Source organism: Anoplopoma fimbria, chromosome 13 (genome assembly GCF_027596085.1).
Source record: "Anoplopoma fimbria isolate UVic2021 breed Golden Eagle Sablefish chromosome 13, Afim_UVic_2022, whole genome shotgun sequence".
NCBI lineage: Eukaryota > Metazoa > Chordata > Actinopteri > Perciformes > Anoplopomatidae > Anoplopoma > Anoplopoma fimbria.
Window position 1 is genome coordinate 11,566,553 of NC_072461.1, and position 57,432 is coordinate 11,623,984.

The 57,432-nt window shown below is 42.2% G+C and overlaps 2 protein-coding genes across 2 annotated transcripts; both read left to right on the plus strand.

Moving 5' to 3' along the window:
- The first annotated feature begins 12,969 nt into the window (after positions 1-12,969).
- Positions 12,970-51,277, plus strand: tncb (tenascin Cb). The gene is made up of 22 exons (XM_054611070.1): positions 12,970-13,531; positions 15,374-16,594; positions 18,232-18,495; positions 18,580-18,695; positions 19,209-19,362; positions 24,308-24,577; positions 24,779-24,964; positions 27,113-27,202; positions 28,190-28,453; positions 34,854-35,129; positions 39,305-39,577; positions 40,634-40,756; positions 41,654-41,797; positions 43,218-43,337; positions 43,499-43,642; positions 44,640-44,770; positions 44,866-44,998; positions 45,339-45,490; positions 45,702-45,798; positions 46,883-47,044; positions 48,790-48,953; positions 49,956-51,277. Exons 1-22 carry the CDS (start codon positions 13,033-13,035, stop codon positions 50,064-50,066), a joined length of 5,094 nt encoding a protein of 1,697 aa, XP_054467045.1. The 5' UTR covers positions 12,970-13,032; the 3' UTR covers positions 50,067-51,277.
- A 1,327-nt stretch (positions 51,278-52,604) lies between these two features.
- Positions 52,605-55,233, plus strand: b3galt8 (beta-1,3-galactosyltransferase 8). Its single transcript, XM_054611436.1, has one exon. It carries the CDS (start codon positions 52,688-52,690, stop codon positions 53,660-53,662), a length of 975 nt encoding a protein of 324 aa, XP_054467411.1. The 5' UTR covers positions 52,605-52,687; the 3' UTR covers positions 53,663-55,233.
- Positions 55,234-57,432: the final 2,199 nt, after the last annotated feature.

A 57,432-nucleotide genomic window follows, 5' to 3' on the forward strand; every position in this document is an offset into this window, starting at 1 on the left:
TAAGAGAGCAGTAGGTGGGAGTGGAGTCTGACCGCAGAGGGTCTACTGTTTAAGAGAAAGGGAACTCACTCTCTCCCTCCCTCTCTCTCTCTCTCTCCCTCTGCCACTCTCCGTCTCTCTCTTCTCACTGGCTGCACAACATCAGCCGGCTCTCTAGGTAGACTCGAGTAAACACTCTAAGAGAACAGAGGGAAGAGGGAAGATGACAGAGCTGTCAGCGCTCTGAGAGATACACACCGGTGAGAACGTTTGTCCGGGGCTGGCTGATAAGGTGCTCTTCAACGCCTGCCTTCTGCTTACATTTTCTGATCAGTGGAGGAGCCGAGAGGTAAGTCACCTCCTTTACCTGTACGGAGCCGGCGTGATTGAATGGGAGCATGATGAATGGGCTGATTGCTTTAATTAAGATAATTGAGGAAAAAATAAATAGCAAAATTGGACACGTTTATAACTTCAACCACATTCTCTATGCTTTTTCCTCTCATTTAGAAGTTGATATTATAACTTTCTCGTGTAATTTTTTCATTTTTAGTCATTTTTTGTTAAATTGCCAATAGGGGCTACAACTAAGGACATATGCCTTTTTTTTTGCTTACAATTTTTCAATCTACAAAACATAGTAAAAGTGACATAAGAGTGATATCTTCAATCAATTATTTTGTTAAAAAGCCCCAAAATATATGAAAAAATCCATCCATTTGAAAAATTAAAACCAATCAACAATTAACATTTTTGTATGATAAATTACCCAAATTATTTATTGATTGTTGTCAATTAAAGTGTTTCACTGCTGACACATTGTGTGGCTATTTTATACCCTCACCTCCAGTGAAGAATGTGGGCGATATGAGCAATAAAGACATTGTTTCCATTCATCAAAGCAGCTCCTGAAATTCATTCGCATGTTTTACAAGCAAGGATTTCAGAGACGGGCTGAATTTCACACTTCACTGCATGCAACTGGGTGCCAATTATGTTTTACTGTGAAAGTTTTCCCCTCACTTGCTGGCTATTTCCTATTTTATTACCAGAGCAGGTAAAAAAAAGAAAAAGAGTAATGTCGTCAGAGATGGAAGTCTGTGATGATCCAGTGAATTTTTCTGCTTGCATTGGGGCTGATGCTGATCGGTGAGATGGGTAGGGTCAGTGTGTGTGTGTGTGTGTGTGTGTGTGTGTGTGTGTGTGTGTGTGTGTGTGTGTGTGTCCGTATGTGCTGCTTGCCGGAATAGCTCCAGCTGTACACATTATGGTTGCCAGCAGACAGTAGGCTTGTGTAACCCAGGAGACAGACAGCTGCTATGTATTAGATGCTGCTGGTTGGTTCCTCTCCCAGATCTCCAGCATTCACACTGCCGGCTGTAAACTGGCAGCCTCGCTGAGACACAAAAACACACACGCACACGCACACACACACACACACACACACACACAAAAAAAAAATGCTGGCAGTGGCTGTCGCTCTCCATGTGCTTCCCAGTCTCCTTTCTTGAGGTCAGCTTCATTTGTTTGTCAGTTACGTCCCACACAGAGATTGCAGAAAGAGTAACAGATAGTATGAAATAGAGGATGTTTGATGGATCAGTAAATAAGATGGTCCTCTCTGATGTGGGTGTTTGACAGCAGAAAAAAAAATCATTTTTGGATTGCTTAAAGGCTCCATCAAGTTTGTAGAACAAATTGTAAGAATGAAAGCGAGCTGACTTTTTCTAGACAGTGGCCTCTGTGGCTAGAAGTGTCAAATTCGTATTAATGGTAAACGCTAAATTATAGTGTAACAGTAGCTCAAGTAAAGAAGAGTCATTAGTCCCACTGAGTCAGAAACCTGACTCACAAAAGTCTGTATAAAGTTTCCTAACATCACCCACCAAGAGCTTCTGGTCATACCAGACCACGTAAGGATGTTAAATTTAGAAAGGGCTGCGTTTAACTGTTTATGAGTTCCAGTTTTTATTCGTAGGTTTCTGTTTCTGCATCAAGATTTTACATGGTCTCACTGAAGAGTTTCAATCGTCAAATCTTTTTCCTGCCATGGTGAGCAAGCCTCCAAATCTGCCTGGAGTTCTTTTGATAGGTTAGCAATTATTTAATGCAGGGTATAAGGCAGGATTTATTGCAGGGCTCACAGATTTAGACTGTATACCCCCGAAGCTGTTTGCTGTAAATCCTATCCTCACGGTGCCCGGCTTGGGGACCCCAATGCAAAGCTTAGCGAGAAAGGGTTAGAGGGGAGCCAGAGTGGAGAGCAAGAAGTGGGCGTGTACGGAGATATAAGGTGGGCTGTGATGGAGGAGACCCACAGGATACCAGGGCAGCGTCTGCCGGATGGTAATTGTGTGTGATGAGGAGATGCGGACACAATGAAGCAGCTGTGACTTCACGTTGTCAGGTTCAGCTCAATCCATCCGATATACCTCTATCTGATATACCTATATCTGACTTATTTCAGATATCACACACTGGCTTTTTTTTGCAATATCTGCTGTCGGTGGCAGCGAAGGCTTGGTTGCATTAATATTTCATGATGCTTTGGCTAGGCGTATGAGTATCCACTGACAGTGACACTCGGCATAACGATGAGTGGGAAACAGGCCTTTGTTTGGACAGCTGTTCGTTTCCCGACGCTCCATGCCCCACAAAGCTCTCTGAGAGGGTGACTGTCTTTAACCCCACTTAGCTCCATCGCTGGTGATTGAAAGCAAACAGCAATCGTGGGGTTTTTCAGATGACCCACGTTGAGCAAGGCTCAGGAGAGCTGCTGAGATGTTGGGTTGGATTAAATTAACGTCATCTTTAATTCAGGGTGATCCAGACTCTCATTGTCGCCTCCTCTCCTGCCCTTCTCTTTGTCTTCAACACTGTCTCTGGTTTCTGCTGTAATGTCCTGCTGTTTGAATACCGTGGTGCTAGGTGAAATTTCCCTAGATTTCGCACAATTTATGATTACTTTGGATGATTTCACCTGGACTGTGCTGCCCAGTTTATATGACCACCTGTGGTCCAGATGGCTCTAAATACCTTGGATCTAGTAAACCAAAAGACACATTCAGCACAGTGAAGCTGAATGTCTAATGTTAAGAGAGGAACACAGGCAGTAAACCAGAAATCACTGCTTTAAGTCATTAAAAAAAATTTGTGGTTTTGGCGTACCTCAGACTTGTCTCATCAAGGAAGAAGAATCCAGTCTTCCCAAATTCTAACATCCTTGGCTGAACTTGAAGGATTGCATGAAAGGGTTGTGTGCCTTTGTTGTTCCAATGCATGTTTGTAAGGCACCAATGATCCCCACAAAAGTCACCACAGTCAGATTTTCCTGTGCCCCACTCAGGCCCAGTCTGATTAGTCATCACCACGGTACAAAGACCCCCCTCAAAGAATTCCAGTGTTTAAAGCATTCCAGATGGTTTTTAATGTCCTTCGGATGCTAATATGCGACGGGAATGGAGTGGAAGTATTGGAGCTGTGGGATCCGTGATGCCTTTGTATTGCCCATACCCTCCATTGGAGACATCCAATGGATGATCACATGTGGTAGACACTTCTCTCTGACACTTCGCCTCCACTAGTGACCTCACACATTGGAATGCATGAGCCATAATGTTCTTGGAACAAGATGGGGGCCCTTTAGAGAGGGGCAGACAATTTAAATTGGGGAAAATGGTAAAAAAGCAGGGGAAGCCAATGAAGAGCCGACCCCGGGGACCAGGGTCATTAGGCTCATACAAGTGTCTGAATGGAAGGCACTCCCAATTTGGACACGCAACACGCTTCAGGCTTTCATCACAGACAAGGACAAACAGATGTCCGGGTATCACAGCCAACACGCTTGCTTCCATTTATAGAGGAGAGGAAAAAAAAACCTTTCCATCCTGTTTGAATGGAAGTAACCAATAAACCTCCAGTGTGAAGTGCTGAAATATGCAGTCTTTGAAAGGCCTTGCAAAGTCCTCTTACATGTTTACTCAGCATTCTTTTGACTTTATCAAAAAATCTCTCCCTTCAATGTCTGAATTCACCATTCTAGTCACCGTACGACTGAAACGTCAAAGATATTCCTCGTAGAAAGGGATGATTTACTGTTCTCTAGAATGAAAATAGTTTAGTTTGGTACAAAAAGCAAATAATGTTGGTTGATAGTATCTTTTAGTTTGTAGGTCAAGTGATTCATGCTGTCTGAGAAATGTCAACACTTCTCCATGATGCCGCTTGAGAAAATACACTGGTACCAACAAGAAGTGACACACAGTGTAAGCCAGCCCATCGTCTCTTGAGATCACAGGGAGATTGGGCTTTCACCTTGCAGCTGATTACCTGAGAGGGAAGGTGTTAGTTACATGGTAAGCTTAGAGTCCCAGATGTCGACATCAATACCTCGACAGAGGCAGCAACCAGGTACGAGCCAGATTTTTATAGTAATTGCGGTGCAGTGTGGAAGCTTTGGGGAGGAAGTAGGTAGAACGGATGGGCCACGTGATTACTAGTGTCTGGAGAAAACAGCAGGTGGATGTGCTGTAAAGGCTGCGCATGAGGCTGCCAAGTCTGCACACCACGCGGGGGTTAGGCTAATAAACAGTAGGTCACCAGCACCCCGGCATGTTAAAAAGCTCATGAACAATGACTGGCCTCCAACCTCTCCATCTGGACCCAGCGAGAACAGCAGCGCGAGAAGGAGGCGCCGCAGGGGAAGAGCCATAAAGAATATCGATGGGCCTCAGGGCGAGCCGCGAGTCAAATCACAATGCAGTAAAAAGTAAATTGAGATTTGACTGTCTGCTGTGCAATTGACCCAGTGAGCACACTCGTTCACTCCACATTCGTTTTCTTCCGTATCTCAGTGTCAAAGTCGGAAATTGGGTTTGGTTGAAGAAATAGACTTTTTGGGGGGAGGTATCAGTCAGACGTGTCAGCTCTGGCTCCAAAGCACTCTGGCGGTTCTGCGAGCGCGATAGGGCTCAGCCTTGGCAGAGCACTCTCTCCGAGTACCCAGATAAGTGTTTTCAGCCGGTATCTCAGATCCAGCCTCCCCCGTCTGCCTTATCAGCCATGAACACACTAACCCCCACCACTCCCCCGCTATCTGTGTCATCAGATCCAATGGGGTCACAGCGGAGAGCCAATGAGCACAGCCTTTGGTTTGATGAAACCAGTCTTCTTTTCATCCATCAAAAAGAGAGTATTCCCCATTTCATATCTATTTAGCAAGTCAAATCATCATAAATTGTTTACCATCTGGGAAATAAAGATAGAGTGTTGTAGTGGAAATATTGATATGCTTTATTGATTTCACGTCAGCGCCTTCAGTCAGATTTGTTAGGAGTGAGAGGGGATAGAAAGATTTAATTTTTCAAAGGCAAAGGATCTTTGTCACAAATTGAATATAATTATGGTTATTACAAACATTTGCACTCACCAGTAAAGCCACATTGGCCCGGCTATCTTAGAGTGTCATCTGGACCTCAGTGAAAATAGTCCTCTAATTCTTTTTGGGCATCATAAGTATTTGTATTCACAGTAAGGCATGATTAGTAATTTCCAAAGTTGTCAAATGATTTCATAGTGAACAATTCTGCAAGTTGATATATAAAAATATGTTTTTTTCTGACCAACACTCCAAAACACTTCCAAACCTAAAAGCTAATTATACCATGCCTCAATACTACACTGGTTTGCAAGATGGCTAGTTAGCTAGCGAGCTTTCTAATTCCACAATGCTGATTACAGAAAATAAGCCGAACAAAGTTTTCAGGCGAGAGCAATGTGCTACGCTGTGAAGAGTGTTTGGATGAAGCATTAAGTTGTTGAATTTTACTCATTCATTCTGGCTTTCTACGCTAGGTAACGTTACTCCATCACTTGTTTCAGGCGCCGCGGAAACAACTTAACCTCAGTACCTTTACGACTCGCCTTAAATGGCAGTTAGCCGCCGTTAATAGTCACAATGGTAAAAATACACATAAAAATGGCCACCAATGTGACCATCCTTTTACGTTCTTTTGAATTACTACTCTTCCTCTATTTCTATGGCTAAAACGCTACATAGAGCTAAGAGTTACTAAAGGTGAACCCTTCCACATCGACAGTTATTTCATCCAATTGGTATTGTAAAAAAAAAAAGTTGCGATTGTAGCCGCTGTAATGGTCAAATTTCAGCCAAGTCTGCATTCCATTATCTTTAAAACAGTGGGGCGCTGGGACTGAACCATAAGAATGAGCCGAAGATAGTTGGGTTTGTCACTATGAATGACCACTCTCGCATTATGTAGTCTTTTGATCTATTATTAATACAAAAAATATTAAATAGTGCGGCTTCAAAGTCACAATTAAAGACAAAAAAACCTTTACATGAATCATTATACTTAAAAAAATGTATGTATAATGCTGATCTCATGACCTTAGAAATTAATTTACCCAAGGAGGAGCAGACTGAGAGGAGAATTGTCTTTACCCAATTAGCTGTGTGCTAATGTCATTGCCTTACCACGTAGCTGCCACATTCGACTCGTCTAACCTGCTCAGTCATTTCCCTCACACAAAATGAGTCGAAACTGATTGCCTTTTCGCCTTGTTTTCTAATACTGCATCTCTCCAACATCTGCCATTAAGCGAGCAGTTTGCTTCTTTACTCTGCCTTAAGGGGGTTTAGTGTAGTTTAGCACAACAGCGTTGGCCGCAACCGCCATAAAAAGAGCAGAAAAAGATAGACAGTGTGTGTCTTCCAGAGCGTGAGGTGATAAAATTTTGAAAAACCTTTTTCTGCCATGCAACAACGGCACCATCGATCGTGCGTCAGCTCAAGCCATGCCTCTTCCTGGAAATTCATTTCTGTGTTTGATGATTATAACTCACAACCATAGTGCTTTCCTCAGCAAACTCGCTATCTCTATGGCTATGACCTTGGTGGAGACACAGGATCCAAATCAATATCCACCTGCTCCAGCTCGGGACATATGTGAGGTTTCATTCACCTTCAAGGCAAGTTGATTGTGATAAACATGTACATCAGCAGATTCCAATTCCAGCGTATATGTGGTTATTTGGGGATATGAGCTCTTTACATGTGCAATGTGAATTTAACATTGTAAAGAATGTGAAGAAGTTACAGTGTTGACGTCGGGTCATTGATATCTACTAGTATTTTAACCGGCCTATCCTGTCTTGTAATACCACTTGTACCAATGTAGCGTCCAGTCGGTCCTCATGTTGAAGGTACAGGGTGTGTGTAGGTTATGATAGTTTAAGAAAACTACGTATTATAATTTTGTCCTCCCTGTCACCAAGCGGAAAGCATGCGGAAGCCCTGGAAGATAGACCTTCAGTTAGCGGTTAGCTGTAGCAACTCGCATTCTTCGCGAGCGCATACCCAAGCACTGAGGACTGATTCCGGGGGGACTGCCCCGGTCTTCCCTGCTTGACCAGCAAACATTTTGTTGCTGCATTTACACAGGTTAGACCCAGCGCCAGCCCGCTGTAACTCCCGTTGCTGGGGTTTGCGATGGCCTAATGGAGTTGCTGCAGCTAACGGCTAACTGAGGTCTTTCTCCAGGAGCTGCAAACCCTCTACCTTTGCCGGGGGGACAGCGGCAGTTTTTTTGTAACTGCCGCTTTAGGTCCAATAAAAGAACTATGAAAGCATACAGAATTTGTGCCACAAGAGACACACAGATGACTAACCTAAACTAGCTAGCTACCGTATTCTTGCTCTGGTGTTAATTAGGAGTTATTTTATTTTTTTATAACTGATTATTGTACATTGATATTGTTAGGACCAAGTAGTAGGGCTGAAATGCTGCCCCCCATTTGTTTGGAGCATGTTGCTTCATGTTACACATTGCACCTTTTTAAAGTGGGATTTCATGATTCTTGACATAGCAGTGAGTGTCCGCGACAGAGGCCAATTTATTGGTCACTTTCCTCTGTTAAAGTGTGACAGTGTCTCTAGGTGGAAAGAGCCCCAGACAATAAGCCTTCATTTAGTCCTTATACACGCGACCCAGATTTGGATACTGTACCAAAGAAGGCAAGCTGAGTTTTTGTCATGGGTGACCTACAAAACTAGGCAAGCTTGAAAGATTCTTCAGAAATGAGAAGAAAGCATGCGCATCCTATCAGACCTGTTTAACATACTGTCCTGGGACTTGAGTTGTGGTTGTAGTCGTTGAATATTTACAGCTTTTAACGCACCAAGGGGGGCATGCCGCTTCATTATTCAGTTTGTTTGTTGTCGAGTTATCAGGCGACCTGCTGCGCTGTCTGTTCACACTCACTGCTGCGATTATCTACTGATAATTAGCAGATCTTTCTTTTCCTTTCATTGACTGCATTTTGGTCTTTGGTTTTAATGAACCTACAACGAATTGCTGCTGATTTGGTTGTCTTTCTTTTCTGCCAAAACAAATAATGTTTCCAGTTGCACTTTCATGTCTATAATGCCATAGACACAAATACTTAGAATGCAAAATAATCTGCTTATAGCACTATATTTGAAGTTTTAAGCACTCCATATCTATTTACAACCATTATCATAACACATTATAAAGCATTAAAAAGGACTTATAAGGTCAAGTATCATAAAAATTCCCATAGTTGTAATACATTATAATGTTATAATATATTAAAAAAATTCCACTACAGCAAGAGAGGAGATGATAGACGCTTATGCCAGAGAAGCTGTTGACCGACCACTGATCTTTACGTAGCCAGCAGCAAGTCGCTCAAAGGGACTGAAAAGTCGTAACTATTCATAAAACTTTTTGTTGGCCTGCATTTCTTCCGTGCATCCCTTGTGTTTTGTCTTATCATTTTTCCATAGCCTATTTTGCAGATGCCCTGTTGAATGAATGACCTGAGCCCAAATGGCACAAGATTTAAAGATATGATTGGGCCAGCCAATTAAGAAAATCAAAACAATGAGATCTACCTGTTTTATGGGGTGGTGAGATATAAAAAAAAAAGACAGTTGGTAAATTGCTCGGTGCCAGATGGCCAGTCCAGCCCTGCTACCAATATTTCTTTTCCTTTCATTAAAAGCACTGACAGCACATATAGGTTTTGCTTTTAAATGACCACACATGCTGTGGATAACACTTGCCTTTCTTTGGTGCCAAAACAAATTGCATTTCCTCTACAGAACGGCTGCACAGATAACCTCTGCTTCCCCAGTGATTTTTCTTGGATCTGCCATATAGTAATCCCAGAAAAGGTGAACCACAGTAACGATTGTGTTTGGCAGCATTGGGCCCTGGCTGACTTGGAAAGAAAGTTGTCTTCAGACCTCTCCAGACAGAAAAGTCTGTCCATCAATCTCTCAACCAACTGAAAGTAAAACCTGTGTCTAAAAGGAGGAAAGGATCACGCTGCTAAAGTAATCATCCAACAGGGATCGATTTATTTCCATTTAAACAGCGCTGTTCAAATGCACAGTTAATGCTAAGATGGAATACGATCTTTGCGAGCCATGTTGGGCTGAAGATATTCAGTAATTTATGGGGATTTGTGCTGACTGGACTGCCTGGTTTGACTCTTATCTTGATCCCCTTGGTCTTTCTTTGTGTGAAATAAATGTGTTCTCTTGGTTTTCCCCAAAGATTAAGGTTCTAGACTTGCACAACATTGAAGCTAAAGAAAGGGACATGCTGGAAAAACACTTTTATTGGTATTGGTATTGGTGCATCCCTAATTTGGATGCTTGTCCATGCAAACCGTTTGACATTTCTCTAATCTGGGACTGTGATCCTAATTTAAATAAATAGTTTTATTTGCTTAAACTTGACCAAAACTCAACCATCTAAGAGACAGATCAGAAAACTATCATATGAACCATTTAAAATGAATTTTTCAAGGCAGTGAAAACGGGGGCAACAGATCAGAAAAAAGAAATAACGGTCAATTTTAAATTGGAAATTATACATTTTATTAAAATTTTCAGCCTTCCTCCGTGTTTCAACGTGGGAGTGTCGGCAAATTTTATAGACTGTCCAGGTGTACCCCTTTTTTCGCCCAATGCCAGTTGGGATCTGCTCAAGCCCCCCACAAAACTGAACAGGATTAGCTGTTACAGATGATGAATGGATGGATGGATATTTTGGCCCAGTTGCTTGGAAAATATGTTGGCATTATACGTTTCTGCAAACAAATACGTTAAATGTTTATGCCTTAGGGCAAGTATCATAGTACAAGGTGCGACCGTTGCAGACGTTACGTGGTATAATAACAACTATAACAATGGGTACTTAGTTAGGTTAAGTTGTTATGTTGCGCTGTAACTCAACATTGAAATGTTATTATTTTTAGACAAGCCATGATCTTTTTCTAATCTCTACCAAATACTTTTGTTTCATTAATTTAACCAATCGTTTCACAATGTTTATGAAGATTTTTTTTGGCTAAGAAATGTTGACCTTCAGCATATCTGTGGATTTGCAGAAACATGTAATGCCATCCATTTTTTCTACCGACTGGGTTGTAGATTTTCGTTTTAATATTTTTTTTTGTGAATTTGGTTGTCATGACGACCACAATACATTGTTTTGGGGGGTTTGGGGAGGGTTACATTTAGAGTCAGGTCACGGTTTAAGTTTGGCTGTTTGATTGGCGGACCATGTCACTTTAATCCCAAAACAACAACACCATAAAATTAATTTAACATTCTTGACAGCGAGAGACCTAATCACTTTTGAAATTAACGCCAACTGGATCTTTCAAGCTCTCCACTGTGTGAGGTATAAAACTTCGAGTGTTTCGGTCATTTAGATCAGTTGCACCGAATGTGTGTGTGTGTGCCAGCAGGTTTCTCTTGGTAAAGAAATCGCCTCACATTCGACCACAAGACGGGCAACAAGCTTTGTGGCTGTTTGAGAAGCTAACTATACAGCAAAACCAAATGAGGGAATAACAAAGCAGCAGCAGTCAGATTGTATCAAGTCTGTGTCTACAGTGCCAGCAACCAGCGGCATTAGCATAGTGCCAGGGCCACAGGGTGCTCATGAAGGAAGTCCAAACAGGGGGATCAGCCCAGTGTTTCTCAGCGTCACACTCAGATTCTCTTATTGTGATTGTTCTGCTTCATATAAAAGAGTAGTAGATGGCATCTAAGAGGAGAAAAAGGTAAAATTAGATTTCTTCTCAGAGTTTGTGGAACTCTCTTCTCTTCATCTATTTCAGAATAAAGCCGAGTTTTGCCAGAGCCACAGATTCTCAAACAAAGCGCGCTTTGGTCTCTCAGGGTTTGCCTCGCTCAGAGGTCCATGTGGAGAGCAGCCAGCCTTCAAAGTGAGAAAGCCAACCATCCGCCCAGAACTAAAACCTTAGCAGCAACTCAAAGCAATTTTCTGGCTATTTTGTTGATTTAATCCCTAGTTTGTGATGCTTGGGCACAGCGGTGTGACTGCATTGGTGTGCGCGCGGATGTGCATGTGTGACATGAGACGGAGGGTGGCGGGGGTGGGATGGACCCCTGAGGGCCCAGATCCTCAGCGCTGCGATCAGCAAGCCACATTAGCACTTATACAGTCTACCCATCATGGAGGCGCTCATCCCTGCCTTCTCTAATCAGGGGGCTGGGGGGGATGCAGGGTGCATGTGTGTGTGCGGTGAAGCGGTGGGATCCCTCCAAGCTGAGCTCATCTGTCAGCTTGCCTAATCACGTGTCAGGCCGGGATGAGGAGACCGAGCACCTCTTGCTGGAATATTACCTGCTGACTGTCAGCCTCCCTGTTCCCGCACACATGAAAATGGCCGGCAAAGACGGCCCATGTTTTTTACTGCATCCACATCAGCGTCACTAAGTCAGGCATAGCAAAGAAAATGAAACCCCTTTATACATATTCCACTGCAGGGTTTGGAATATGCTATTTGTGCATAGCCAGATATTTTCCTGTTGGCTGCTTACAGCTGCTATTAACCTTTAGAGCAGCCAAAGCACACATTGGGTTTTATTAGAGACAGGAAATGATTGGTGTCTGCATCTCTGACAAGGTGGGCTAAAAATGGTATTATGTAAACTCAGGCTGAGCCAGACACGTTGCATGCATGGAATTTTTATGGATCATTTTGTTCTCCCTTTTGGTTGCAGAACTGACATCCCAAGGTTTTTTTATGTTTGTCTCTCAGCATCTTTCAGCATATAAAACCAATAGACACTGGATTATTAGAGGAACAAAAGGCATACCTGTAACCAACCCGTATATTTAATTTACCAAAAAGCAAGAAAGAACACCAGGTCTTAAGGCTGGCTTTCATGCCAAAACTTTTTTTCCAATGAACATAATTTCCCATAAAAGGAAACCCAGTGGCTGTGTGGAGAGCAGTCTGGGAATGCTGACCTGGCTGTTTGCAGGTAGGAGGGAAGTTTGTGCAGAGCTCTGTGCTTTACAGGAAGCCCACAGATGGTCTAACCATACACCGGTATTAATCTGTCAGCTTGGGTTGCGGCCTTGACTGCAGAGAAAAAAAGACGGAGGAGGCTCCCCACCATGCAGGTGTTGCTGGGGCTTAATGTGGCCGGATAAAATTGGCCTCAGATCGCCATGGTCACACGCAGCCGCTGCGGTGGCTGTTGCTCCCTGGCCCTCGGAGGAATTGTGAGAAGAATGTCATCTGCTAAGTGTGTGTCTGCTCCTCTAAGAGCAGAGGGGGCTAAAATGGGTCAGGGGCAGCAACAGGAGTGGACGTGGTCTTTTGTTGGGGGCGAAATAAGAAGGTTAATTGCTTTTCAGTGGGATACTATAATATTTCAGTCCAGCTTTGGCCCCCAAGTGTGCATGTATGTGTGGTGGGAGACCGTTAATGAATGTATCCTGAATGGAAAGGGCAAACCATTAATATGAAAATCCATCAGAATTCTGCATACATTTCTATGTGATGTAGGTGTAAAGACAATAAAATGAACTATGTGACAACGTTATGTGCCTGGAAAGAAGAGACCTTGTTAATTTTTCCCTTCTCTCTGTAATATCTTTCACACTAGGACAAGAACACCTATTTGATCCCTGAATAGTCTGCACTCAGCTGCTTCTTCCTCAGTGTCAACGTGTCGTCATGGGGACTAAAGGCTTCCTCTTCGGCTGCTTGACCGTGGCCCTGCTCCTCGAGCTCTCCAGTGCCGGTCTAGTCAAGAAAGTCATCCGCCATCGTAGGGAGGCTCTGTCGCCTATGAAAACCCAGGAGAACCTCACCCTGCCCCACCCGGACCAGCCGGTTGTGTTCAACCACGTCTACAACATCAACGTCCCCACCACGTCCCTCTGCTCCGTGGACCTCGATTCGCCCGGCGACTCCGAGCTAAAACACAAGAGCTCCCCCGTGGACATGCAGAACACCGAGCACATGGAGCACACGGTGGACGGCGACAATCAGATTGTCAATCAGATTGTCTTCACCCACCGCATCAATATCCCCAAGCAGGCATGCGGCTGCAACAACCAGCTGCCAGGCATCAAGGATATCCTGAACAGGCTGGAGATGCTGGAATCAGAGCTGTCTAGTCTGAGAGAGCAGTGCAGCAGTGGGACGGGCTGCTGTGGAGCTCAGGTTACAGGTTGGTCTATGCCTTTCACTCTATGTGCTGTTGTAATGTAATGAATGTGCTGTAATGGCAGTTTGTCTAGTTTACTATACAGAAGTACTTCCAGTTTGTGAACAGAAAGGTCATGAACATGAATTTTAGATAATAAATGCAGCACAGTATTAAAAGCTGGCCACGGCAATCATTTTTAAAAGACCATAGTCCATTAACTACACATTGGCTGTGTCACATTTATCATCCTGCCTTGTAGTCATACAACAAGTTCTCAATCCCAACTCATCAAATACAGACGCTTGGTCAGCACCCCGAGGCAATCTATAGGGTCTGTATGAGATGCTTTGAACTGTCGGCAATTAAAACCCATCATCATTATTAGACAGTCAAAACAACTGGCGTAGTATACGGAGTGGCAAAGTCCACAGGCAAGAGGGGAGGTTGGATTGGTCAAACAAACACAACACTTTCACCCAGGAGGCGGCTGTTCGTGTCCCGTGTGAAACCAAGTCAACGTTGATCTATTAAATAACTTTTGATGCGTAAACTCCGTACTTCAAAAAAGTTATTTTAACCAAAACCACAATCTTTTCCTAAACCTTAGCAAGTAGTTTTTTTTAAAGTAAACCTTTAAACTGACTAAACCTCCGTGATAGGGGTTGATTTGAAAAGACACTATGCATGTAACAAATGGAAACTGACATACCATACCTGATGCTAGAAGGGAACCCAGAGCATCACCATTTGAAGCGTAGAGGCACTGACCAGGCGTCGTTATTTGACAAGTTGGGAGTGAATGTGTTGGTAAAGACATCAAAATGTATCAAATTTACATGATACAGTGAATATTTTGTCATTATTATATATTGTCAGTGACATTGTTGTCGAATACTGATGCACCTGTGGGCATACTTTTTTGAAAACTCACAGTTTCTGCTTTAAAGGACCTGATGATTTATTACAATTCAATGTAGAAGAGGGGACGCTTTAATACAATCAAACAGATTCTCATGATCTTTTTCAAGCTCAAGGCTTATCTCCTGTCAACACTGGAATTTAAACATCATTGTCAATGCAAAGCCTATTAGCATCCGACTGTTATGGGTTGTCAGAGCACCCATGCACGCATCATCAAGTTTGGAAACATTCACCCTGAAAAGAAGATTTCCAGTTGCTGTAAATACATTTTATGGATTGATGAACTTGACTGAATCCAATGGCAACCTGGAAGAAAAGATGCAGTCAAAAATGTATTTTATATTTTTACAAAAGGCGGTACAAATTACAAAGTGCTGCTGGAGAAGATGCCGAAGAGTGCCTCAGGTCCAATAAATGCTATGGATTCGCCCAGTTTGCATTTACAATGTCTCTCAAACATGTCTAATTCTCACCTTTGCTTGAAGGGACAGTTGTCCTCTTGTTATATGATAATAGAGTGCTGCAGGGATGACGTATTTTTTGAGGGCAATCTGAAAGTTAGTATTGCACTGATTCCCTCGACAAGAAGCCAATTGGACATTTTTACATTGGATTTTGGATTATTGCAGGAACTATGTGGCAAACAAATGTTTATGATACTACGACTTGATGAGGTTTTTCGTTACCATTTAGCAAATAGGTAGCAACCGCCTTTTTTAAGACAGTAAGAGCTTCAAAATTCACAAGAGGGATATTTACCAGAAGGGCATAAATCCTGACACATTTTGGGGTTTTAGGACTCATTCCTGAAGCACTGTGTTAGACAAGTTGTCTTGGATATGCAGCCATACTTTGTGTATGCATGCACACATTGTTTTACGGAGTGATTTGTGATTACATACCTTTACAATATTTTCCTTTTTCTTTGTTGCCCTCCCCAAGGTGAAGTTTCAACAAAGCCCTACTGTAATGGCCGTGGAAACTGGAGCACCGACACCTGCAGCTGCGTGTGTGAACCTGGATGGAAAGGACCCAACTGCACCGATGCAGAATGCCCCAACGACTGCCAGGACCAGGGCCGCTGTGTGGATGGCAAATGTGAGTGCTTTGAGGGCTTCGGTGGCGACGACTGCGGTATTGAGCTCTGTCTGCTGGACTGCGGTGACTATGGCCACTGTGTCGAAGGGTCCTGCCTCTGCGAGGAGGGCTTCATCGGTCAGGACTGCGCCCAGACCAACTGCCTCAACAACTGCCTGGGACGTGGACGCTGCGTGGACGACGAGTGTGTTTGCGATGAGCCGTGGACAGGCTTCGACTGCTCCGAACTCATCTGTCCTAACGACTGCTATGACCGCGGACGCTGCACCAACGGCACCTGCTACTGCGACGAGGGCTTCACCGGAGAAGACTGCGGTGAGCTCACTTGCCCTGGCAACTGTAACAACCGTGGCATGTGTGTGAATGGCCAGTGTGTGTGCCAGATGGGCTACAGTGGAGACGATTGCTCGAAGCTCACCTGTCCCAAGAACTGCAACGAGAGAGGCCATTGCTTCAACGGGAAGTGCATCTGTGATCCAGGATTTGAGGGTGTAGATTGCTCCATCCTCTCATGCCCTGACAACTGCAGCGACAAGGGCCAGTGCATTGACGGAGAATGTGTATGTGACCTTGGATACCAAGGCGAAGACTGTGGCGAGCTCTCTTGCCCTAACAATTGCCAGGACCGTGGCCGCTGCGTCAACGGACAGTGCATGTGTAACAAAGGCTTCGCCGGAGAGGACTGCAGCATCAAGACCTGTCCAAAAGCCTGCATGGGCCGCGGAGAGTGCGTGGACGGCAAGTGCGTTTGCTTTGTTGGTTTTACTGGGAAAGACTGCGGCGAGCTGACCTGCCCCAATGACTGCTTGGACCGCGGTCACTGTGAGAACGGACAATGTGTTTGTCACAAGGGTTTCACTGGTGAGGACTGCAGTGAGAAGACCTGTCCCAAGAACTGTCTAGACAGAGGTTACTGCGTCGATGGCGACTGTGTGTGTTATGAAGGTTTCACCGGGCCGGACTGCTCCGTGCTGACCTGCCCGAATGACTGCCAGAACCAGGGAAGCTGTGAGAACGGAGTGTGCGTTTGCAACGAGGGCTTCATTGGAGAGGACTGCTCTGAGGGTAAGCAAGACCATTTAATAGAATTCATTCTCAAGATTATTTAGACCATACAGTCTACTTTATTGTACTACCAGTAAGGCTTGTGCCGAGAGGGAAAGTGAGTTTCTCTAAATAATTCATATTAAGATTGAATATCAACATTATGAATAAAGCTTCGAACTACTAGGGTACAGCCATAGTTATGGATATGATTTGGATATATCAAAGTTAAGATAATAATATTAAAGGTAACACAATGCTTTGACATTGTCGCAATAAGCAAGGACACCAAGATTTTAATGAATGGGGAGACATTGCTTTTATATCAATAGTTTTTAATGTTAAGATCATTTAAATCTAATGTTCACACTTGTACACATTTGTATTCATGTAACCTGGAAGAAGCATTCTCAAGTTCTACAAATAGGGCTCTAAAGCTGCCACTTCGGGGCACAACCTGCCTGTTTACACATCCACCACACATGTAACAACATGACTGCAGGGTGAGGTTCTCCTGGGTTTTCGTAGGCAACAGAGCCTCTCTACGGTGGCCGATGATCATCTTGACCAGGCCAACGGTGGAGACGACAGACTATTCCTCCTCCTCCACCTGGTCACCTGAATGTAGAAGTCCAATATTCAATCTCTGTTTTAGCTCTGTTTTGTTCTCCACCAACGCCTGAAGAAAATATCCGCCTCTTAAGCGACTAAATGTCCCACCTCGTCTCCAGCTAGTCTCTTACTTTGTCTATGTTTGGTGCTGGGAGGTAGCGTACATTGGAATTTTTGACCTCTTTTTTTTGCTGTAAACGGCTTGACTTGGGTGATCATTTAGCAAAACATGAAACAGTATTTTTACAAACTCAATTCAAATTGAAATCTATAAACAAACATTAGAGTGTCAGTTTTTCTTTCCTCGTCTACAGAAACACTTTTTTATATCATTTATTTACTTCCATTTTCACTTGATGGTACAAATAAGGCCGGTCTCTATTTCTACATATGAATGAAATAGGTTTCCATTTAATGTAATTGGCAAATGGTGACCAGTTTCGATTCTCCATTAAAACTGACAACAGTGAATTGACGATTTGGTTTATATTGCTTCGCGTATTTCTGTATAATCACATGGAAAAATGTTAAATTGTAGTTTTAGAAACTGCTTATTGGAAATCTGCCCTTGGCCATGGGTAAGGGGTGACTTTACAACGAGAGAAAGAAGCGTTACAGCTGGAACAAATCGTGTGCAACTTACAGCAGGGTCCACCAGTGGGGCATAGGCTTTCACCATTGCGTTCCCTTATTCTGCGACAGATACTCTTTAACATTAATATTTTAATAACTCATTTTATACATAAGCCTTCAGTGAGCTTTACACTATAATATCAACATGGCTTTGAATCCTTTACTCAGTCTTCAGATTATATTTATACATATTTTCTAGACAAAGTCACTTCAATCCAAATACTGGAGGCATCAACTCCATGTTATCTTACCTCTTTTTTCAAAATGTCACAACATGTTCAGCAAGTTAATTCATCTGTCCATAGGCACATTTCTAAACCATACAGATCTTGGAGAAAACTCCCATGACAATGTTACTAACATTTAAGAAAAACCCTGAATACAAATCACTGATTTCTAGTGTCTGTCCATAGTCTCTCCACCCAAGGACTTGAAAGTAGTTGAGGTCACCCCAGAGACGGTGGACCTATCCTGGGAGAATGAGATGCGTGTGACCGAGTATCTGATCACCTACGCCCCGACGGCACCTGGAGGTCTGGAGCTGGACACGCGGGTGCCCGGGGACCAGAAGATGACCACTATTCGGGAGCTTGAGCCTGGCGTAGAGTACCTGATCAGCGTCTATGCTGTGCTCAACAACAAGAGGAGTCTTCCTGTCAGCGCTCGGGTCGCTACACGTAAGTCAATCTCCTCTGTGGCACTTAACGAAATGCAGAGTATGAATCTAGATGAAATGTAGTAATAGTTTGGTTGTCTCCTAGATCTGCCTGAGCCTGAGGGGCTCAAGTTCAAGTCAGTGCGGGAGACGTCAGTTGAGGTGCAGTGGGACCCGTTGGACGTTCCCTTCGATAGCTGGAACCTCATCTTCAGGAACACAGTGAGTCCTGCTAATATGTAAATTTTACTTCTGCATTCTAGGAGGTGGTTGACCTCTAGAGTATACCTCAGCCTTCCCCATTATGCACATTTTCCTCTGGTAGAAACCATGAACGATCCACTGCAGACCCCCCTACTTCAAATTCAATAATTGCCTAATGTGCATACATGAGGATCATGGTGGGCTTCCTGTGGAAAATGGTTCAGCTCAGCCAGGATGCAAAAACAAGCCAGTTAGCATGTCTTGACAGCTCAGATTGCCATACATTTTCTTTGTGTACCACTTTATTTTCTCATTGAAGTGCTCATGGAAACATTTCCTAGCAGTGCTACTGGGATCTACTCAAAGCCACACTCTATTAAACGGAGTCCCCTGTCAGCGCTTAAGTCCAAAACACCACCCAGAGCGCCATTATGTATGATTAGCAGTCCCGTCCCCCCCCCTCCTCCTACTCCACACATTATGCCAGGGCTAGTCTTTGTAGTGGTTGATGGTGTTTCTCGGTACTGGCAGAAAGAGGAAGATGGTGAGATTCTTAACTCCCTCGGCCGTCCAGAGACCACCTTTGAGCAGTCGGGCCTGGGCCCCGGCCAGGAGTACGAGGTCAAGCTGGAGGTGGTGAAGAACAACAAGCGTGGACCGCCTGCCTCGCAGAACGTCGTCACAAGTGAGTGTTACACATTCACACCGCTAACCGGCTTATCAGTCTTTTGTTTTAACTGGAATGGTTTCACTCCAGCAGAATGTACATCTTCCTTGATGGTATAAATGGTATGTTCTCGACTGCTGGTCTGCCATAGCTTGTCAGTTTTGATGCAGACTTTGCCCATCATCACACGTATTTCACACAGAAATGTATCATACTATGGAGGGATGGATTCTAGATTCTTAAATCTGCACTTCTTCAAATAATCATAAATTCAAACCACATTTCCCAAAGAATAAGCATCAACTCCTTTTCACCATTCTGACCCAGTGATGATTGGAGTGTGATTTTCCAGAAATGATATACATTATACTTTGAGCCGTCAAAGTATAATGCAAAAACATGGTTGTCACCTTGATACCTTTGCGTAGGTTCATTGGTTTCAATATGTCTGGGTTATCTATCTTGCAGCCTCCAACAGTGTATTGAAAGCAACCCAACGTGTCAGCCCTGACTGATTAGCTCATTAGATTTCATTGCATTGTTGTGATTTAGACGGGGTAGTAAAAACTGATATGGATTTCCCGCCCTGTTGGCAAGCTGTGAGGTGGCTCCATAGCTGCATCGGGGCTATAAAGCCCAATGGCTTGTAACACTCTGAGGAACTCAAGCCTTGGGATCAATACAAATAGAGAAAACGTTTAATTTGTGGCTTCACCTGCCAGCCCAACCACCAACCACCGCACTATTTTTAGGTGTCTTTTAGGTGTTTAATCGGGGGGCAGCTCAAAACACTTCTCCATTTCTTGATGGAGTTGTTAAATGTTTATTTTCTTTAAAAAGGTACAGTCTTAGTGGCTGTAAGTCCCGGGAGACTTCTGTTTCAACAGAGCATATTCAACAGGCGCAAGTTTAATAAATGGCAGCTCCATCCAGCAGTGGGTCAGGCCACTTCATTCTTTATTTATGGTGCGAAAATGGTTCGCTCTTTGCCAGGATAAACAGAAGCATGCATGGAAGGGCCATTAGAGGCCTATCGTGACCGTTGCTTATACACTCAGCAGTAAGAGCAGGGCTGGTAAATTACAGCTGGAGCACATTAAAGTGTTTTTTGTTACATTTCTTCAGTGTCATCTACAGTGTAACGACAGAAAAGGAAGTGCAGTTATAAAGCCTGCTATATTTTATTTTGATGGCTGGATCCCTTATTCTTATGAGTAGCACACACTGTTCTAAACTCTAAAATCCCCATTATATTGATTATTTAAACTGGAAGGTGACTTCCTTGGGAGAAAAGTCCAATTGAAGGTCATATTGATCTCAAATTGGAGATACAATCGTACAGCAGCATATTGATAACAAGAAAATTGTTTCAACTTAATCCCTTTAATGCTATCAAGAAATATATAGCCTCAACATATAGTCTTAGAAAAGAACAATATGTGAAAAGGAAGGGTTGTAAGGTCTTTACTGCTGATAGAGAGGGATACTTGGTCGGATGCTGATGAGAGAGAGGCTGCTGAGATGAATGCGCATTTAAAGAAATAGTTCATCATTGTGGGAATGCGCTCTCGCTGCCCAATACTTAGTTGAGAAGATTGATAGCACCCTCATATCTTTGCGCTAAGCTACGCAAACCATCTCCTGCCTCCAGCTTCATATCAAAAACACACATATGAGAGTGCTATTGATTTTCCTCCTGTAATCACAACAGCATGATGTATTCTGTTTCCCCTACATACCAACTTGTTGATGCTTCTTTTTTTAAGGAGATATTTCAATTTTGTGTAATGACGAGAATGTTCTGTGATAACAAAATGAAGTGAGATGGTGTTAAGACAAGAAATGGCAAAAACTGAATCATTTTTAATGTATTGAAAACGTTTCAATTTTCTTTATAATATTCAAAATCTTGTTATAATGTGATCATCTTTCATTATTTTTTCTAAAAGAGAACATTTGTTTTTATGGTGGCAGCAATACTCTGCAGTGAAAATGAATGTTGTTAGTGTGTTTGTGGTAAAGAATTTAGCCATTTTTCACATTGACATTGACACACATTCATGTTGTGATCACAAAACATTCCCCTCATTACACAAAATGAACATATCTACTAAAACAAGAAGCAACAACAAGTTGGTATGTAGTTATAACAAGGACCTCCATATGGTGTTAAATGGGGAAACAGAACACATCATAATGAGGTGATTACACATTGACATTGATGTGAAAATTGGGCAAGTACTCTTTATTGGTTTAAGTAAATTTTTATTTAAATATTTTCAAGAAAAAAGTCAAAAAGAATGAATGATGAACTTTTATTATACCCACGGTTTATGCATGCACTCGTTTGCACACATATGTATGCCCACGTGTCAGCACTACTTGAATTATGAGGTTCAGAGTTCTCTGTGTCACTCAGGCTCTCTTAATGTCTCCCATTACACCGGATGGGGGCGCGTACTGTGGAATTTGCATGCTGAGGGGCTAATTGTGTGAAGCTAGTACCTCCGATCTCCCCTCTCTCCTCCCCTCCAACCAACCCTATATGTGTGGGAGGCACCAGTCAGTCAAGCAGTCAGGCTCAGAGGGACGGCGGCCTCCCAGGAGAATGGTATCGTGACACCCGAACGGCACCCTCGCATCGTCCTCACAAGACAAATCTGTGTTAAGCCCAAATGCAGATTCTTCACTTTATCAGCCCGGCGCAGAAGGTTGACTTTGCTAAAGTTGCTTACGTGTGACAAATCAATTTCAGCGCCGGTGAAAAGGCGCCCTTCATGGCAGAGGGATTTGATCTGGAAATAGGCTGAATAGCCTCATAAATGCAAAAGGGCTGTCATATTTTCTGCACCTGCATTATTGAAATGAATGTATCCATGCATATAACACTCCTCCCCACACAACCCTCCATTCTTCCTACCTTCATGGTCCTTAAGGGGTTAAATCAATCAATCAATCAATCAATCAATCAATCAATCAATCAATCAATCAATCAATCAATCAATCAATCCAATCCATCCATCCATCCATCCATCCATCCATCCATCCATCCATCAATCAATCTAACGGGCAATGCCTTGTTTCACGCTTGCAAATGATATGGTTAACGATTGGTACGTTTTAGGCAACAAAACTACTTGGTTAAGGTAACGAGACAACTTAATGTAACAACAAAATGTAACAATGTAACCTAACAACGTCACCTAACAATGTAATGTAACAACGTAATGTAACGACATACCAAGGTAACAATGTAACAAGGTAACAAGGTAACAATGTAACTGAAGAATAAAACGGAACAATGTTACATAACAATGTAATGAAACAATGTAATGTTACAACGTAACATAACAACGCCACGGAACAACGGAACGCAAAGACTTAACGCAACAACTTAACATAACATCACAATATAATGTAGCAACGTAGCCTACCAACTTAAAATAACAACTGTTACAATAAAACTAACAATTGACTGAAAGCAGATTTTCTTTCGGAATGTTAAAAAGCGTAGCAACGTTACGTTAAAAGCATAAAAGTCAATGTTGACTGTCGGTTTCACAAAGGAAACAGCCGTGTCCTGGGTGAAAGTCCTGTTTGTTTGACCCATCCACCACCACTCCCCACCCGTCCTTAGTGGACTTTCACTCTTATAATTATACACGTAACTTTTACTTAAGGTTACTCATTGTATTATGTCACTTGCTAGGACCAAAAGTAAAGAAAAATTGACATTCATCATAACCATGGTTTGCAGAAATATACCATACCAACAATTCATTGCTGAGCTTAAAATGTCTACTTCTACTGTTCACATATTCTAGCTGAAAAGAGATACAATTGAGACACAAGCACGTCAATTCCACAGTAATGTCTGCCATGCTAGTGTGTTAGATAGAGCATGACCCTTATTATAACATATTGGTGTATTGGGCCATCTCCGTCATATCAGTAAGATTATCGCTAAAAATGTCCTGGAAAAGTCCCGTAAAATAATGTGAACCCTGGCACAATGCATTGCGCCTACAAGATATGAGGGGGGATTTATAAAGGGCACGACTCTTAAATTTTCATTACTGGAAAATATCTTGTTATCTCTTTTGGTCCCTCAAACATCATGTACAGTTTAATCCACAGATGAGTGCAATAAGCACACACTCTCTCTCTCTCTGGGTTGTTAAAAGTCATTAAGAGAAATGTCGCAAAGGGAAGGGGGTGGGGGGCAGTTTTTCCATTAAGTTGTCCAACGCAATGTTTTTCACAAGTTCTTAAGGATTAGCTATTCAGCAGATTGAACTGTTTTGCCCAACCCTTAATGGCACCGAAAAATGTGAACAGAATGAAATTAAGCAAAACAGTGGTGGTGTAGGTTACACATATTCTAGCTGAAAAGAGATACAATTGAGACACAAGCACGTCAATTCCACAGTAATGTCTGCCATGCTAGTGTGTTAGATAGAGCATGACCCTTATTTCACACTACAGTATGTGAGGCAACCAGTAACTATATGTTTCACTAATGGTGGTCTTCTTGATACTGCTAAAAATAAGAGAGCAGTTACTCACTGGTGAACTGTGATGTGTGTTCAGACAGAACATGTACAGTCTGTGTTTATTCATGCCAAACAGCCATAATACTGAATGTACAGACCTTAGCAGTAAGGGATTCTGGTACTTATTGGTAGCTTGTATATGTTTATTTCATGTTATAATATAAGATAAAGCAGACAAATAACTAACGTTGTGTACATCAAACTTAAACAAAATCTTTACGTAAACAGGGCACATGACTGTGAGATATTAGACATATCTAGAATTAAACTTCTTCTAGTCTTTGGACATTTAAATACTTCTAATGTAAATGGGAGAGCCAATCCACACTTAGCAAACCGATCAGTTGTGCATCCAAACAGAAGGACATTGGAGTTAACAGCTGTCACTGTGTTACCCCTTTCCTCTCCAGTGATCGATGCCCCCAGCCAGGTGGATGTGCGCGACGTGACGGACACCACGGCCCTGGTGACCTGGTTCCAGCCCGTGGCTGAGGTGGACAGGGTCAGCGTCTCTTACGGGCCCAACTCCAACCCCTCTGATCGCACCGTGGTGGAGCTCTCCTCCACTGAAACCCAGTACCACCTGGGAGGCCTCAGCCCCGACACCCAGTACGAGGTGTCCCTGTTGGCCCGGAAGGGAGAGCGGACCAGCATTCCCGTCTACGAGTCTTTCCTCACAGGTGAGACTGAAATGATGATTTGATGTGTGAACCAGTCAAAAATGAGATCTACACATACTTTACTTATGGCTGTAAGTTAATGAGGGGGTATATCCTGCTGGTTTGTGTTCCTTGAGGGACAAATATCCTCCCAAGTATCGCATAATGAAAAAAATCCCCCCCAACGTCAGTCTCAAGGCTTGGTCTGTCTCTGTGTTGTAGACCTGGACGCCCCCAGAGACCTGCAGACTGTGGAGCTGACGGATGAGAGCATCACTCTTGAGTGGAAGAACAGCCAAGCGCCGGTGGAAAACTACCGCATCAAGTACGGACCTCTGTCTGGGGGTGAGCACGGAGAGCTGCTCTTCACACCGGGACCCAAGGACACCACCCAGGCCAAGATCACCGGTACCGGATCCCAAAGCCACCCACACACATACACACCGACACACACTCAAACATCCATTCAGGCTAATATTACTACTTTTAACACATACATTTCAGACACAGACACCTGTGTTATGCGCTACTTTACAAGTGTAACCTTAGTCCTCTTACCAGTTTTCCAAAGTCCTGTCAGTTATCATGGATATACATTATATATCATGGCGTTATATATCCCTGTGGGCCCAAATTGAAGGGCTCTATTTAAAGAATCTATGGTTCAAGTGCATTTAGGGCGCCTCCAACTCCACGTCTGTTAGTTAAACCACTTATATTCTGGGCTCAAGGTTAGGGGTGATGGCGCAAAGGGGTTTAATTTAGTCTGTTGATTAATCATAGGTGTGCTTTGGGCGTACCATGAATTCAATCAGAGTCATCTCCCAAATTCCCTTTGAAAGCCAGGTGGGCCTGACCTCTGCATCTGCTGTCTCCCAAACCTCTGTTCCCATCAATGACTCTGTTTAAGAGCGTATGAGCAAATGCACTGATAACCTATTTAACTGAATGGGAACATAGCATTGAATGTAGCATAACAGGTGAACTGCTGCCCGCTGCTGTGCTTCGCTTAGCACTGGGTGTAAGATACAGCTCTGTGTGTCCTTAGGTACAACACTGAATCAGAAAGACTTGTGGGTTGCCAGGTTCCACAAAGCTTCCATCAAAAATTTGGACACAAGCACCTAATTTCTGTTCAGACATTTGTGATTATCTCAACACAATTCATTAGGAGAGCATGCATGACCAGTGCCAGTGGGCAGACATGTTTTAGACTGGTATGTGTCAGCGTTGAAGGGATTTTGCAGTTACATGAAGTTTGATTAATTTGTGACGCTTGACTAAACACCATGCACAGAGCAATAAGGCGAGGACAAGTTCTGATGGCAGCTAATAGAAAACAACCAAATCCTGCTGAGCTAAACAAGCAGTTTCAGCGTTTTTATTCTTTATTCTGTTGGTCCATTACCACTTTGTATCCAAGTGACACTGAAGCTGAAAGGCCTCTGTGTGAAAAAACAACAACACAGTGTTAAGTGTTTATTCTCCTAATTGTTTTGGCCAAGTGTTTGTGGTGTTTTCCCCGTTAAACGGTCAGTGTTATATTCAGCCTGTTCATTTTCCAGAATGGGCTGCCTTTGTTTTGTGTCGTGAAATGTTTGCCCGTCTACAAAAGGCTCACTTTATTAGAAACCACCCGAGGGTAGGTGATGGGGGGGGGGGTCTGGCATTCAGACTTTAAATGGAATAACACTGCCGCTTGTTTCCCTGTGAGATCTTCGCTCAAACGTTTTCATCTATCTGCACCGCTGACATTATAAAGCCATGCTTTGAGGCGGATGTGTCTGTTTTTTTTCTTTCCCCCTGTTTGTTTCCACACTGTGGTCTGCGGCATGGCAGGATTAGACACCATGAGAAACAAAAAAAAAAAAAGCTTCCAAAAACGGGCTAATAGTGTCTTTGTCTGGCCCAATTCTTTGTCCTTGGGAGGCCCGTCCCGTGGAAATAAAGCACAGTGTCCATTGAGCCGACGTCCCACTCTGCTCCAAACACACACACACACACACACACACACACACACAAACACGCATCAGCACTTCTTTCACACAGTTATTATCTGTAATTGCCTTCACGCTCGTGATTTTATTGATAATGAGTTTCCCGGGCATTAGGTGTAATTTCATGCTGCAAGACTGTGCGTGTGATGACCTCTGTGGGAGTTAATAAAGGAATTAGAGGCCGAGAGAGGGCTTAATTGTGGAGACCAAAGGGCCTCCATAGCCCGCTGTATCATAGCAAGTAGTGTTCCTGGTCTGCCACAAGGGCCCTATAGATCCATCAATGCAAATGCAGCACTGATGTTCCGCAGCGAGCGAAGGCTTAACCGTGAAATACAATTAGTCTACAATCCATTGTGCAACCAAGCCACATGAGAGTGTTTTTCTGTGTTTGCCATAGGCACTGGAGGCATTAGCCAAAACAGCTGGCCACTTGACTGCAGAGCCTCCCCGTCGTTCGCTTGATGACACCTCGGTGGATTTGAACAAATGGAAAATATGACGTTGCTTTTTTATTTCTGTATCACAGTGGTTTTTCATTTCACCTCCTGTCTTGCAGGCCTGAGACCTGGCACCGAGTACGGGATGGGTGTGACCGCGGTGACGGACGAGCGGGAGAGTCTGCCGGCGACCACTAACGCAGTGACTGGTGAGATAAAATCACATTCTACATGTGTCTTTTACTTCATCCACACCGACCCGGGATTCAATTTGCGTCCAGTGGCGTCTTTCTGTTGACTCCCAATCGAGGTGCTTTGCATTAAGCCAGAAAATACAGTCTCAGTATGGCATCAAACAAAAGCACCAATGTTTAACACAATAAGGTCTCAATCTAAATATTTTTCAGGCAAGGCAACCATGCCAAGATGGTGATTATGAAAAGATGGTCCCACAAGTCTTCCAGTCTTTTAACAAAATCTGCCTCCCCACTACTAAACTAGACACTTCTAAATTATAACTAGAAGATATCATCATTAAATAGTTGAACTTATTTTATGATTTATAGGTTTTACTGAAATGTTATGTTTACATTTGTAAAAACATTTCTAAAACAAAAATTGAAAAAAGTAGTAACATAAACTTATAAATGTGTAATTTAGATGTTTTATTTCCACTTGTCTGAAAGAAGACATGTTGTAGTGTCTCGCCTTAATATCTTTTCCACTAATCTAATATATAAATTATCTAATTTCCTCCTCACATTTCTACCCAGGAGGATTTTTTTGTTGTGTCATAATTTCATAGAGTCAAATTCTTTGGTGCTTTTCTTTCCACAGTTTTTCATTTCATCAGAATATTCTGTCAATCGAACATATTTTTCCAGTTCTTTGTTGCCTTATCTTTAGTTATTAAGTATAACAAGTACAATACAGCTGTCTCTGCCTATGCAGCCACGGTGGCTTTTGCTGCTTCAGCTGCAGAACTGCCCAGTTCTTCTTGTCTTTTTTTAATTAAAACATGGGACATAAAACAAACTACTGTGAGACAGGAGACACAATCGTTTCACAAGAGAGTGTATTGATTGACAATCAAGAGTAGCAAAAGAGAAATTCATATAAAACTGTCTCAGATAATGGCTTCAAGGTTGGTCCTGGACAACTTCCATTCACAACCTCTCCTCTACCCCCCTAATTAGCCTTGGACGCTCCCAAGGACCTAACCGTTGCAGAGGTGACAGAGACCACCATGATGCTGGAGTGGAAACGCCCCCTGGCCAAATTGGACACCTTCAGGCTGATTTATGTGTCAGCTGACGGCCACAGGGTTGAGGAGGTGGTCCTGGGCAGCTCCGAGTCCCACATCCTGAGGGGCCTTACGCCCGGCATGCTGTACACCATCAGTATCATCGCGGAAAGGGGCCGCAGGACCAGCGCCCCCACCATCATCTCGGCACCTACAGGTCAGCATGCTCAAAAACAAGGTCCCTGATTATGGCTAGTAAGCAGTAATGCCTAGATTTTATAGAGTGTCTGAAATGTCTGGGAGGAAACAGTGGAGAGCAGGGGAGTAGGTTTTTGGCACAAATGTCTGGAGGTTTATGGTTGGCATTTATTCCAACATGAAAACACTGACATTTCAGATTTGGCCATTTTGTGCGCAATCTCAGCAAATCCCTAGTTTTAAATCGCTGATCCACCCAATCTACAAAACCTTAATTTCTCACTTACTTTAAGTGGTAGCCACGCAGATAGTTTTGAATCTCTAGAAACACTGTCCTGGTTATTCTAACCCAACGACTCTTGCCTTTGACAGTTTTCAGTGGAACTATTTTCCTATGAGGACAAACAAAAGTATAATCTATGGATTGTCCAATATAACCTCCCTGGATGGAATAATGTCTTTACTGTATTGGTCTTACGACTACATATGATACGGAAAGGGTCTTTCGGAGGGACGATCCGCTAAGGATGATCCCCAATTCTGCAGTTCCGCTCAGCTCAACTAACAGCCCAGTTAGCAGGAAACAAATGTTGGCACGAGTGATTGGCAGAGCAAGTGACATAGTATATACAGTAACGTTATTGAAGGTATAATGAATAGAAGAGGCTGGAAAGTCCACTAGCGATGGATGATAGCGTCGGTGGGTGGGTCTAACAAACAGGACTTTCACCCAGGAGACTGCTGATCGAGTCCTGTGTGAAACCAAAACTAAATTATGACTTACCATTTGTTACGTAACGTAACCAAGTAGTTTGTTGTCTAAACCTAACCAATCGTTTCACAACGTTAGCCACGTGGCACTGTGTGTTTAAGAGGCTGATATGATAAGTAATTTTGGTTTAGACATATCACGTGTTTCTCAGAAATGCACAATGCCAACATTTTTTCTGATGACTGGGTTACTACAAAGCATTTTAAATTGGAGCAAGACTCACCGCTTAATCCACAGCATGAAGTGTTTTGAGCGAAAAACCTCTGATAAACCTTAATGATAGCTACCTGCCCAACACCAGACAGTGAACATAGTGGCGCATTTAGCAGCTAAAGAACTGGACGTCTGGCCAAAAAGAGCTGGTAGGAGAGTGAATAATGGACTTATATTGTCAGTTTTTTTAGAAAATTCATTCTAATGCTGCTTTTTGTCTGTTGGATCTGTTGGCCAGTACGTTTGCCCTATCAACTTTATACTGCCATAATATACCGAATGTATGTTATTTCTAGCTTGTGTGAAATTCTGCCTCCATGTCACTAAAACCCCTGAAAACTGATATTTACGACTTAATACATCTCCATCCATCTTCCGTAACCGCTTATCCAGTTAAGGGTCGCGGTGGTGCTGGAGCCGATCCCAGCTGTCAATGGGCAAAGGCAGGGTACACCCTGGACAGGTCGCCAGCCTATCACAGGGCTGACATATAGAGACAGACAACCACTCACGCTCACATTCACACCTACGGGCAATTTCAGAGTCACCAATTAACCTAAGCTGCATGTCTTTGGACTGTGGGAGGAAGCCGGAGAACCCGGAGAGAACCCACGCTGACACGGGGAGAACATGCAAACTCCACACAGAAGGTTGTCTAGCCCGGGAATTGAACCCGGGCCCCTCTTGCTGTGAGGCGACAGTGCTAACCACTACACCACCGTGCAGCCAGCACAAAAAATGTTAATGCTGCTTTGGGGTTTAGCGGTGCAAGCCCACAGGGTAATGAAAGGAACTGGTCTTTCCTTCATCCAAGACATGGTCAAACCTTAGACTCAGACAGGACCAATGTGCTCTTTACCCTGGACGATTGGCTGCCCCGTTACTCCTTTACCCTGTGGTCTTATCAAGCACCTTCTAGATCTCACCCACACAAGTAAAAACATCTCAAAATCTGGTCAAATTAAAACAAAATCTAATCTGCGTGGTTTATCAACGCTAGAGGAAAGTCAGCATTTTTTGGAATGCTTGGGTAAACTGAAGGCCAAAAACAAAGCAGATAGGTGGTAAAGTTTAGTATCCGTAAAATGTGTCTGAGATAGAGGCTCCTCTGAATGTAGCAAACTGTTTCCATGAGGTTCTTTAGCTGGTGGTGGAGGGTTAGAGAATAACCATAGGTACATTTTTTCTATCCTTCAGTACTGCAGCCAAACCGAAGCAATGAATTGAATTCATTGTTAGCTTCTCAATGTTAGTCACTCTGTCTCTCTACCCCTCCTCCACTCCCCTCCCGCCCCGCCAAGGCTCATTTATAGCATGTGGGATTATTTTTCCCACATGCTATTTTTCCCCCTGTTTTTTCAAACCAAAACAAGAAGACACAAACGAAGTGATTGTGGCATATTTCTTATGCCGCGGTCGGGCTGCCTCCAAGCAAAACATTTTGAAAGTAAATCCTCCAGTTATGCAACGAGTGCCTATTAAATTGCATGGCTCCGGGCAAAAATCGATACGGCATGAGGGAAAAAGTTGGTGAACTTCGGAAAAACTGTCTTTTGTTGCATTTTAGTGAATGCACGCTGCCAAGAAGAACGGAATACAGACTGTTTGTGTGTGTGTGTGTGTGTGTGTGTGTGTGTGTGTGTGTGTGTGTGTGTGTGTTTGTGTGTGGGGGTGTGTGGGGATGTGAGTGGGTGAGTGGGTGAGTGTGCACATGCACGCGTCCACTTGTCTGTTTGCTCATGTGTGGGACATATGATTGGCTAAAAAGACTGAGATAGAGTGTTTGTGTGTGTGGAGGGTGTGTGTGTGAGTGTTTATGGGGGGGAGGCTGGCGGTTTGTATGGACATGTGCGCAGCCAGCACAATGTTCATTCATGTGATAATTGTTGGCGTGAGCCCCGCTCCCCTCTGGTTTTGTGCTATTTGACCACGATGAACTGTGGGTCTGTCAGATAAAAGGCCACATGCTGGGACTCCTGTTAAAACATTGTCTCCGAAATCAGCAGCCCTCTAATCCTCAGCCTAGGACCGATCAGCGGCCTTTATCGGCTCCAGACACGTAGCGCAAACACAGATCACACTCGTTTTACAGGAGGAATTGGGGGGGGGGAGCAGGGTGAGACCCCCAAGGTAAGGGTTCTACTAGTATCCGATAATCACAGGAAGGGTCACGAGAGCTTGTTTTTTCAAGGGTTTCAGAAGAGCTGTTTGGAATCAATACCAAGCTGAAATGGGCTTCTGAAATCTGAGATACCAAATGAAAGACGCAGGGACAAACTCATGTGATTCAAACACGGAAATCTGGAAACCAAAACCAGGATTATCATAATTTACACTAATCATCTGACTGGGAGAGTTCAGCTCTGGGAACAATGACAACAGACCTGTGGAATTGATAACGATTTATTGTCCCAACATTCAGTGCCTGTATTTGTACAAACTAAGAAATTGAACAAACATGTTTGCCTGCTGTTGCTCATTACATTGATAAAAACAAAAAAAGGAGTCTTAAACTGGTAACAGCTGTGCAATGAGACTCATAGACCCCTTTTACAGCCAACTTCATCAAAAATATGCTCCTGTGTGTTGGCAACAAAAGTGGCATTTTGCCAAAGCTAATTTATTCTGCCCACTCACAATAGTACATGGATCTGGAAAGTCAATTTGTTTAGGTTGAACTTGCAATATTTAGATGGTAAATGCTCTTGTTTAGCTCGACAAGCTATCTTCTGTTGACAAACTTTGTACATCATCATTGTCTACAAACTGTAAAATGGTCTTCATATGGTGTATATTTGATCCGCAGCAACAAACACGAATGTCGGTCAATTTACCCAACGATTGCCATCATTATTATGGGTCGTCTTACTTCAAAAGACGATAGTGCATGAGCAACCGATTCTCTGAGAAAACAGAGTACATGATGCATGACAAAGTGAGATCATTGTCCTGCATGCACAAACGGATTGATTCTCACCCTAAAGACGGCATGAATAAAGTGTGGATCAAATGGCAGATATCAGCATGAGAAGGCGATATCTCAGGGGACCATTTGATTTAGTCATGACACACATCTTCAACTGCATGTGACAACCAGAACTGCAGCTAGCCCTCAAGGGTTGGTTCTTTCAAAATACCAAAAAAGTTAATAAAAATAAAAATTCTGATTAGCCAAAGTGGTTTTAGAGTAACAGCTGCCTCCAAGAATTTCGGCCTTTACCACAATAAAAGGGTGATGGATCAAATTTTGTTTGTGCTACTTACACAGCGTTGAAAAAGGACATTTTGAAAACTAAACAGCTGCGTCTTTTTACAGAAACAAAAAACTGCCCATTTAACCAAAAGAACTTGGTGTTTTTTTTAAGAAAGACGACTTTCTACCCAAGAGAAAGTTTGAGGAACATGTTTGTTAGCATGTTTCTGTAAAGAGAGGTTGCTGTTTGATGTTTTAAATGTAATTTATAATGTTTAATGTAAGTACTGCAAATGAAAGTCCATTCACTTCCATTGTACTGGGGCAGATATCTCAGGCGGACATTGCTAAACCTTGGCTAAGTACATATGAACATACCTAGATACCTCTACATAAGATGTAAAATATGTTTTTTGTAATTTGGGTTAACTGACCCTTTTAAAGTTAGAAAGTAGGATGTGAAAACACCTCTTTCCTAGTAAGAGAAGTAAGTGATATTTATTTTCACAAAAACTAAAGGGATATATTGTCTTATTATAAATAAGAAAGCTATCTAAAAATGTTTCCAGCTAGCTTCTTGAACAAGAATGTTTCTTTCTACTTCAAAAATATTTTAGCCAAATTCTTTTTTGTCTTATGGGTAACAACCCTATTTAGTATAGGTGTGGACTCGAGTCACAAGCCTCAAATTTGATGACTCGACTCGATGATTCAGACTCGACTTGACAAAATCCTAAGTAGAACTTGGACTTTAACATCAATGACTTGTGACTTCACGTGGACTAAAGCCTTTTGATTTAAAAATACTTGATGCCTCCCCTTAAGCCCAAAGAATACAAAATATAAGTTTAAGACTTGGGACTTGAATGCTTAGACTTGAGACTTGTGACTTTAAAAAAATGACTTGGTCCCACCTCTGCTACCAAATATTTATAAGCACATAAACACATGCCTTTTAACACACTATAATGTAGTTGTTTTTAACTGCTTATTAATATACAAGGACATTACATTTTCATATAAAGAATCATTTGATATTATTGCGACATTTTCCCATATTTTCATTTATTATCTCTTTATAAATTTGCCCCCATTTATGGGTGTCCATAGGAGGAGTTGTTTCCATTGACTAATACATATACACATATATCAGCTTACAACTACATCATAGTGTGTAATAAAGCATTTGTTAAATTTGCTTATGAATTCTAAGTAAGGGGACTTAAAGTGAAGTGCTGCTGTACTATCATTCACTGTAACTTTGTTGCAACGTCAGGAGAAAAGTTTGGAGTCACAACGCTGACTCAAATCATCTCCATACTAGGCCAGAAACTCATCAGACACATCATACAGCAAATGCATTTCCCATGTCCATATAGGCTCTCACAAGCGATGATCAGCTGATTCCAGCCCCCCCCGCCCCACCTTCTAATTGTCTACCACTCCATTTGCGCTCCACTGTGCCATCCACTGAAAAGAGGATAATGGGAGCCTTGATGTTTACCTGGGCCATCTATCACCGTCTCTTTCTAATCTACTCCCTGAATGCTTGCATACTCAATGGACTGCAATTACAGGCTGCTGCGTGCGGCTCTGCATGGCCTCCCAGTGGGTTTTGAAGTGGACGGCGTACTCCTGCCATACCGGTCGGGCTACGCTGCACCTTCAAATGTTAATGGCTCGTTCGCAGCCATTAATGCGCACAAGCTGCATCAGCATGTCCGTCTGCTGCTTTCTATCTTTAAGTCTTCCCACTTATATGGTAATATAGGGGAGATGGCTATAGGCGGTCGTTGGTAATGAGGCCTTTTGTGGTGGAAATAAGGGAATATTTCCACTCCAGACAGGGTGAACACTATTCTCTTTTTTTTCAATCTTGACAGCAAAACAAATTGATTATTCTACCAATGAGAGTTCATCATCTTTTTTTTGCAGCCGAGATTGCCGAGGAGGACTCATCCAATTTTTGTCTTGTTTGTTTTCTATCCCTCACAATGGTCATTGTTGTCAACAAGAAAGGTGCAAATGGAACCCAAGAATTTCTGTGCTTGTTTGTCGTAAGGTTAGACCGATATTTATAGCCAATTCTGGAACAATTCTGAAATCGGCTGTCACTCCTAGTCAGCCGAGTAACAGTCCAAAAGATTCCAAGATCAGCTGTGAAAGACCTGTATCGGTGTAACCTTTTGTCTTCATTCAGTGTGTCTGTCCTGTAATGTCGATGTGTTTGTCATCACCCAGACGAGGAGAAGCCTGTGGTGACCAACGTCACCGTCAGCGACGTGTCGTGGGACAGCTTCCTCCTGTCCTGGTCCGCTGAGGAAGGGGCGTTCGAGGCCTTTCTGATCGAGGTTACCGATGCAGAGACAGGCGCCGAGTGGCAAAACCACACGGTGTCCGCCGATGCTCGTAGCCTCGCCGTCTCAGGCCTGTCCTCCACCACCTGGTACAGGGCCAATCTGTACGGGGTGTACAGGGGCGCGCTCTTAGACCCTGTCTTTGCAGACACCATCACAGGTATCGATGCTGTCAACGCCGGGGCCTCTCTCTTTCCTGCTTCCTTCTTCTTCTGCTGCACACAGTGAATCAACCACTGTTTTTCTGCGTGGTCTTTCTAAGTAACTGTTACTTGCAGTTGTCAAATGGTGTTTGACGATTCAGCTCTGGTGTGTTGAATTGGTTCTGATAGGTGTTCTTTTTGTTTGATTGTACTACCGGACTTTTCCCAGATTCCTTCAAAAAATGGCCATCTTAAAAAATCTAATCTGCCACTTTCATTGGCTCCAACAGAAGTTCAATTGATATCATAAAATTGATTTAACAAATCTTTGTGACTGATCACGTGATGCTGTACTTGAAGGGATGGGGGCTCGTTTTGTTCGTCCCCATGGGCAACTTATCTCCCTTCTTATGAACAGAAACAGTTTACCTTCAGCGTTGGAAGTACATTTCCAAAAGGTGTGCAAAGCCACTGAGCTAGAAGTTATTCTTCACGGTGTAAAAAAAATATCCTATCCATTCAACAGAGTGCTCAATCCAAATCCCCAAACAACAGCCCCATCAGCCATCCATCATGCACGTATCCCTGCCTTTGATGCGGGGATTGTGAAACAGGCTAACACTCTTAACACCCCACAGCAACCGCACAAAACCCATTCAATCCGTATTAGCCTAGAAGCAGATACGCGTTTGATCCACCTTTGAGCTGTCAGTCTGCCTGTTGGTACGAGTCCAGCCTGGAACAGCACCTGGTCTGTTGTGTGAACAGGCAGAAACACATAAAAAAAAGGCCAGGGTGCTGTTTAACTGGGGCACAACAGGTGCGCTGTTTTCCCCACCCACTACACCAAACACCGTCATTACCCGGGATTAATGTGCTGAGAATTACAGTATGTGCCTAATAAATGGGCCGTAAACAGTGAAACCAAAATCTGGCTAAACTGTGCCTCTTAATGGCATCTTAACAAATAAATCATAACAAAATACCTTCTGAGGATTATCACCCTCATTGTCACCCTATAAAACTATTTAGACTAGACTTAAATGTCAAAAATAACCATTTTATAACCATGGTTGACTTCTTTTTTTAATGTCAGCTACTATTCCGACATTATCATTCAGCATTTTACTGATGAGGATCAGTCTACTGGAAGAAAGATGGGAGGACTGACAGAAGACCAAAAAAAACAACCCTGAGGCGCTTTTGTCACTTTGTGTGAGGCCTCTCTTCTGTATGCATCCCCAGTTCCCCCAAGCCTGGACCGCTCCTCATTCTCATGCTGCCATTGCCCCTGGGCTCTGGTGCTCAGGGTGCCAGGGGCTTCTGGGGCCACGCAGAATATGGCATGCGCTCAACTCGGCCCATTGTCTGCATGCTAATGGCCGGGGGAACCATCTCAACATTTTTTCATTAGCATCACTTAATCCATAAAACATTCCAACTTGTGAACACAGGCGCCGACTAATTTGATTATGCAATGCACGGTGGTCATCAGCGCTCTACGGGAGGAAGATGTTGTGTGGGGAAGAAAAGTCCTCCTCTGAAAAGGGAAGCAAGGAAACATTTGTTCAATCATTTGTTTCTTGCAAAACAAATGATTGATGGGACCACAAAGATATGTGGAAAGCACCCAGAAACAAGCTCGACTCAGTCGTGATTCATATCAGCACAAGCTGTTCTCATAAAGTTATCAGGCCAGACTGGAACTCTGAGTTTCTGCTTGCAGAGCGTCTTTTCAGCAGGTTAACTGGCGCCGGCTCCCAACTCCTCCAATAACAGGCTCTCTTTTGTGAGCGGGGATTGTGTTCCCTCAGGTCTTGGGGGGGGTGGAGCGAAGTAGGGTAGGAGCGGTGGTGGTGGTGGTGGGAGGGTGAAATCAGTAGCAAGCTAGCACACGTTAGCTGATGGATGTGGCCCTCCCTCTCTTCCCCTGACCAGCTAAAGCTGCCCGGCAGGCTAATGAAGAGTGACAGCTCCCTGGGATTTGGCTGCCTCGCTTCTCATTTCCACCGCTTCTTCTCGCAACAAATGCCTCATGCTTTTCCCCTCACAATAAAAAGAAGGGGATTCAGGCTAGTTCAAGGACCCCTGAGACCCTCACATTTGGTGTAGTGTTTTAATGAGCAGTGGCGCTGGGTTTTATGTAGGCTTGCATGAGCCCACTTATATCTGCTTCTATCCCGGCTGCTTTTAAAAGCTCTGTCCAGTCCGTCCATCTGTGCTGCTACCGGAAGTTTCTGCAGCTAATTAGCTTCAGCGGACTCGTCCTCTGGAGAAGCAGAGTTTTTTTTTCTCAAGCAGCTGTAGACTCCTGCTGTCTCTCAGCCTCTCTTCCTATCACTTCCATTATTAGCTGCTGCTAATGACTGCCTAACTACCAGCTTTTACTGCAACACATGCACACACTCCCATCTGCAGACATGTCTGCACTGTACTGTATTTTAGCACTGTTCTAAGTGAAGCAGCTGTAGTTTGAAAAGCCTCCTTTACTGCGATGGGTCAGACCAGGACTATTACTTTTTCAAAGTTTTAATGAATTTTGAAGAATCATGTCATCATTTGTTTCATTTGAATTATTTCAAGTGCAATCCACTTCGCTTAACCTAAATTTGTTGCAGAAATAACGACACACCAACAGATAATATGGCAACATTTTCATCGGAATCAATTAATTGCAAGGGAATCGTCATAAATCTACTGTCAGGGTATAAACTGCTCTGCAAAAGAGGAGTGGTTTGCAGACAGCTATGAGACAGGAGGCGATCGTTATAATACGTCTTTTAAATAAACCCTACTGAACTCATTTCCCTGTTGCCGCAAAGCTTACAAGCTTGCCAACAGTCAGTGAACAAGTTGGTTTGTACTTCCAATCATGAATAACTGAAATTAAATATACAAAAAGCTTGGGAGGAGTTACTGCATGTTATAGAGAAAATAAAAAGAAGCTCAAGCTATTGTGACTGGCTAGCTCAGCTACTGCAGGTAAAGCTTATAGCTCTATGAGTGGTAGTAATAGTAGATCTTTTAGAGCAAATTATTTCACAAAGACTTGAATATAAATTTTGACACTTTCTTGTGTGACCAGGCATTTAAAGTTAATGATTTTAATCGTGGTGCCTCCACTGCCTTGCTTGAGCAACAACCAGGTGGTAGCCGATGCGGAAGTGGCTTAAAACTTGTATTCTCTCTACCAGCAGGGGGCGACTCCTCTGGTTGCAAAAAGAAGTCAGATTGTATAGAAGTCTATGAGAAAATGACTCTACTTCTCACTTGATTTATTCCCTCAGTAAACATTGTAAACATGAGTTAATGTTCTCAATCTCTAGTTTCAAATCTTCATAAATACAGCATGATGTTAATTTAGTAAATGATGGTCCATTTAGAGTCAAATAGACAATAAAGCAGGGTATGCTTTAGGGCGGGCTTTCTGTGATTGACAGGTCACTGCCACTAACAGAGCCGTATACAGCTCCTCTTTGTCACTCCTTAACACTCCAAACATGGTAACATGTTCACTGGTTCCAAAAAAAAAACATTGATCGGCCACATTACAAAATGGCGACGGCAAAATCGCCAAACTCGATGCTTCATAACGACTTCGTTCACTTCTTATATACAGTCTATGGTGACAAGCTAATTTTTATTATTCACAATTTTTCAATCAATGGCATTGTGCAACTTGATCTCACAGAAATGACAAGGACCTTGTAACAGCTTATTGCATGGTGGAGGCACATAATGTGTTAAAATTATGCTCCGGCCCCATTAAAACAATTTAACTTGAGGCAACAAAAGTACTTAGTTAGACAGACATATAAACAACCCCTGGTGGGGTACCAATCATGGCCTGTGGCTTTTATACACTGATCTTTTATTTCAAAGAGATCATTACAATTTAGAAGCCTAGGTCAGACGAATATATTGTTTTACTAAAAACAGTAACACCAAAAGCAGTTTTTCATCTTGCTTTGATGGATCAGCTCATTACTTTCTTCTGTGTTTTTCACCAGGTCTGCAGTGAAACTCTTCTCTTTCTGTACTTTATTTCTTGACTGATGCTGCGCTTCCATTTAACCAATGCTGGCATTTACACATATGCATAAACTTTCTCTTTCGCTGCCATGTTCCTTCAAATGTCAAAGCACTCTTAAGTTCCGCAGAGGAGCGAGACTGACCTTCCCCTGTCACTCAGAGGACGAACCAGAGGTGCAGGCTCTCCTAGTCTCTGACGTCACCCCCGAGAGCTTTAGTCTGGCCTGGACGGCCGAAGAGGACGCCTTCGACACCTTTGTTGTGATGGTCAGCGAGCCCGTGGGCCCGGGCCAGCCGAGCGAGCTGGTGCTGGGCGGCGAGACTCGCAGCGTGGCCATCGCAGATCTCACCGAGGACACCGAGTACAGGGTCGAAATCTTTGGGCTCGTTTTGGGGAGACGCTCCAAGTCTTTAGAGGAAGGGGTGAAAACAGGTATACAGTGAAATGGGTGGAAAACGAAAAAATCTGAGAAACTTGTCAGCGTGGTCAATGTGCATTCACGTCGTCTCTTGTCAAAATTGTCTTTTTTGTGGTAACCGCATGAGAACATATGTTTGTCTTTTTGTCTTCTAACCTGATATCAAAGGGTCATGGTGCTGTACTCGTCCAAGACACTTAAAACTGCAATTGGACGAAATATAATGGTTATAAGTGGGTCTTGGCCAGTATGATGTGATGGACATGAAGCAGCACTATTGGTTGAGAATTTAGGATCCTGTGTAGTTCTCAATGCTTTCGGATCTTATAAGGGTCTTGGTATTAACAGTGGTCCAATGTAAAAATGCAGAATATTTGCCGCTATCAGCATAGCAGCTTCAACTCAGAACTTTCAGAAAATGCCTCGAAAACTGAAATCATTCAACCCCCACTCAAGACATTTACTCAGCTCTTTACTCCGCTCCTTTCATTGTGTTGTCTGCGTCCGGTTGTCCTCCTGAATATCGTCTATGACTGCCTGGCCCCATGTGTCGGTGTCGCTCTTTGTAAAGTGTGTGTGTGTGTGTGTGTGTGTGTGTGGGAGGGGGAGCCGTTGTCTGTGTCGCATAGAACGGGTGTCTATGGCTGTGTCTCCTGTCCTCCCTGGGGGTGAAGCTTTACTCTCGGGTTGCGTGGCGCATGTATCACTTTTGTGTTGCCATGAAATGGGGGCAAGTTAATCTCCTCAGGTCTGTCACGCGAGATACTGTGGCTCGCTGGTTAGCCAGGAAGGGTCTCTCTCTCTCTCTCTCTCTCTGCGAGCCCGGGGCCTCCACAGGCCCCCCCTTTTGTCTGTTCCACCTTGCTCTCTCCTACGCACTCTCTCTTTCGCTTTTTCCTTAAAATAATATGTTTGTCTTTCCTTGTCTGCTGTAAAATTGTTAAGCCGAAAATATATGTAAATGACTTACTTCCAGTCCTCACCAGTCCTAGACGTCGGCGCATGTATGAGCTAAACTCTTATTGTGTCTGTTTGCCCCCCGCCTGCTGTGTCTGTTCCATTTGTGCCAGACCTGGGCTCGCCCAAGGGCATCCGCTTCTCTGACGTCACCGACACTTCCGCCACCGTCCACTGGGTGGTTCCGAAGGCTCGGGTGGACAGCAACAGGGTCACTTATGTGCCCGCTCATGGAGGTAAGTGTGCTTATGTTTGAAACACTACTCATTAACGACTGAACACAGGGAGGAAATGGACACACTTATTGCAGTGCTGTCATTTGGTTAAAGTTGAAACTAAACTGTTAACAAAAAGTGAAGAAAGAAAGCATTTACAACATAAAGATTTGGCCCGGAGCACTAACAGTTTTACACTCAAAATGAGGACTTTGTAGCCAGTATGGACATTCTCACTGCTGCCCTATCAATCAGTTTAATCCTCCATCATCTGCTGCTCAAACCCTTTTTCTCCAATGATAGACTACTTCTGCCCCCTAGTGACAAGTTATAGGCACTTATACTGAAAGAGGGAGGGAGCGGTCCAGAGAAAATGGAAATAATCATCAAAAAACCATTCAAAAAATCTAATATAATCTTCTTATTTCAGTTTGAAGTGAGAAAAGTAAGGTTTATTAGCCCCTTTAGATCCAGCCCCCACTGTAATGAAATGTAATGTTTTAAGATTTTGAATTTACAACCGTTAATAAGAAGATTAAATTCATAATGAATATATAAATCTCAAGTTCCCTCATAAGTCTAACAGAGAGAGAGATGTGACACTCTTTTCACATTTTAAATACCAGTTCATAGGTAACACCGTTTGGTAACTGATATACAAATAGTCCTTTTGGAGTGGAATCTTTCCTTTAAAACCCACTACAAAATAAAAAATATAGTCATTTCAGTAAAAAAAAAACAACATTGTAGGCCCAACCATGTGTATGGGGAACACAAAAATGCTTAAAACAACCATTAATAAGCAAATCTATTGTTATATTTAATATTGTCTCAGTTGATTGTAAAGGACTATAACATTCTTTTTCATCTAATATCTTAACTTTATTCACCCACTTGACTTGATGTTTTCACTCCCAGGTAATGCTAAGACGCTGACGGTGGACGGCTCAATGTCTCAGACTGTGCTGCCCAACCTCACCCCCGGGGTCACCTATGAGGTCACTGTCGTCACCATCAAGGGTCAAAGGGAGAGTGAGCCTGGATCAGACAGCGTCACCACAGGTAAGACCAATGTGGAACACACACATTCAGGATGATGAAACTAGATATAAATGAGTATATTTCCCTGGATTTGTCAGTTTTGTGATCCTGTAATAATTTGCTTATATCTACTTTTAAAGGGGAGATACCACAGATTAGGGTAAATATTTTAACTAATAGATATCACTATGAGACTTACCCAGTTGATTACTTACATTAATACAATTGTTTTTGTATTACAAGTTTTCTCAAATGAGGCATTATCTGTGCTGATTTGCATACATTTCCAGAACAGAAATCTCAAAATGTAATATATTTAATCATATTTATTGTAAAAGTACATACATTTTGAAAACACTAAAGATGAATAAGGTAAAAAAACTAATATATAACATTATGAAACATCCCTAGTTGATTACATTACATTACATTACATTACAGTCATTTAGCAGACGCTTTTATCCAAAGCGACTTACAGGAAGTGTATTCAACATAGGTATTCAAGAGAACTACTAGTCACCAGAAGTCATAAGTGCATCTCCTTTCTTAAACAAGCATCTTAAAGCATAAACCAGAGCAAAAGTATAGTGCAGAGGCAAATTACTACGAAAACAATAATTGCAACAGACTAATACGAATACAATAAGTGCTACAAACTACTACAAATAGGATAAGTGCAGTAAACGAATACGAATTCAATAAGTGCAGCGAACTGATACGAATACAGTGAGTGCAACAACTAATACGAATACAATAAGTGCTACGAGGAAGGCTCAGGGTAGTACTTCTTGAAGAGGTGAGTTTTCAGCCTGCGCCGAAAGATGGGCAGCGACTCTGCTGTCCTGACGTCAGTGGGGAGTTCATTCCACCACTGAGGGGCCAGGACAGAAAAAAGCTGTGACCGGGTGGATCGGCCGCAGGGACCTCTGAGCGACGGGGCAACCAATCGCCCCGAGGCAGCAGAGCGAAGTGGTCGGGCGGGGGTGTAGGGCTTGACCAAGGCCTGGAGATAGGACTTACATCAAGACAATTACTTTTTGTATTATTAAGTTTTCTAAAAATGTTATGTTTAAATATGCAAATGCGGCATTATCTAATGCTTAGTTTTGTTGAATTTAGGAGAAATCTACAGACGCAAATGACAAAGGAGTAAAATGAACTTGTCTTAATAAATGTAATACCCAACAATCATTAAGAACAATTCCAACAGCACATGCAGCACTGCCAAAACAACTAATGGAAGAAAAAGTATGGGGTGTCTAACAAGTGCAAAAGCAAATAGTTATCTAAAATTCCTCCATAACAACGTGACAGTGTTTTCATCCAACACATTTTTAGTAATTTGTGTTTAAGCAGCAGCATGCCTAAAGGTGTTGATTCCTTCCACCACAATAGCGGTGTGTGTGTGTTTGTGTGTGTGTGTGTGTGTGTGTGTTTACAGCTCTGGATAAACCCCGTGGTCTGACTGCAATCAACATCACAGACACAGAAGCTCTGCTGCTCTGGCAGCCTGCCATCGCCACCGTAGACGGCTACGTCATCACCTACAGTGCAGACTCAGGTATCTGATGTACACATGCATGTACAACACAGAGTATACGTGTAGATATATGCATAAACACACATGCTGTACATAAAAAAACTATTTTGTTTTACTTGACACACTTGGTTCCATTGTTGAGTCATGATTGAGATGCTGTCTGTCTGTTTGTGTCCTTCCAGTGGCTCCAGTGATGGAGCGAGTATCGGGAAACGTGGTGGAGTTTGACATGAACTCTCTGACGCCGGCGACACACTACACTGTGAAGGTGTATGCGGTGAGGGACTTGGCCAAGAGTGCGGCCACTACGACCGAGTTTACCACTGGTGAGCATTCCTGCCTCCTAAAAGTCAAAGCCGCAGTCAAAGCTGCAACCAACCAGTCAAGTGGACTTTTCATTTTAACTACAAACTATATTGTAAACTGAAACAAAAGTGCAAGATGAGTGTGAGATAACCAACAGGATGAATTCACTTATGCTCTTGTTGATCATTAATCAGAAGAACGACTGCAGTGATGTCATGTTGGAATACTTACCTGTCTCTTTCAGGCCTATTTTATCCAGCATTTGTAGCTATAACTACGAAAAATAATGGGCCGTAATTGGAAGCTATCCCACAGAATTTGTTCGTATGTTATCCACGTAATCATGAACGAGGAAGTATAGCAACTGCAAAAACAAAAGACAGACAGGAGGCCACAGTCTGTTCCCCTTATGAAACGAGAAGTCAATGTTGATGTTTTTGTACTTCAAAGTTACGGACATTCGTGTTTATTTGTACCTAAAAGACGATCATTTTCTAAAACTAAGTTGTTTTGTTGCCCTAACCTAACCAAGTATTTCATGATAAATTCTTAAACTTAACTAGGTTGTTTTCTTGCCTTAACCAAACTAAATATTTCACGATATATTCCTTAACCTAACTAAGTAGTTTTCTTGCCTAAAACTAACTAAGTATTACATGATCTATTCCTAAACCTAATTTAGTTGTATTGTTGCCTAAACCTAACCTAACCTGCCATTGCCTCCGTTTTTAAAATGTTCAAATGTAACTCATAACCTAACCACATCAAAATTTCCCCCACGTTGTCGTCATACATAAGGGCCGCTTAACCTTAACGTGAGACACCTCTACAGTCTATTTTGTACTGGGAATTGAAGACGTTAACGGTGCTCTCGCCAAAGCTGCCAGACTCCATTAATTAAAACATGAATGAAATGAATAAACAGAGTAAAAAAGGGTCTGAAAGAGCACAGACAAATGGAACTCACAGAAAAACTTAAAAAATACGAAATTATTTAAAGGGCTATTGTGTTTTTAGATGTGGACGCCCCTCAGGACCTGGCAGCTACTAACATCCAGACGGAGAACGGCATGCTGACCTGGAAGCCACCTCGTGCTGACATCACCGGGTACATCCTCAGCTTCGAGGCTACAGACGGCACCATCCGTGTGAGTAGAGACACCAGAACTCCACAGATTCAGGAGTACAGTCAGGCTATAAAATGGGTTTGGGAATAAAATATCTGATCGTGCTTCTCTTTCAGGAGGTGGTCCTCAGTCCCACTGCTGTCTCCTATAACATGGCTCAGCTCAGCGCCTCCACGGAGTATTCAGTCAAGCTGCAGGCCATTGCTGGTCCAAAGAGAAGCCGAGTCATTACTACTGTCTTCACCACCAGTGAGTGGACTCATTCACACGGCACAGGTTTCAACTGTGTGGGCTGTGTGTCCTTTACAAGATATCTATCTTCGGTTGATACCATATGTAACACAGATTTGGTGCAAAATATATCGATTTTTTTTTTAACATATAAAATCCATGCTATGATTTGGTGTCTAAAACTTTTGATATTTCAAGGTTTCTTCAAGAATATTCTGCATTTCTCTGCAATTGGATGGCCAGCACTTCTGTTCTGGGCTTATTGGGTCCACAAGAGAGTCTCAGCTTTTTGTAATTCTAAGAAATATCTGCAGAAATATTCAATCGTATCATGCGTTATGTGTGTTTGTGTCCTTAGCTGGCGTGCTGTACCGATTCCCCAGGGACTGCTCTCAGGCCCTGCTGAACGGCGACACCACATCAGACCTGTACACCATCTATCTGGGTGGAGATGAGAGCCAGCCGATCCAGGTCTACTGCGACATGAGCAGTGATGGAGGCGGATGGATCGTAAGTCACCGGCTATCAAGGAGACATATGCCCAATATGTGTAGATATTTTAAGCTGCGCCAATCAAAAAAATATATTTTAACAATTGCTCAAATTCCCTACAATTTCTCATTTTGTTTCGAAAACACACATATAAGTGTTTATTGTCAGATATTTCACGTATAACTCTAACAGTGGGAATGTCTGGTGACCTATTGTCTTTCTCTGTCAGGTTTTCCTCAGACGACAGAGTGGTAGACTGGAGTTTTTCCGCAACTGGAAGAATTACACAGCTGGCTTCGGTGACATGAATGATGAATTCTGGCTGGGTAATTAAAAAAAGAATATCAGAGCACAACACAGTATTCCACAACACAAGGTTATGGTGATATTATCAATATGTTTAGCTAGTAATTAAGTTGTTTTATACAGCTTCAGTGGCATCTGTTTTGTGTGGTTATCTATTCATTTTACTCCGTGGATTGATTCTGAGCAGACTCTTTTAGTCCTGCATGGAATAACTTAATTATAATAATTATCTCCGGCAGGTGTAAGCCTGATGGGAGATCATGTGTTCTGTTGTGTTTGTGTGTGTGATTGTCTGTCTGTCCACGGCTGATTTTTTATACTGCTGGACCCATCGGCCTAACATTTTTTATGCTCATTTACGGGGATTCATACTTTTTTATACGTCATCTGCTGCTCCTGACTACCTTACAATTCTTTGTTTGAGGGGTGGAGATCGGAACTCTACTAAGTGACCTTTCTAGTCGATTTTGTTTGAATTAAACATATTAATCGAGTAATATATACTTTGAAGCTAGAATCCAACTAGAGTTATGACCCTTCACATATAATTTAACCCTATTTATGATATATTTTGATTAATAATGTATTATCTGATAATAATTGCTTACCAAAGATAAGATAAGATAAGATAAGATAAGATAATCCTTTATTAGTCCCGCAGCGGGGAAATTTGCAGGCTTACAACAGCGTAGAGTAAAGTGCACACAAGAGACATAGTAGAAGAAGACAAGATAAAAAATGAAAAATAAAAATAAAATAAAACAAGTATTATAAATAAGCAATAAAAAAAAAAAAACAGTAGAAAAAACAACAATAACTGAAATATTATATTTACAGACAGAGAGAAAAACAACAACTATTTTAACTATTTTTAACTTTTTTAACTATTATTGCACAGTGTAATGTGTAATGTATTGCACAGGTTTTTATTGTCATGTTATTATTGTCATGTGGTCATGTGGTCTGCTGGGAGCAGAGTTGGTTGTGCAACCTGACAGCAGCAGGAAGGAAGGACCTGCGGTACCTCTCCTTCACACACACAAGCCATCACTGACTTATCATAACTGCTCTCTGTCCATCTTATGTACCATCTCTCTCACTCAGGTCTTTCCAACCTGCATAAGATCACAGCTGGAGGTCAGTATGAGCTGCGAGTGGACCTGAGCGATAAGGGAGAAACAGCCTACGCTCAGTACGACAAGTTCTCCATCTCTGAACCTCGGACCCGCTACAAAGTCCACGTGGGAGGATACAGTGGAACAGCAGGTAAAGTTGACTACTGTGGCCTGAAGCCAAACATGTATAATAAAACAGCAAAGGGCCATGTATTTTTGTGTTTTTATAAAAAGTTCAGTAGTTCAAATGGTACTTAATTAGTGCTCTAGTGAGTGTTTGGGGCAGTATATGTGGGATTGAGTCTAAACAAACTACAGTGGGCTTTCAATCATCATCATCAATCATTTTTTTTACAACAATTGAGCTCTATGGCATAGAGGAAGAACATCTATCAGGCTTTGATCTACACACAGTACCCGTAATGAGAAAATAAGAAGAATATAGAATATCACCAGCCTTATCCTCTCACTTTTATTAACACAATCAACAATTAATAATATTAATATTAATTACAAAAGACAGCTTTCATGAAAAGGATACAAGCAAGCATTTCACAATGACATTAAATCCCTCCCTTTGAAAAATCACAACATCTTTTAAAGGAGCAGCGTGTAGGTTTTGTGGGGAATCTATTGGCAAAAATGGAATATAATATTAATAAAATGAATAATAGGGAGCAGGTCCTCCTCACTGAGTCTACACTGGCTCTAGAGAAGGATTTTCATGTTTTTACGTGACCTGAGGGCCACCAAACTTCTCCGGCATGTTTGGATAGGGAGGAGTGAGCAGAGAGGTCAGTCAGTTGCAATCTGCAACCTCACCACTAGATGCCACTAAAAACTACACGGTGGTCCTTTATACAGATTCTGTTAAAAACTTCAAAGGATTCAAATATGATTTTAATCTTCCAATTACTTCTATAGTTAAGGCTGTTTGAGGGACATACATACTGTATGTAAACTTTTTTTGTTGTTTTTGACTGTATGTATGTGAGTTCTGTCTGGTGACAGGCTCCATCAAGTTGACCTCCTTCTACCTTGTAATATTTGTAATGAGATGTAATGGTTCAATGTGTGTTTTTAGGAAAATGAAACAAAAAACTTAAGCCAAAGTATGTATATGTAGTATACTGTTATCTTACTTAATAGATACTTTTAATGTAATTTCTCTCTATTTTTTTCCCTTTATTATTGTTTTGTGAAGTGATGGGGTTCCTCTTATTTGGTCCATTTTTATATAATTTGTTTCATTTTTTCATACTTTGAATTTCTTATTATTTGGATTTAATACGTTTACGGGGTAAAACGTTTATACGAAGTGGATGTAGTCAGGTGACATCCCCCATTGGTTTATGGACTACGGTTTTGAAGCCTGGAGTTCTGCATTTTGGCTGTCACCATCTACAACTTAACATTATTTACAGAGCTAAAAAATCAAGTGAGGATCATTTTTTCAAAGACTTCTATACAATCTGACTTATTTTGCAACCAGAGGAGTCTCACTCTGATGGCCATTAGGGAGAATGTGGGTTAAAGGCACTTCTGAAGTGGCTTCACTACCTTGGTCTTGGTACCATTTTCTAAAGGTTTTCTTTCCAAAAACAAAAATCAGTATTGTATTAATTATGTTTATCATACTATTCATTAAAAGTTTACTTATTATACTTTCTCATTTTGTCATGAAACAAATAAAATCTACCTTGAAGTTGATCAAATCTGAAATGAAAAATGTTAAAACCCAACAGACAAGCAAAGAATACAATACTGTATGTTTTTGTGTATGTAATGGACAGGTAGTGCACAGTTTATCCACAGTGTTATTACATTGTCCATCTATTACAAAAATGTACAGAAACAGTTTAATCCACCCTCTCTCCTTGTTATGTGTCCTTGTAGGTGACTCTATGACCTACCACCACGGCCGTCCATTCTCCACTTACGACCACGACAACGACATCGCTGTCACCAACTGTGCCCTGTCCTATAAGGGAGCCTTCTGGTATAAGAACTGCCACCGTGTCAACCTCATGGGACGATATGGAGATAACAGTCACAGCAAGGTACAGTATGTCTACAATGGAGTTACTGTATGTTCTTATTTGGAAAGTGATTCTAGAATAAGGTTCCCTGGGGGGGTTCTTGGGGTCACTGATGGTGTTCCATTAGTCTTTGGGATGAAAGTATTCCATGATTCCTGAGAGGTTTCAGCTTAGTTTGAAGGGTTTCCAGGGGTCCTTAATAGGGGTTTACTGGTCTTGAATAGGCTCCCAGCGTCCTTCAGAAGGGTCAGAAAGTCCTTGATGTTTGAGTTCCATTAGTCCTTGGGATTCTACGGAATCGCTGAGGGATTTCCACTGGTTTCCTTTCTGTTTCCTTGTATTGTTGCAATGTTGGTGGAATGTGCAAATAAACGATGTTCGACTACCCTCTGTGTAATCCTGCAGCCCCTCATCGGCGCCGGTAAAACGGAGGGAGGAAGAACATTGTTTATTTGCATATACTGCCCACGTTGTACCAAAAAATCTGCAAAGTTTCCCTTCAGGGGTCCTTTGGTAAACGTCTTACAAAAAGGATGTCGTTGGCCATCCCAGCACCTCCAGGAATTCATCCTTCATCCAGTTGCTCTGTCTGTCTAACACTGACTCGGCTTGGTTTACATTGGAGATAGTTTAAAGTGCAGTGCTTCTCATTCAGATGCTTAGGATGCTTAAGTGCGTCCGTATTAGAAGACAAAAGCCACTGACCAAGCGCCAATGTTTGACGAGTTGGAAGTGAAAACAGGTTGATGATATCAATTCAGCTAAGCCATACTTAAAACATAGTTAATTATTTTCCTAAGCTTATCAATACCCTAGTGGCTAGGTGCATATATTACAGACAGCAATGCTTTTAGATGTGTTGGTCGTAATCTGAGGTTTAAGGATTGTCCAGTATTGCCATTCTTGAGTGGCAATCGGGTTGCTTTGGCTGCAGTGTGAGTCAAGTCATGACAGGAATATGATTAAACTCACACTTCAACTTCTATTTTGACCAACATCCTTTGTCCATCTCTTCCCCTCTAGGGTGTGAACTGGTTCCACTGGAAAGGCCACGAGCACTCGATTGAGTTCGCCGAGATGAAGATCAGGCCATCCAACTTCAGGAACCTGGAGGGAAGGAGGAAACGGTCCTAGACGATCCACCGACACCAACACCATCAACGACAACAACAACACTGCTACTACTCTGTCTGGACTCCCCATAAACCACCTCCACTCCCACACCCAACTCACCCTGCAGCGACCAAAGCTACTGCCAAGAGCCCTGCTGCCTCCATGCAAAAAAAAACCCACACAACAACAACACACCCTCCCTCCCCCCATTCGCTCACAGATCAGCCTCGACTCCATAAGCCCCTCCCCCTGTGATATGGTTGTGGAAATGCTGACGGTGCGGAAACCGATATGCATGTTACAAACCGGACTTAAATCAAGCCCACGCGGATCCTACTCACGCACCAAAGAGAGCAAGAACAAATCCATCTCACCTGATTCCGTTCCTTTCTCTCGTGTTGCGGCATTTGCGGGGAGGCGACTGTGCAGCTTGGGCATTATGTTGTGTACAGATTAATACAGTTCCATATTTCACATTTGGGGTTTTACAGAAAGGACAGACTGTTTAAAGTACAATGTGGTCTTGTTTAGATTCAGGGCCGATACCACGGTGATAATTCAACTGGATTATCATAGAAATTCTATTCCTCGTACAGCACTGTACACGTCAGAATTTAAACATTTGAAAAGGGATGTTCCTCAGATGGCACTGCTCAGATGTCTGATATCTCCGTCTAACTTGCCATTTGTTTGTCTTCGTGCTTAACTCGTCTCAGTGTCACTTTATCCTCCCCCATATCCTCTCCCACAAACATCTGACTTCTGAGAGATGAAAATGAAAAGAGAAAAAAAAATAATTGTATGGCAAAGTATTTTACCCGCCACATCCCATGTCCACGCGGATGGCAATGTTTCCATTCATCGTGTAAGCCCCTGAAGGCATCATGATACAGCCATAGTATTGTAAAGAACAGAGAAAAGAACAGCTGATGTGTTTCCATTTGTTTGTTTTTCTTGTGAATCCGAGGCAGGACCTGTTATTCAGTATAAAATGAAACAAGGTGATGATATTTCTTTTTTTTGCAAAATGTGAATACAGTACATATATGTGGAACAAGAGACTGTTCTGTGTCGTTGACACTAAAGATGTTGATGCTCATAACAGGGAAAAAAACGGCCAATTCCAATTGAATTTCTAAGGTCTCTATGCTTATGTTGATGAGAATAGTATTTGAACAGGCCGAAACGAGAGAACTAGTTTCTGTTTCTACCCTCCAGCCCCGATTGCCCCCCACCCCCACCCCCAGCCCCCAGCCCCTGCTACAGCAGCATACTAAACCACTGACCTTCTAAAGAATGCCTGTGTAAATTAAGTTTGTTTTTATTGTTTTGTTTGTTTATAACTGGGTGAACAACAGGTGTTTCTCTGTAAGCTGTATTACAATAAAACAGTTTGTTTAAAAGGAAGATATAAGATGTTCCGGCGTTTTTAGTTTTTCATTTCTTGGCTCAAGGTTCACTTTCTTGCTTTTTTTCAGAGCTTTCGATCACATCTCATTGTTTTCCTTACTGGATGGAGTTAGCTCAATTGTCCTGGTCAAGGAGTCCTGGGGCTGACCATTAGTTACACTTTTGCCTCATTAAAGGAAGTATCCCCATTAATCAATAAATTACTATTCATATCCATGTCTTATTCTATATCGCTGTAAATCATTTTAAGCTGGTTCAACCTAAAAACATAAGCTCCCCTGCTGCCTTAAAAATGTGATTTAGCTAAATTTACGCTGAATGATTTGTCTAGTAAATAAATAAAAATGTGCATTACATTAACTGAACTTGAGAAAATTAGCTCACAAAACTTGATATGTTACAGTAAAATATGCTTTCTGTTTGCATTTGTGAAAAGTCAGTCATCAGAGCCACTTTGAACCATCCTTCAAATTATAAAAGCGTCAGTAATAAATATATTAAATTAAAGAAAGTAATAAAACGTACATAATGACATTGAAATTAATGAAAATAAATAACTGGATTACATGTAATTGCTGCATGATGTTGTACAGTGTTAGCATTTGATGCAGACACTCAAAACCAAGTGGTATAAAGGGAGTAAGTACCAGTGTTAGATTTGGCCATAGAGCTGTGTGGAAAGGAAATAACTACAAACACAAAGTTTTTTCAAAAATGTCTCTCAACACAAAATAAGAGATATGTATATATATATATATACACACATGTATGTTTATGTGTATTAATGTATTATTATCTAAAGGCTTCATATATATTTTTATAATGATCTCTTGTTATTATTATTATTATTATTATTATTATTTTTTTTTATCATCACTATTAATATTATTCTTTGTATTCTTCTTATTATAAAAAGTATTACTTTTATTTAATTTTATTTCATCCAGGGATATTTCCCATCGACATTCAATATCCCTCAGTCCACCTATCAGGAGGAGGCTAAATGCACACCGTCCATCCTATCAGTCCACCTATCAGGAGGAGGCTCTCATTCACCATGCACACCGCGTACACCTATCTCTCCGCTGGGCTGGGTTCAGTCACGCCCCCGCCGCGTCCGGTTTGGCCACATATCCTCTTCCTGGTTCAGCCCCCGCAGGGTCTGCCCCGCTGCCCGGGCTGCCCTATGCCGACACAAGCGCCACACAGAGCGTTCGCGAGACTTTTAGGCAATGTTGAGAACTTATCACTGGAGGTTAGTGAAGTTACTCACCGTCACAGCCGCGCTCCTGCTGTCTGCTCACATCTTACTGAGTAGAGTAACGCTCGGTAAACATCCGCCAAAGCCAAGTCCCCTTCCTGCGGAGGAATACCGGCTCATAGCCCCTGAAACCTACGAGTACGTTCTCAACCGGCCCGCTGTGTGCGGGTCCGGAACCAGAGCCCCCTTCCTGGTTTTTATGGTCCCAGTTGCCCCTCTAGAGGCCGCGGCAAGGGAGGCAGTCAGGAAAACATGGGGCGGCCCGGGTCAGGAGGACACCCTCACTCTGTTCTTCGTGGGGCTCCCCGAGGGGGGGCGGGAGTCGTGGCTCCAGGCCGAGCTGGAGGAGGAGAGTAGGACACACGCTGACATCATCCAGGTGGACTTCCAGGACAGTTACCGGAACCTGACAATCAAGACCGTGCAGATGATGAGCTGGCTGGCGACCTACTGCCCGAACGCCTCCTACGGCATGAAGGTGGACGCGGACGTCTTCGTGAACGTCTTCTACCTCCTCCGGAGACTGAGGGGCTCCCCGCGGCGGGGCTTCATCACGGGCTCGGTGATAAGCGACGGCCGACCGAGGAGGGACAGCAACAGCAAGTGGCACCTGTCGGAGGAGCAGTACCCGGAAGACAGCTTCCCCCCGTACGTGTCCGGAGCCGGGTACGTGTTCTCCGCGGACCTGGCCCCCAGGATCACCTGGGCGTCCAGGTTCGTGAGGTTGATCCCCCTGGAGGACGTCTACGTGGGGCTGTGTCTGCGGGTGCTGGCCGTCCGGCCCGTGTACTCCCTCGGCCTGCCGACCTTCAGGAACCTGTTCGAAGTTCGGCAGCTGGAGTACGACCGGTGCACTTTCTCCCAACTGGTCATCGCAAACGGGTTTAAGCCGTCCCAGCTGCTGCACATGTGGCAGGACTTCTCCAAAGGCCACAGCAGCTGCTGACTGACACTTTAACACACCAGTGCCTCATCGTTAAGCAATTATGAAATGTATATTCTGCTGTAAAGGAAAGAAAGCCATAAGACACACAGCCTTTATACAGAGGTGTAAAAGAATGTTCTGAGACCAGTTTGTCAATGCATCAATGCAGTCAATAAGCCAAAAAAAAGACAATTATTGGAAGTTAATTAATAAGTGGTTCAAAACAAACCTGAACATTTCTTCAAATGTCTTCTTTTGTTTTGACCAACATCTTCAATTTTTGCTCGTAAGACAAAGAAAAGCAGCAACTAGAGAACTGCAGAGACACTTCCTGTTGATTCCACGGGTCCAATCGAGTCACTTTACAGAGATTTTAAAGAATGTAGTTCTTAAATAAATAGTGGAGTCATCGACAAAATGAGAAAATGCAGTAATGGTTCCATTTTCTCAAATAGGAGAATCTGCTGCTTTTCTTCTGTTTTCTCTCATTTTTTATATTCACTTCTGACATTTTATAAACATTAACAATAATTTAAAAAATGAACTCAAATTAGAGCTACAACTAGCCAAATAAACTAAACTAAGCTAAACTATGCAGAATGTTGTCCATAGAATGTTAGGAAAAGTGAAAAATGACCATCCCAGTTTAATCAGGGTGCCATCACATCAGTAATTAACAAGCACCAGGTGACCTTGTAAACCTCCTGCAACTGTATACTGACGAGAAAGAAGTTCGGAGAATTAGTCCCATGATCAAAAGGGATCATTTTTGTCGTCATTAGCCTAATCAATCATTTGTCTTAGCTCTAAATGATAATGAAGGTAGCTGTTAAAAAAAAGGTGCCGGTTGCATGAAAATGAATATTCCAAAGTGCAGAGTTTGCAGTTTACACCAAAGATAATTTAAAAAAATCAATATTGCTGTAATTGCTCTTAACTTAAATGAGCCATATGACACTTCTAACATGATGTAAGATATACATCACACTGCTACTTTATATATATATATCTATAGATATAGATATATCTATATATATATATATAACATAGAGAGCTTCACAGAATGTAGATTTATAAAAAGAACCTGCAGCCTTTTCATCACGTTGCTGCTGTGCCTTTTTTATTTAGGTGTCTTATGACTGTGCCTATTGATGTTGTAGTTGCACATGACGACCAGCTGGTGGCAGCATGTGCCAGCAGATGATTGTAAATGGACATTGACTTAGTGCCTGATGCAGATAGACTGTATGACCTTTATAATTGTGAAGAAGATAATTGAATATGCTTCTAGAAGAGCATTCAACTATGCATTTTGTTTCTCTTTTAAGTTCAAGCGGTTTGATCACTGGATATTGAAGCTACATTTTTTTTTACTGCATATTAATGAGATCATATCCACTTGTTTGTCAGTGAGTATGTGCATTAGGATGTATCATGTAATTCAGTGTATGTGAATTACAGTTGTATTACTGCTGCTATTGTTGTGCTGTTATTACTTGAACTGCTGCTGCTGCCTTTGGTATCACTTTAAGTTTGCCATGCTGGAATAAATGCTGTTTCCATCCAGACAAAATAAAAGTCTTGAGCAAATGTTGAACACTATATTTTTGCTTTGTCCTGTAGTTTTTTTTTTTTAGTTGTAGTTTTTTTTTTAAACCATTTTAACATTGAAGTATGTCTTCATCACATCCACAGAACAGTATGCTATGTTGCATTAGGTTAAAAACTAAAGGTGTAAGTAAGTAGTTAAAACACAGATATGACATAAGTTGTGTTATAAGAATTCCAGTAGGCTATAAAAAAACCTTCACTTAGGAAAAATACAATATAAAAATTCACTGTTGCACAGTTCTCTGCACTACTTCGGTGTTATCAGAAGCATGTACTAAAATATATAAGTACATGTTATGACAACTTTCAGAGTGTTTTTTAGATTTATTAAAGTCTGGTTTGCACAAAATATTCTCCTGAGCTCAAAAATTGTATCCTTATATGGGTAGCTTTTTAGGGCTAGCTGGATAAGGTGAAGCTAAACTATTTATGAACTGTTGTGTAGCGTTAAGTTGAAGCACATCTGTAGTTCTCCAGGTGTTTCTCACTTATTCAGCCTGATTAGTCATTTTATCAGCTCTGTGTGGGCTTGATTTACAAGTTTAAACATAATCCCCATTATGTCGATGTTGTGATATGAGAATAGATATTGTCCTGGATATTGTATATCCTAATATGGAATAAGTGTTGTCTTGTCCAGGTTTCTAAAAAGGCCTTTTCTAAAAGGCTGCATTACAGTAAAGTGATTTTCTATAATTTCCCTTTACCCCTTTCATTATTTCTACATTACTGATTATTATCATCAAAAATGTGATAGTGTAAATATTTTGTGAAAGCACCAATAGTCAACCCGACAATATTGTCGCAAATATCACAACATATTCTGGTCAAAAATATCATTATATATGATTTCCCCAGATTACCCAGCCCTGGTGTTTGATAATATTCTTGTCAATGAAAAATACATGTGTTACTCGTAACTAACTGTGCTACAGTTTATATCTGTAGAGTTAAAGACACATAGTGCACACATGAAATATTAACTTTTTCTGTTTTTGACTGAATTGTAGGGATGATTCAAAGGTGATATAAAACACTTTAACCTGAGCAGGTATGCACTGTGTGGCTGTGCATGGCCTTTTAATATCTAACTATGACGTCATATTTTAGAAGTTGAAGAAACAAATAATATTTCTCTCTGAAATGTGTTGAAGTATATAGTACCATCAATAGGAAATACTAATAAAGGTAGTACAAGTACCTCAAAATACTGCAAAATTGTACAGTTACTACAGAATTTCGCACTTCTGGAAATACAGGAGCAATATGGAACATGAGAAAGCAGATAGAAATGAGAATATGGCCTATTTTTATTATAATTTATAGTTGTGAGAGAAAATTGTAATGTGAAGTAGCTCTAACAGTTCTGTTGGCGTTGCACTGTTGGTACACGGTATTTCTAAACAGGTTTCTGTTTCTTAACTCAGCAGACTGGTTGATGTTAGTGTCTTTAGATGCTGAGTAATGACCGGCTTGATGCCGCTCGGCAGCAGAAAAATGAGACGGCTGCTGCTTCGTGACTCACCAGTGTGTCCGAGCATCAGCAGATGGCAGCGTCGCAGCAGAAAAAAAACTGCAACAACCGATAACAGCCTCACACAACACACAACTCCAACCCACTCTCTGTAGAAAAAAACTAAGTGTTTTTCTTCTCCTTGGTTGGCAGTAAACCAGAGAGATCAGTGAATCCTAATCACAGGGAAGAGAAGACTGATAAGGATTTATCAAAAAGCACATGAAATTAAATTCATAACTCATGACCTCATGTTGATATCCCTCAGCTCTGGAACAATGAGGCCGTTTGTAACCTTCACCCGCACCCTACCAACATACTTACAGTCACATACAAGGACTTCTGTAAGAGATGACCATCACAGCAAAATTTCCATTTGTTTCTCTCAAAACATTGTTAGTTATGTAATGAATGACATCGGAAGTAATATATATATTTTTTGTTTTAGGAATGCAAAATGAAAACTATCTTTACCTTTCTTTAATACAAATTGCAACTTTTATCCCAATAAGAATCCACTTAAGTACTTACTATTACTATTACCTGTACCATTAAGCATTTTAGCTTTACTTCCACCCTGAAGCCCTTTTTGCTTTCTCGCTCTGCAGGTTTCCATGAATCGTTGTGGTACCTGGACCGTAGTCGTGCCTCCTGCTGTGAGCACCGA

Excerpts from the sequence above, each read along its gene's own strand:
- tncb (XM_054611070.1), top strand. The coding sequence starts at position 13,033 with ATGGGGACTAAAGGCTTCCTCTTCGGCTGCTTGACCGTGGCCCTGCTC. Across the intron at positions 43,643-44,639 it reads TACGACCGAGTTTACCACTG|ATGTGGACGCCCCTCAGGAC; the intron begins GTGAGCATTCCT and ends TTGTGTTTTTAG. Across the intron at positions 45,799-46,882 it reads GAATGATGAATTCTGGCTGG|GTCTTTCCAACCTGCATAAG; the intron begins GTAATTAAAAAA and ends TCTCTCACTCAG.
- b3galt8 (XM_054611436.1), top strand. The coding sequence starts at position 52,688 with ATGTTGAGAACTTATCACTGGAGGTTAGTGAAGTTACTCACCGTCACA.